The 72,089-nt window shown below is 37.6% G+C and overlaps 1 protein-coding gene and 1 long non-coding RNA gene across 2 annotated transcripts; one reads left to right on the top strand and one right to left on the bottom strand.

Moving 5' to 3' along the window:
• Window positions 1-22,556: 22,556 nt before the first annotated feature.
• On the bottom strand, window positions 22,557-71,602 carry NUP58 (nucleoporin 58). Its single transcript, XM_037058816.1, has 12 exons — window positions 71,296-71,602; window positions 66,758-66,900; window positions 63,013-63,162; window positions 61,358-61,495; window positions 58,994-59,104; window positions 52,077-52,101; window positions 50,787-50,852; window positions 50,289-50,463; window positions 32,977-33,193; window positions 27,683-27,781; window positions 25,877-25,972; window positions 22,557-24,676 (listed from the first exon to the last, which is right to left on the bottom strand). Exons 1-12 carry the CDS (start codon window positions 71,400-71,402, stop codon window positions 24,507-24,509), a joined length of 1,497 nt encoding a protein of 498 aa, XP_036914711.1. The 5' UTR covers window positions 71,403-71,602; the 3' UTR covers window positions 22,557-24,506.
• LOC118995785 (uncharacterized) lies at window positions 39,743-42,564 on the top strand. The gene is made up of 3 exons (XR_005068360.1): window positions 39,743-39,843; window positions 41,932-42,050; window positions 42,480-42,564. It is a non-coding gene; the product is annotated as an uncharacterized LOC118995785 (long non-coding RNA).
• Window positions 71,603-72,089: the final 487 nt, after the last annotated feature.

Below are 72,089 nucleotides of genomic sequence, written 5' to 3'. Positions count from 1 at the left end.
CAACAGTTTATGACCCACACCCCTGGGTCAGACTTTTCTAGGTCAGTGATTATCAACCAGTGCGCTGCAAAAACTTTTAAAACATGCAATACCTCTTTTTGTTTAGATTGTCAAATAAAAACATAACATCAGCCAATGCAACAATAACCAATCTGGTGTGAATGAATCAAAATTATAGTATGTTTTTGGTCAGACTGGCAAAAATATATTTTTTGGATGGCAGAGAATTTTAGTAATTACTTCATGTGCTGGGAGATTTTAAAAAATAGGTTGAAAATCACTGTTCTAGTTAGTTAAACAGAGAAGTTTCTCTTGAGCTCACAGCTAAAGTTGCATGTAGCTCAAAGTGTAAACTGCATACCATGATGGCTCTTTCTGAACCCCCACACATTCTACTAAATTCGTTCTTATGACTTACCAATGGATCATAACCCACAGTTTGTAAAACAGTGCTCTAGACCACCTCTCGCATGGTATGTCAGGAAACATGCAGAAAAGTTCATCACATTCATTTGTTCATAATAGGAGACAATGTAGAAACTGCAAAGTGCTCTCCCTCAGGTAAGGCACGGTTAATGTCACACAGTGAATGTTTATGCAGTCATGAAAATTCATGAACCTAGATACATCTAGATACAACATGGATAAATCTTGAAAATACAATGCTAAGTTCAAAAAGCAGTTTGCAGACTACATATATTAATCACTTTTATAAACAAGCAAAACGAAATGTTTAGGGAAATATTCATATGTGATAAGTATTTTTTTTTAAATCAGAGAAAAAGAAGGGAACAGAATTTAGAATAATGGGGATTTTACCAAACAAAGTGGGATTGGGCCTCCTGCTGCCCCCCCCCCAAGCATAACACAATAATTAGGGGGAGGAAAAAGATTGGTATTAAATGTTGCCCAATTTGGGGAACTTGGGGCCTCTTCAGCTTCAAGCCATCCTCTTCTGCAAAACACAGAAATCCCCTTGTTACCAAAAAGACTGAAATCTAAATCCGTGCCCAGAGACTCCTCTCCATTCTTGTCTGTGCCCAAGGTTGCTACACAAACGGGGCTCCATCTCTCCAGCTCCAGACTCTGTCTCCCAAGTGTGCACTTGTAAGGCTGGTATCTCCACTGCCCCCCAACCCCCAGAGCTTCCGCCCTCTCCCTGGGCTGGGGCGTGCTGCCAGATTACTGCAGCCCATCCTGTGAGGGACTCAGTCTGTGGCCCGCTACACCCAAGGTTGCTCATGCCCAAGGACCAGTGAACCTTCCCAGCCCCTGTGGCTGTGTGCAGTTCTGAGAGCAAGAGAATGGAAGCAGTTCAGGACCCGTGCCATTCAGTGTAGGACCACAGCATCCCAGATGAGCCTGCTCCTGACCGTATGAGCAGAGCAAGGCAAGAGCCAGGAGTGGGACCAGCATCCTCCAGTCCCATGAATGCCTGGTCCCCCTCGCCCAGATGGGGTGAGAGGAATGCTAAAAAGAGAGCCCAGTCTTTCTGTGTCTTCTGTTTTAAATCTTCCCCCCAAGTCCTATGCACTGTGGGAGAGTCTCAGTTCCTAGTCAGTCTTGGTTGGCATCTACCACATGCTTCTCCTCTGGCCGCCATGTTGAGAAGTGGATGTCTACCCAGGGTGGGACGTGGCCGTGCTCATCTTCACAACACACATATATTGTGACCTTTCAGCCCCCGGAGACTCTGTCTACTCTGTGTCATGAGCCCTCTTAGTTGTCTACCCTTACCTGGGGGTATGGATGTGGTTTTGGTTGTGGTGTTAATCTGAAACCAGAAAAGACATGGGCATTCACGCTGCCTGTCATATACTGAGCCCAACAAGCAGAGACAGGGATTGAACTTTTATGGGTGCTTTATTCAGATGGCCAGCGATCTGAGAGGATGGTGGGTTTGTACCCTAATGGACCATCTTATATTTTCTTTCCAAGCCAGCCTTTTTCTAACAGAGAAAAAAGTGCAATGAGGGGGGTTAAATTCAAGGGAAATTAGATTTAAAAACTGCAGTATTCTCGCCCTGGGCAGTTAACTGTTCCGGGGGGCTGGTAGTCATCTGTCTCTCCCTGGAACACAGTGGCCTGGATGCCTCCACTTATTCACCAGGCAGCAGTCTTTAGTGGTGCCCCAGGAGGTTAGCTTTCTCTCCTGGAAGGCAGGATGGGCCTTATCTGTAGTTTCTGAAGCAATAGCTTTAACATATGCATTACTTACTATGCTTATAACTATCTTACCTTACACTAAAATTTTCCAACTCTTAATTCCCCTATCAAATCCACAGCCTTCAGCACTTCCTGACCTCTCTCAGGCATCCTTCCCTCTCTGCCCAGCAATCTGGCCAGACCTCTCTGTTACAGCGACTTTTGGAGGGAACCAGGATGATGAGCTTGCATAAGAATGCACAGGAAGATTTAACAATATTGATCATGTTCTGGTCTCTAAATTAAATGATTTTATGAGTGTTTGTTGGGAAGTACCCTGCCTGGTTTCAGAAGCTGTAACCCCCCATGGCTAAGGCTGAGTGAGAGACCTTGGGACCATAAGCCACTAAGGAGACAAAGCTTATCTCCCTGGCAGGGCCACCGCCTCTGCCCCCTTTACTTCACCCTGCTTGGCCCGGAGCCTGACTGGTTAGCCAATGATGGGTAAGATTCCTCAAGGGAGGAATGACTTAAAACAGGCATGGTCACAAAGGGGCCCTGAGGGAAGGACTTGGGGGGCTATAGAGAAAAGGGGTGATAGACCCTTACCCTTAGGCTTTGACATAGCCTGAGTCCTCATTTTGTCTGCAAGAAGTCTCCTGATCTCTTGACTGCCTTACTTCCCCTGCCTGACTTAAGCCTGAAATGATGCCAGAAGGTCATGCAGCCCTGGGCAGGAATAGGTGGTTCCCCAGGGCAATCAGGCCTAAGAAAGAATCCATAAAATCCTGGGGAACCTGCTTGGCTAAGAATGTCTTCAATTTTCTGTTAAGGGTCCGAGCAGGAAATTAATTTGTTTCCCAAAGTTTTATAGCCCTTTAGCTAACTGACCCTGACTCAGAATAAGCCCTGGTAGTTCTTTGAATGTTATCAATTGTTTGATCCTTACTGCCTGACAATGATTGATGAGTTTTACCTGTATTCCTGTGCAAATTGAACCCAATAAAAGCCCATTGAGGAAAAGGTTCCTGGCCCTTCTTCTTTGAGAGACTGGCCACCTTTCCTCCCCAAGCAGATCATGTCTAAGTAGATTTATTCTCATCTGCAGTGATTGGGGGGGGCGTGGCTCTGTGGTCAGAGCTCCCCCACAAGTGTTTATTATTATGACATAATTTATATTTGTTATTAAATTATATATACTTATTATGCTTATTTTGTGGTTTATATATATATGCTTATTATTATAGATATTATGTCCCACATAACCTATACTTTAAAAAAACGTTATTGATTATGCTATCATAGTTGTCCCAGTTTTCCCCCTTTGCCCTCCTTTACCTGGAACCTCCATTCCCTCCAGCAACCCCCTGCCTCCTTAGTTCATGTCCATGCGTCATGCGTATAAGTTCTTTGGCTTCTCCATTTCCCATACCATTCTTTTCATTTTTATTTTTTTATGTTTGTACTATTTTATTTTTTAATATCTTGCATTGATTATGCAATTACACTTGTCCCACTTTCCCCTCTTTATTCCCCTCCACCCTGCACACCCCCTCCCACCCTCAATCCCCTTTAATTCATGTCCATGGGTTGTACATACATATACGTTCTTTAGCTTCTATATTCCCTGTACTATTCTTAACCCTCCTATTTTCTACCTACCATTTACGCTACTTATTCTCTACATTTCCCCCTCCCCCTCCCACTCTCCCACTAATAACCCTCTATGTGATCTCCATTTCTGTGATTCTGTTCCTGTTCTAGCTGTTTGCTTAGTGTTTAGTTTAGTTTAGTTTTAGGCTTGGTTGTTAATGATCCCCAGTCATTGTGGCAACAATTCCCCATCACCCACATGTGTGTATACACATGCACTTCCAAATACCCTGTTAGATGGTCAGATCACAGCACTCCTTTGTATGAATTCTCCAGAGACTTAGCATCCCATTCATAGTGAAAGCCAACATCCTTCTAACAGCCTGTAATGCCCTAAACATCCGATCTCATTGCAACTCTGTGACAGTCTCATCTCTTCCTGCTTTCCTTCCTCTCTTCATTCCAGCCACACTGATGCTCTTTGAACGAGCTAATGAATCCTCCTGAGACTTGTACTATTCTCTCCACCTGCTTTGCCAATGTCTCTGCATAGCTCCCTCCATTATCTCTGCCTTCTCTCTTTAATAAAATGTCATCTTCTTGGTGAGATTTTCTCTAGCTACTTAATTGACAATGGGAAGTCCCACCCCACCCCCGAACCCACCGCAGCTGTCGCTATCCCTTGTCTACTTTCTTTCCACAGCACCTTTCACCAGTTAACATTTCTGTAGGTTTAACTTGTTTTCTTTACTGTGTCCCCCAGTTAGAATATGTTCCATGAGAGCTGAAATTTTTGTTTGCTGTATTCTCTTACCTGTTCCAACATTTAGAAAGGTGTCTGACTCATAATAGTTGCTCAGCAAATATTTGTTAATAGAATAAACATAGGGATGGTGTATTCATCATAAGAATAAACCGCACAATATACAAATGGCCAATAAGCATATGAAAAGATGTTCAACATTATTAGTCATTAGGGAGTTGCAAATCAAAACCACAGTGAGCTACCACTTCAAATCCATTAGGATGGCTATAAAAAAAAAAAAAAAGACATCCCTGACTGGTGTGGCTCAGTGTATTGAGTGCCAGCCTGGGAACCAAAGGGTTGCTTGTTCAATTCCCAGTCAGGGCACATGCCTGGGTTGCAGGACAGGTCCCCTGTAGGGAGCCTATGAGAGGCAACCACACATTGATGTTTCCCTCTCTTTCTTTCTCTCTTCCTTCCCCTCTCTCTAAAAATAAATAAATAAAATATTAAAAAAATAATAAAATAAAAAGACAGGCAAGAACAGGATATGAAGGTGTTGGAAACTTCATACTTTGCTGGAGAAATGTAAAATGAGGCAGCTAGAGAAGTCTGGCCATTCCTCAAAATGATGAATACAGAGTTACTATGTGAACAGCAATTCTTTTTTTTAAATTTAATTTATTTATCTTTAGAGGGGAAGGGAAGGAGAGAGTGAGAGAAATATCAGTGTATGGTTGCCTCTTGTACATCCCCTGCCAAGAACTGGCCTGCAACCCAGGCACGTGCCCCGACTGGGAATCAAACTGCAATCCTTTGGTTTGCAGGCCCGCATTCAATCCACTGAGCTACACCAGCCAGCGCAGCAATTCTTATTCTAGGTATATACTCAAGAGAATTGAAAACATATGTCCACATAAACACCTGTACATGAATATTCACAGCATAATTGCTAAAAAGTGGAAACAACTTGAATGTCCAGTAACTTATGAAAGGATAAAATGTGTTATAACCACATAATGAATATCATTCAGTGGTGAGAAGGAATGAAGTACTGATATATCCTATAACATGGATGACCCTTGAAAACAGTATGCTGATTTGTGAAAGGAGCCAGTCATTTATAGGAAGCATCCAGAACAGGTAAATATATAGAAGCAAAGTAGATTAGTAGTTACCTAGGACTTGAGGTGGTGGTGGGGAATGGGAAATGTGTATGGGACTTCTTTTGGGGTGACAAAAATGTTCTAAAATTAGATTCTGATATTGCACAACTTTGTGAATATACTAAAACTATCAAATGTACCTTCCAAATGGGTGAACTGTATGGTATGTAAGTTATATCTCAATAAAGTTTTTTTTAAAAAAAGAATGAGTTGCCTAATTCAAGTTGCATATTTAATTCACTATATGTGGTCCATTTGTATCAGCTTTTTCTATTCCACATGTGAATTTTCCACAATTCCTTATACATATTGAATTAATGGTCTACTTTTCAATTATTTTAAACACTCTTGGTATGTTGTATATGATCCATTAGATTATCCTTAAACATCAAGGGCATGTTGTCTTTCCTGAATTCTAAAAACCTTGACCAAACTCACTCTAAGACTTATAGTTCTGTTCTTAAATAATGAGATTCACAAAATGATCATCAGAGGTTCCTTGTCAAGTAAATATTTGTTGATTCAGTGATTGTTCAGAACAGGATTTTTCTTCCTATTTCGTTGGTCTCTGTAACACTGGGTTTTCGAAATCCTGTTAAAACCTGTGACTTGTCACCTAAGGAAAAAAGGAAAAATAGTTGGGACCATATTTTGACAATTATAATAGTTAATATTTATTGCATGCTTAGCTTAAACCAAGCAGATACTTAAGTACCTTACATGTTAACTCATTTTAATCTTCACAATCAACCTGTGAGATAGATGTTATTAGTCCTCTTTTATTAATGACACACAAAGATGTTAAATAACTTGGCCAAGGTCATACACCTAATGTGTGATGTGGCAGAGATTCTAATCCGAGCAGCCCAATTTTAACACCTATATGGAAAAGGTTAATAATGAAACACCGACTTAGCCATTTTCCCACTGCATTCATTATTTAATTCTTAGATATTCATGGAGTCATATTAGATGCTAAGTATTGAGGACAAAAAACAAACAAAAACAAGACAGAGCTCCTATCCTGGTATTATGCAATCTAATAGGAGATGAATATACTGTCCAGTGGCAAAAATACAATGTGGCAAACCTGCATCGTAAAGTCCAAAGACTAACCAGAGAGAAGCCACGGAGAAGATCCAGCTGGTGATTTGCTGGAGAAGCTGGGGAAGGGTGTGGACAGAGGGTGCTGAAAGGCTAACACTTCTCCCAGACAAGACATGGCGGCGGCATATGTAAAAGCGAAGTGGGAGGAAAGAACCGGGGGTTCTGGAATGGCCTCAGTGTGTGAGGTATCACAGAGGAGGCTGGCAAAAGTAGACACTAGGCCACGAGAGGACTATTGTATTATGCTAAGGAGTCGGGAATAAAAAACACCAATGAATATGGGCTTTCCATAATCCTATCTGCTCCCTGAGATGGTAAATGTAAGAATTCCGATGATGGGCAAGGGTGGGAAGGATGCAAACAGGGACACCAGGGAGGCAGCTGTCAGAACAAGACAGAGATTTTAGTAAGGAAGTGAGTTAAATACCTGTCATTGATTTCCTTTTTAGGTGCATGACAAGCCACATGTGGTCTCAGGACCACATGGTTAGCACCATGTGAAGCCACAGGGTCCCACAAATGTAAAGCAGTATGTATTTTAAGTTTTATCCTGGCCGCATTAAAACAAATTACATGTAAAATTAACATTGGTAACATGTTTTATGCAGTGAAATATCTAGTCATTTCAATATTCAATCAATATAAAAATATTAATGAAATATTTTACATTCTTTTTCTTATACCAAGTCTTTAAAATCTGGAGTGAATTTTGTACCTAAACGCTTCTCAATTTGGATGCTAAATTTGCCTTGGAACTACTTGACCTGAGTTTAAATTTCATAAAATTTACAGTTGAAAAAGTAAACACATATATCCAAATTGTTCCAAACATACTTGAACACTGCCTAATATTTGGCCCTGGCTGGTGTTGGCTTGGTGGTTGAGTGCTGGCACATCGATGTTTCTCTCCCTCTTTTTTTCCCATCCTTTCCCCTCTCTAAAACACATAAATAAAATCTTTTGGAAATGTTGCCAAATGCTTGAATCAAATGTCAGTTTTATAATTAAATTTTAAATCAATTTAAAGGAAATGTGGAAGTTCAGTTTCTCAGCCACACTAGCCATATGGCAAGTGCTCGCATATGGTGAGGGCCCCCCATCGTGGACAGCACAGCCCATCGTGGACAGCACAGCCCATCGTGGACAGCACAGATTAATGCCCTGATTCCCTGATTCTGGAACATGGCAAGATGACTCAGCAAACACTCCTGCTTGGCTTAAAACAGGCGCTCACTAAATACGTTCGTTAACAATTATCAGAGAACACAGTATTTTAGAAGTGGAGAATCACTAATTCTAAACCAATGGCACATAAAACAATGTGTAGGAGCAGAAAGAATTCTTCCCGAGATGAAAAAGAATAAATGGTTAGTCAGCACATTGTTATTTTTGGCTAAGTTATGTAAAAGAACATTGTTCCTTAGACCAATCTTTTTTTCCTCCCAGCTAATATATTAATAAGATATAAACAGTAATCGGAATCATTCTTTGTTATAAATGTGCCTAAAAAAGAGTAAGACACACACAAAAACAAGACCCCTAATAGAACTTCAAGCTATAAAATAGCAGGTCGGGAAACAAATAACAATGCAAGAAATTAGTAAGTAGCCCTCAGAAAGGAAGAAAACCCTCTCTCCTGCCCCTGCTGGTAGTTGTCCGGCACTGCAGAGCTCCAATCTGGTTATGACTGATCGCCGGAGACTTTCTGCAGGGTCGAGGAACTCACCACATGTTTTCTTTCCTAAATTGGAGAGCAGATTAACCATTGTAACATCTGTGTGAACAGGGAAAGCCAGAAGCCTGGCTCTATGTGAGTTGGTTTTCCTGACTGTAAAACGAAGAAAATATCTCCCCCACCTCGCTAGAGCAGTCATAACCCTAGAGGAGGGTGTACACAGGAGCCCTGTGATAGTTAAAGGTGAGGAGGGGAATTGACAAGCCAGTGTGAAGTGCAGCAAATGATGAAACTGGTGTGGCAGGTTATTCAACAAGCAAAACTATGCATGTGTAAGAGACAGTAGACTGGAGGGTAAAGGACATCCCCAAACGGGGCAGCTCAGAGGAGGTGGGGGAAGCTGATGTACTGCCACCAAGTCTACCCACTAGCTTTTCAAAGGTAAAATATTTGGAATGTCATGTAAAATCTGATTTTCAAGAAACAGCAAACTTCCTGAGGGCTTAACAGATCAAGTCGCAGCCTTCTGGTTCACCACCTCTGAACATAAAGTCAGAAAGTAACACCAGAAACACAGTTAAAGTGAAAGTGAAAGTAAAGTTAAAAGCTAAGTGAGTATAGTGATTCTAAAGAAAGGATGATATAACCTGGGTCATGGAAAAAGAACTAAAAAATCGCTGCTGGGATCGGATGCAGTCTAGGTCAGTTTACATCACATCAGGAATAAGATAGATTCAATAGAATATATACGCATAAAAATTAAGTAAAGGCCTTCTATTTAAAAGTATATTTGGATTAGTTCTCCTAAAATGCACTCCCACTATAAAACACCTGAAAATGATGGATACAATTTTCCAAAACACCTGTTAAACTCATAGATGAGCTAGCAAGACAGGTAGGTAAATTCCTAGAAGCCAAAACTGCAATGAAAGCTTGAGGAAGGGGGAGCACTGAGGCTGGGAACTGCCAGTGATCTAGGTTTTAGCAGCTGATTAGGAGGCAAAGCGCAAGGCCCCGGAGCTGATGGCTGTCTTCTGGAAGCCTCCCCATGAGCATTCTCCCCTTCCGTGCCAACAGGAGTTGTAGCTAAGTTTATGACCATCTACTGACAGACATTTCCCAGCCTCATGTGCAGCTCTAGAACTAGGTTTTGGCCAATTCAAAGTAGCAGAAGTAACATATGCAACTTAACAGGAAAAGAGGTGTTCTGCCCTCCACTCTCTCCTTTTTCTCATGGGCTGGAATGCAAATACAGGGCAGGGCAAAAGTAGATTTACAGCTGTTCCTATGGAAAATGGCACATAAATACTAATACAAGAATAAACTCCATTCTGTGTACCCATAACTGTAACCCTAATTTTGCCCCACTCTGTACATTGCATCATGTAGACAAGGGCATTACTCTCAGAAGGACTGAGTACTCACTATAAGGAGCCCGGGCCTCTGAGTCCACCGAACTACTGGGACCATTATGTGAAAGAGAAATAAGCTACCTAGCTCAACCCACTGTATTTTGAGGTCTTTTAAAAAAGGAGAAGCCGTGCCCTGTATTTTAAGTAATACAAGCCATGCAAGGTAAGGAGATCACAGAATCCCCTAGAGAACAGGGGCACCAAAGGTCTATAGTAGAACTCAGCAAACTTTTTCTCTAAGGGGCCACAAGGTTCGGATTGTTTTAGGCTTTACAGGCCATGTGGTCTCCGTCCCAACTACTGAACTCTTTTACTGCAGAGCAGTAGACAGACACTAAGTAAACAAATGGGTATGGCTGTGTTCCCATAAACCTTTATTTACAAAAATTGGAAACAGGCTGGATTTGGCCCACAGGTCATAGTTTGCCACTCTCTTATCAACACAATTAGCATAAAGAAGGAAGGAAGAGAGGGAAGGAAGAGAGGGAAGGGAGGGAGGAAGGGAGGGAGGGAGAGAGGGAGGGAGGGAGGGAGGGAGGGAGGGGAAGGAAGAGTCTGACAGAAAACTTGACTGTTGTAGACTTGGCTCTCTGAGGGAAGGAAAATTCTGCTCTGAGAATTCATTAATGAGAGCTGACTCTCAGAAGAGACTATGGTTTCAATTTATACTACATATGTGGTCTAGAATTTCCTCAGAGAACAATGCTGTCTTAAAGTGGACCTGGGTCAGCAGTGCTCTCAGGTGCCTGACAGAAGCAGCAGATGTAAGCCCTCTCTGAAGGAACACAGCTTCCGCCACAGAGAATTCCCAAAGACAAATTCCTATCCAAGAAGAGCCCACAAATACGGGTCACAAAACACACAAGGAGAAAAACAAGCCACACTGAGCAAGCCAACAGAAAAATAAAATAGCAAAATCAGACCCTATTGATTTTAGCTGTTGGATGTATCAATGACAAATATAAACTATGTTAAATAAGGCTTAGAGAAGTATAAGTAAGAATTAAGAGATTATCGAAAAGTTACCAGGCATAATTTTTAAAGAACCAATTAGAACTTCTAAAAGAAAAAAAGATGAAAAGAATTTCCAATAAAATTACCATAAAAAGATTTTAAAACTTAAAAGATGGCCTAAAAGCACAAAGACAATGCGGATATGTAAAGAGGTAAATGACAATGCAATTTTAGAAATTTGAATGAAAAAGTAACTGGCTTGGCCCATCAAGGAAGCTAAATTTTAAACTTATAGTGGGGAAAACTGAGATGGAAACTATTTGCATGTCTGCAACCAAGTGGGACTGAGAACAGAGTTGATCAACTGCACTGATTAATGATGGGTGACAACTGTCGATTTGAAATAGAGAAATAAAAGGGAGACTGCTGCTTTTGTGACCTTATAGAAACATTTTACTCTTTAAACTCTTATTTTTGAGAAAAATAATTTAAAAATTAAAATAATTCTGCTATTTTCAAGAGTAATAAATTCACTAAACTAAATTAAGTCAATTAGGGGGCAAAGAATCAACAGACAAACATATAAAATGGATCTTTAAATATTTATATGTCACTAAAAATAGGGATAGCTATTGATGCTATATTGTCAATTTCACTAGTATATAAATGTAATTTTAATTATATCTGTACACACACACAAAACACACCACACAGACTCAACCTGTATCAGGAATCTAAAAGTGGCAGTTTTTTAGGAAGCTCTCTATAGGTTATTTTAAAAAAATCATTACATCTAACAAAGGCTTGGTCTAGAATGTTCAGTTAAAAGAGTGTATTGCAGCTTTCAAAGTGGTACCTATAGACATATATAGTTCAAGAACAGAACTAGCTGTTCATGTTATTTAAGAGTTGTTGTCCTTGAATCAAGTCCTCACATCTACTTATGAGAAAAATATTTTTAAAGAAATGAAAAAAAGCCCTCATTGGTTGTAGTAATTTAACTTTTCTTCTGCCTTCTCCATTTTTAACAACATAGAAGGCATCAAATTAAATCTGAAAGTGACACTGAGCTGAAAGTGAAGGTTTCTCTAGATGCCACCTGAGATATTAGAATCGAGTCTTAGCATCATCACTTAACACGTGTGTAACTCTGGATAAATTATTCACCTGTAAAAGAAAAAGCTCACATCACCTACCTTAATGTTACTGCAATGCTCAAGAGCTCTACAACTCTCAAAGTGCTCGGGGTCCAAAGGCTGTGGGCCTGATGCTACAAAAAGTGAAAACTCAACGTGTCTGAGTTTGGAGTAAGGAGGGTTCATTGACTGAGAAAGCATCAACTGAGAAGAGACATAACCCTCAGCTCCATCTCAAAAATGTATGGAAATTCAGGCTTCTTTTATGTTAATGAAAGAGGAAAAGGGAGGGGCTGTTTCTATAAAATTCAAGATGCAAGCAGAATTCTCCTAATGACTAGCACATCTACGTGCAGGACTAAGCAAGAGTGTGGAAAGCAGGAACAATAAATGGTGTTGGTCCAGGCAAGACAGTAAAAGTATGTAAGACAAAATAGAGTCACTCACGTCAACCAAGATGACTGCCAGTCAGCCATGATACTTTGGTTCAAGAGGGAAAGGACGTAAGTCATGCTAGACACATCTGGCAAGGAGATACACCTAAGATATCTGCACACATGACCGGAACCACCATGTCTATAGAGCAGGACCACCCACAGACAAGCTCCTGAGGAAATTCCCCACATGGCATCAGGAGTGCCAAGACATTTATCAAGAGACCCAGAAGGGTGGAGTGCACCACTTTCAAGGTATAACTGAGGCAGGCTCCAGACCACTGCTGAGAGCTGAGCCACACACACCAAGATGCTGCCCCACGCCATGTTGATCTCCCTCGGCATCAGTCACTGGAAGCTCTGTCCTGCTGGACTGAGGACTTCGCCTTCTCTGCTGCCACCTGGCTCCAGAGATCCTTCCTTGTAAGACACTGACAATTCCCTTGCCCTCCATGCTGTCTCCCAGACCTGCAGACTGAGACTCTGGGACTCAGATTCGTTATCCTCCAGTTCTTTCATGTGATATTACTGATTGTTTCTGAGTGGTTACTATTGTTATTGAGTTAGCATAGATTTGGATTAAACCTGCAGTAACGTAGGTTTTAAACCTACATGAGCTATTAGGTATTAAGGTTTAATAGGTATTAAACCTAAAAAGCCTAGTGAGCCTGCTTTAGCAAGACCTGAGTGAATAGCAGTCTCCTGTGTTGGCTCCATCCTTTCTGGGTGCTGGTGTCACCTGTAGGACAGGTGGCCATACAGGCCACTCAGCACTTTCAGTTCTTAAGGCCTGGACCAGCCAATCCAAGTGTGGACCAAAAGCTGATTTATAGGAAAGACTACCATATTTTGCCATTTACAATACGTGCTTTTTTGCTCAAATTTTTGAGGGGAATATAAGGATGCACATCATCCATGGGTATAATGATGACATACCATGGGTATAACAGCCCAACAACCCCATGTATAATGCACAGAAATATGTGGGTGTGCATTATAGACAGCAAAATATGGTGTATCGTGAACACACACTCATGACCAGGAGCTGTGAGCCTGAAGGCCCTGGGACTAGGCAGGCTTGAACGAGATGGAGCCAAAGAGAAAGATCAAGCAATCCCCTCCATTTCTGCCTTTCATTCCTCAATCTTCAGGTTCAATTAAAAGGGAGGATTAACTTTTCAGATGGAGCCAGAGTTGCATGTCCAGGGTGCCCCTCTTATCCGGCTCTTACAGTCTCACGCCCACCTCTTCCTCAATGTGTCCCAAACTTTAGAGGGGGCATTCTGAGTGTTACACTCACAAGCAGAGGCCACAGCAATGGTAGAAGTAGTAGTAGACCAGCATATCTGTACCCTCATATGAAACAAAGAAAAAAGAGTTACTTCTGTTATTATGTCCCCCAGGACCCAAACCATGATGAGTAGGCCACTGTACCAACACTTCCTACTTCAGCTAACAAGTAATCTAAAGCATTTCTATTGTCTAAGGACCCACATGCCAAGGACTCTGGTGGCCTGTACAGGCCTTACAGAGATTAGGCAGTCCAATGAGCCAAACTGCTGACTATACAGGTTAACATCAGCATTTGATAAGATCTATGGAAACAAAAAAGTAAAGGTTAATGATCAGAGAAAATTGTAAACCAGTTTCTCAGTTTGTAGACCAGAAACATCTTCTGTAGTTTGAAATGTCTCTGATGATGTCATCAGGTACTCAGGCAGATTTTCTGTGCAGTGAACACAGCACCAGTCCCTGAGGTGGTTTAAGCATGAGCTCTGTGGCAATCTGACATTTATGTCACGCCATCCATCTGCAGTTTGTAATTGTGAGGCTCAGGAAAAGGACAGTTTTAGTTCTCAGTGATTCCAAGTCACCAGAATTCAGGATCCAGTCCAGTTTACAAGTAGAAAACAAAACTAAACTCAAAAAAGACAATGGTTAGCATTAGTTTCCAATATCCACAAAGGTATATTACAGTTTCTATTGAACATTTTTCTAACTAACATCACCCCCATTTTTACCAAAGATAGGCAAATTAAGACTAATTTCCTGCAAAATATGTCTAGTTTCAATAAACTCGGCCTGATTATATGTGTAAGTATAGCAAGAGTAAGTAATTAACCATATGGCTACCTTTAAATCTGCTTTGCGGGAATTCTCCTAAGGAATCTTCAGATTAAACTTTAAAGGACCTAAAGAGCCTATCAGTGCTCTTGGAGTTGGTCCCTGTCCAGAGCCTGGACTTCAACAGGACCAGCAGGGATCACTTCAGCTGGCTGGGACATGTCTCACGCTCTGGCAAGATGCATACTGTCCAACTTGGGAGAAGTCACCAGTCCAACCCCCATTCAAGCGTACCCTCTCCTGGTTCAGTATCTCAAGAAGCACTGAACAGCAGTTGGCACTATCAGCTCTGGTGCTAAGGCACCAGGCCATGCCATAGCCTTACCAGACACAGCCAGGGGAACCTGCTTCGCAGCAGTTCCTAAGCCTCAGTAAGGAGCCATTTACTATTATCAGCCTAATTCATTTTCTACCTGCCTTGGCAATAACCATTATTCCACCCATACAAGGTGGACAACTGTGTTAAAGAGCCCACACATGCTGGTTAGGGGTGTAAACCTAGGGTTTAAGGAATGGAACTGTCTCGTAGCTAATTGCAAACATTTACACACGCCTGGTTGAGTACTGTCATCCGAAGGCACTAGTATTTTGATGCCCTGGTCTACAGCTCCTGAGCAACACATGAGCAATGCACAGATATTACTTATTCAGCTAGAACATAATCCAAAGCAATTCAATGATCAAATACAACTTTAGCCAGAGAGACTAAGGCCTACTTTTGAAATACTATGGCTTGAGTGGTCTCATTGGCTCCCAACCCCCACCAGGAAGATAAGATTCTGCCACACACTGGCCCCAAACCATCTTTCTGATAGTGAGGTACATAGTCAGAATATTGGGGAGCTTCCCTTTTGAGTGAGTTGAATAAATTTAAAGGAAGCTAATTAAATTTTATATGTCTAAAGGAGATGGTTTAAGGCAGGTAGAATATTAGAAATAAAAGTAAAGACAAAGATACACAGAAGTGAGTTGTGTTTTACTGATTTTTGTTAGTTGTCTTCTGGTCAGTAACTTGGGACCTGTTAGGGGTTTGTGTGTGTGTTCAGACTTCGGGGATATATCTTCGGCCAGAACAGAACATCTCCTTTTGATTTCAGAAGACATGCAGACTGAATTTTCATTGGCAGTGGGGTTGTCCTGGGTGTTCTTAAGAGCAATTGGATTGATACAACAGAGAAAGGGGTTATTAAAAGAACCTGGTCGAAGAGAAGTGTCATTTAACACTGATGATCCTAAAGATATGTCTACTTACCCAAACTCAACTCAAAACCTATATGGAAAAGGTTAATAAAACTCAAAACTTTCATAGCAAACATTTCCCAGATCATGTGATTCTGAAAATCATTTGGCTTAATTTCTGTTATATTTTTGAGCATCCTCATAAAACACTTGTTTGTTTAAGCCATTTTAATATTACAAATGAGCAATACCATTCAGTGGTACAAATGTTATATACATGTCAACACACACAAAAACATACAAATATACATATAACATAGCTTTTATTTTAAAATGCTAGCTTTTGTGTTCTGAGTACAATGCAAAACTCAGAGGTATTTTGTTCAGATGACCAAAGCTTTGCATGCTGTAGGAATGCCTTTGAAGCTGTTTTAAATTAATTTATAATCAATCAAAGAATGGATTCCATTTTCTGTGCAAGGCCTGAGATCTTCTCCTTCAAACGTGCCCCTTAAGGTGGATTCGTCAACAAACAACAGAAGCTAGTATGCACAATAAAGTCAGAAACTCAGAGAGTAAAAAGAGCAGTTTCAAAGTGCCTAAATTCAAAGTGGCAAATCTTCCTAGAGGACGAGGGCACTGTGATGCGGCCAAAGCACAAGCTGGCACCTGGCACACATCTGCAGAGGAATACGTGGGGTGAGGGGTGAGGGGAGGAGAAGCCTCAGTTGCCATTTTACTTATTACTTCCAAACCAATGGGGAGAGAAGCCTGAGGTCAACACACAAACGATACACATGAAAGACAATAAATTGTGTATTCTCCTAACCAAACTTCAGATTACACATTTCAAATTCAAATTCAAATGAATGCAAATGAACCCAATCACAAATTGAGTACAAGTCCTACCATTATTCATTCCCCTCTCCAACATGGTACCCCAAACAAATACAAAACAAACTGGTTTATCGCTAGGAAAAAGCCCAAATGGAGGGAAGAGAGTTCCTGATTGTACACACAGGGGTGACTTACCCTACTTCCAAATTGAGTCGATTTGCAGAGAGAGATACATGAATAGGTAGAGTCCAATAATCCTGCTGTTAGAAGAAGGCCTCCAAAATGCAGATGGCTTTGTCCCAAGGGAGAGAAAGCCCAGACAGAGAGGAAGGATTCCAATAATCTTGGTCGTATTTTCAAATGGAAGGTCCTAAAATGCAGATGGCTTTGTCTTGACAAGAAGCTCAGCTAGAGAGAAAGGATTCCTGGCTGCACACATGGGAGCAACTTACCCCGGAAAAAAAAAAAAAACAATGATAGACAAAAGTCCAAAAACTTTTCCTTATTCCAAACAAGCTGTGGCCCAAGGCAATCCTCCCAAGCTCTCAAGGCAAGAGGCCTTGGCAGCTGCTCAGAACTGATGGAGGAAAACCCTGGCTGGGGCTGGGGCTGGGGCTGGGGCTGGGGCTGGGGCTGGCTTGCCCAAGGACACCATCTCCTGGCTGGCTCACCAAATTTTTACTGGTCCATGTGCCCAACACTTCAAAAGGCCAAAACTCAAAATGTTGGTTTGGAGTAAGGAAAGGCTCATTGATTGAGAAGGCATCAAAGGAGAAAATGGAAGAACTAATTCTCAAATCCATTTCAAAAAAATACAAAGTTCAGACTTCTTTTACCTCCAGGAAAGGGGAAACGGGCAGGGCTGTTTCTGTAAAACTCAGGCGGCATTCCTCCAATAATTAGCATGTCTGTAGGCAGGACTAACCAGAAGCTACTAACCAGAGGCCATGGGAATAAGGCTTGAACAAGATGGAATCAGACCCAGGGCATTTCACCTCATTACAAAAGCACTTGGTAAAGTGGTATGTGTAATTGTTTCAGTTCTAATTACAATTACCACTAATTACAATCAGACTCTTGCCACCCGGCTGAATCTTTTATAGACATCTTTAATCATAAAGTTTCACATTTCTTTACTGATTTTTAGAGAGAGGGGGGGACAGAGAGAGAGACATCGATTTGTTGTTCAACTTACTTATGTATTCATTGGTTGATTATTCTATGTGTCCTGACCAGGGATTGAACCCACAACCTTGGCATATCAGGACAAAGTTCTAACCAACTGAGCTACCCAGACAAGGGCATGAAGTTTTAATGATTTAATAAATAAAAAAGGCTTCATAAACTGTAAAATGTAATTCTCTTTTTCACTCCCATTAAGTTCCCACTCATTCCCAGAAGTCATTAAAAAAACACTAATACAAGCCCCGACTGGTGTAGCTCAGTGGATTCAGCGCGGGCCTGCAAACCGGACGATCGAGGTTCGATTCCCAGTCAGGGCACATGCCTGGGTTGTAGGCCAGTTCCCGGCAGGGGCCAGTTCCCAGCAGGGGATGCACCAAAAAAGCAACCATACATTGATGTGTCTCTTCCTCTCTCCTTCCCTTCCCCTCTAAAGATAAATAAATAAATATTTTTTAAAAAAACACTAATACATAAAAAAATTAAATTTCTACATAACAAATACAAAAGACCAGAAACAGAGGTGTAAAATTAACTGCTAGAAAAAGATGGCCAATACTTATATGAAAATGTTCAAACTCCCTAAGCAGAGACATGTCAATAGAACTGCATGCCATTTTCACCTATCCTACTAAATTTATTTCTAATAGCAAAAAAATTGAAAGTATCTAATAGTCACCAAAAGAAACTAGTTAAATAGAATGCGGGCCTAGGTACTATACAGCTGTTAAAACTAATGAAGAAATATAGTATGAATCAAGATAAACTTAAAATTTCCTCCGGAGAGTGGGTGTAGTAGTTACTTTAAATTTTATCCCTTTATGTCGCTCAAACTCAGGATTATTGCTCATTAAATATATGGTTCTGTAAATTCAATGTGCAAATACTTCATAAAAACAAATCCTATTCACACTCACTGCTTAAAGCCACCTATTCCTCTGCTTTCTCAAGGATTTCCTTTGCATCTCTATGCTATCACTCAGTAAGAAATCCCACCTTGTATCACTGGGTTGGCCAAAAAGTGCTTTGTTTTTTCCGTATGATGGCTCTAGTAGTGCTTAGTTATCTTAAACTTCATTCGAAATGATTTTGTTAGATTATATTGTGACAGCTCTTATCAGCATGCCTTTAAAAATGATCAAAATAGGTGAATTTTTGTGGAGCCATTTTAGTATTGAAGATGAAAGAAAATACTCAGCATTTTTGGCTTGTCGTGCTTTATTAAGAAAGGTAAAAATGCAAATGAAACACACACAAAATGTGTAGTGTATGGAGAAGGTGCTGCGACTGATGGAACACATCAAAAGTTGTTTGTAAAGTTTCTTGGTACCATTGATATTTGGGCCAAATAATTCCTTGCTGTGGGGCTGTTTTATGCATTGGAAGGTGTTTAGCAGCACCCCTGGCTTATATCCACTAGAAGCCAATAGTGGGAAATAGCTGTCATATTCAAAATATCCAAATCAATAAAGTTGTTGCAGAAAATGAAAAAGTATCTTTTATCTTAGGGAAAAAACTGAATGGACATTTTGGCCAATCCAATAATTTGCATACCGAGTTAAAAGCCTACACTTTAGGAAGACTGCCTGGGTTCGAATTCTTGTCCATCCACTTGGTAGTTTAGTGACCAGATAGCCAACGCATCAGATGCAGAGTTCAAAAATATTGGTAATCAGGATGCTCACAGAAATGACTGAGTATGGTCACAAAATAAAGGAAAAAGTGAAGGCTACACAAAGTGAAATAAAGAAAAATATACAGGGAACAAACAGTGAAGAGAAGGAACCTGGCACTCAAATCAACGATTTGGATCAGAAGGTAGACATAAACATTCAACCAGAACAGAATGAAGAAACGAGAATTAAAAGAAAAAATGAGAGGCTTAACAATCTCTGGGACAACTTTAAACATACCCACATCTGAATCATAGTGGTGCCAGGAAGAGAGGAGAAAGAGCAAGAAATTAAACTTATTTGAACAACTTCCCCAATCTAGTGAAGGAAATAGACATGCAACTTCAGGAAGCTTAGAAAGTCCCAAAGAAGTTGCACCCAAAGAGTAACACACCAAAACACATCATAATTAAATTGCCAAAGATTAAAGGAAAAAATGTTAAAAGCATCAAGAGGAAAGGAGACAGCTACCTACAAAGGAGTGCCCATAAGACTGAGCTGATTTCTCAAAAGAAACCTTGCAGGCAACAAGGGGCTGGAAAAAAGTTATTTCAAATCATGAAAGGCAAGGACCTACATCCAAGATGACACTACCCAGCAAAGCTATCATTTAGAATGCAAGGGCAGATCAAGTGCTTCCCAGATACGGTCAAGTTAAAAGAGTTCATTATCACCTAGTCTTTATATGAAACGTTAAAGGGACTTAACAAAGAAAAAGATCAAAACTATGAACAGTAAAATGACAACAAACTCAAAACTGTCAACAACTGAACCTAAAAACAAACCACCACCACCACCACAACAAAACCCTAAGCAAACAACTAGAACAGGAACAGAATCATAGAAATGGAGATCACATGGAGGGCTACAAGTAGGGAAAGGTGGGGGGAGAATGGGGAAAAAGGCACAAGGAATAAGAAGCATAAATGGCAGGTACAAAATAGACAGGGTGGGTGGGGGTTAAGAGTGTTGTAGGAAACAGAGAAGCCAAAGAACTTACATATACAACCCATGGACATGAACTAAGGGAGGAGGGGAAGTGGGGAATGCTGCTGGTGTGGGGAATGCAAGGTGGAAGGGGAGAAAGGGGAGAAAAAAATGGGACTGTAATAGCATAATCACTAAAATCTATTTGGAAAAACTTCCCAACAAGTAAAAGCTCAGAAGAAAAAAAAAGTTATTTAACCTCTCTGTGCCTCTTTTTTTCCATTTGTATGAAAGGAATTTGTATCAAAGGCCCTGGCCTCTCCTTAGCTCGTACTGTTACCTACCCATGTTTATATCCTCCTGTGCTCCTGTGAGTGATTTGCACGCAGCAAATATTAATAAATGTTCACCAAATTAAACTGGCTTGCTACTTTGAGATTCGAAGAGGGTGGGGATGACAAAATAAGTTCTCTGCCAGTTAAATCTACAGTTCACTTTTCAGTACTGTAACCTGGTGGGGTTTTTTCTTACTTATTATTATTAAGAGATTGCACAAAAGAGAAAAAGTGCCTTAGATTGAGGAGAAAAAGCAAAAAACTGCTGGGCCATGACCAGTTTTTCCAGTAATCCCTATTCTTCTATCTGCTGACATCTAACAGCTTAAGCTTCTTGCCTCCGTTTCCATGGTTTACTTGGGCCAGTTGATGTTCATCCGTCTATACAGCAAGAAGTCAATCTAATCTCATTTACTTTAAGCACAGGGTGTTCTTTTGGGTTACAAGAGTCAGGTAAGCCATCCTGAAAAGGCTTTCTCATTAAACTTCTTACAGTTCCTAAGATTCAAGTAGCCAGAACTGCTCCCTTTAAGATGCTGGTTAGGAAAAATAATCAAGAACCTAAAAAACACTGTAAAACCTTGCTAAAAGAATAAAAGACCCAATGAATGCATATACCATGCTATACATATTAGATATCAATTCTCCCCAGATGGTAATATACTTGTATAAACCAAATCAAAATCCCAACGGGATTTTAAGAGAAAAAAACCCACAAACCTGACAAGGTATTTAAGTTCATCTTAAAGAGTTAAGTGCCCTAGAATAGCCATCTTTTCCTCCCCATCCCAACCCACACAGATGCAGAATAAAATAATAAGGTAGGCTGGCTTTCCCTACAGCATCCAGCCTCCATGACTAAGGGAGTAGGTTATCAGAGCAGGAATAGTAACTGCTTGCAAAGTGTCAGGGGTTTATGCAACCGAACCACCCACCCATCTTTATTATCCCCTTTTCAGATGATAAAGCTGAGGTCTAGGAAAGTTAAGTAAGTAGCCCAAGATCTTACAGGGTCAAGACAGGGTTCTGAAACTAGCAGATTCCAATCCATCCTATCTCACAGGAAAAATATTAACATCTATTATCTACAGAGATCTATAAATCATTTTTAACACCTTCCCAAATAACCTGGTATGAAAATAGACAAAGGATATTAACATGCAAGTGAAGAATGTTTATATATTAGAAAGCTCACCTCACGAGTACTTATTAAGATTGACAATATCGACATTTAGAGATTGCTGGGAAATGGGTACACATACAAACTGCAGAAGTGTATATTTATATAGCATTTTTGGAAGGCAATCTGACATTGAAACATACAATTTGTGTGTCCTTTCAGCAATTCCTCTTCTAGAATCAATCCCAAAGCAACATTAAACATAAGCCCAAACAACCATGCAAAAGGTTCTTCACTGCAGCTTTTTCTATAATACTGAAATACTGGCAAGAACCTAACTGCCCACCAACAAGTATTAGGTGGAAAAAAATCCAACTGTTCATTCATGCTACAAAACAGTAGGTAAAAAGTAAATCTGCAGGGACTTCTATAAAGATGCCAATGATATATCATTAAAGGGGGAAAAAAGCAAGTCACACAGATTTTTAACCCATTTGTTAAAAAAAAAGATCTAAGAGAGCATGAGAAAATATGAGAAAATGAGAGAAAAGAAAAATTAGAGTAAACATTCATATTTGTATGTTGAATATACACCAAACCATTAAAAGTGAACACTGGGGAAGAAACTAGGAGTTGAGGGGGAATTTTACTTTTTACTCAAACATACTGTCTTACATTCAGTCTTTATTTTTTTTTTAAGCAAGATGTATAAACCAGTGGAAACACTAAAAACCAACCAAAGAGAATAAGAGAGCAATAATTAGAAAATTACATATTAAGAACTACTAACATCTATAAAGATTCAAAGCAACTGACACAATAAATTTTATTGTTTACTTAATAATAGGCTCTGGACAAAGTGAAGACAATGGAGACAATGACAACACATTTAAAGTTCTATCACAAATTGATCTGTTACAAATTTCCAGTGGTTCAACATATTAAAATGTAAAATATATAAAGAAAAAACAAGAAATATAAATATTCAGATTTTTGCAATACAATGCAAAGTCTTTAAAAAAAGTTTGTTGTAACTGTGTATTTCATTCTGACAGTTAATTCAAAACACAAAATCATAGGTTTTACTACCCTTCCCCAAAATCTGGTTCTGGGAACTGTAGTATTAGAGAAGTGTGCAAAAATAAAAACAGCTTTAGAGCTCAGAACAAAGCATTTTCTGTATTTTAATGCATCAAGGCGTGAAAAATTCAATTCCAAAAAGCCAATCATTGCTATAAGCAGATAAATAAAATGGATTCGACAATACCTTTATAACCAAACCTAACACACTGATGGTGCACATGTGTGTGCACACGCACACGTATTTATGCAATACCTATTTTAGGAAAAAGGTGTCTCGGTGAAACGCTTCTGAAAACATTCACTTGATGCACGTTATGTACAAAAGCTTCTACATAAAAAAATTAAACTATTTTCAATGAAATTCCATGTTCACATCCCATCTGAAAACTGTACTTGAAAGACACATACATCTACCTAATGGTTTCCGTTTGAAATCATGGCTAAGGCAGTTCTCTTTCCAAGGGCTCTGTTTTTCACCCACTCCACGTCACTGGTACTAATACAAATATTACACAGGTGCAACCTGACACACCTATGTGTTATTACTGGAACTCTGTTAAAACAGGGAGTAGTTTATAGTTGCTACAAATGCTTTTTTTGTCTTAAAATATATTGTCTCTCTATTCCAAATTAAGCACTTAAGACATTAAGAGGCTGATGAGCCACTCCATTTGGTGTGAGTATCAATAGCCCTATAAAGAAAAAACTCTGTATTGGAATAGCTAGAAAAGTTTCCACCAAAGTCATAGTGCATCCTTCACCTGCATAGAATCAATTTGGCTTAAAGCTCTTTGCCCCCAGAACACCAGTCTGGAGTTCAAATATGTTCTTGAAGGTTCATCTCAAAAATGAAAAAACATCTCATATAGGCAATATGAGGACATGAAGGATAGTAAGCTTTATTAAAACCTGGTCAACGAGTTTTACAGCATTTCTCACTTAACAGCAGCTGTTAAAGGTGGAGGTGAAAAACAAAAGTGAAGAAGACTAGGGGCAACACAGTTGAGTAGGTCAAATATTTACAACGGGAACCATTTCACTAAGTCTTTGAGCACATAACTGCAATAACCTGGCACCTCTAGCTCATCACTCTACGAGCACTGAGGACTTGAAGCTGCAAGGGTGAAAAAGGGAAGACCCTTAGAAAAGGGAAGCAGTGTGAGGCAAAAGTTGTACGTCTGTAAATATATATTTTATATGTACACACAATTGTGTGTATTATTCTGTATATATTTATATACATATTCACAAGATGCCCTGCAGTGTAGTTCAAAAGACCTTTATCAAGAAACCAACTGATTCTAATATAGGCCCTAGAGTTCATATCATCTGTATAAGAAACACATGTGCATATATCCAAATAATGTAAACTGTATCAACAAAAACGTTGCTGTTAACACTAGGTTAAATAGTAGGTTTTACCAACCAGTGATGTAATCAGAACATTTCTTACATTGAGAATTGAAATAAAGAAAAATATACAACTAGGGTTCAAATTCACAAGAAAAAAGATGTTTAGCATGGCAAATTAGAACAAAGTTCAAATTCCCGAGTAGGGAAAAATATCAAAACTTTAGAAATCTCCTGGGATGCAATTTAATTACTGCATCCATTTTAGAAAAATAGACTCAGAATAAACAATGCTGCAATGGATTCTCTCAACACATCAACCTATATGTTTATCTTTTTCCTCTTTTGTTTCCAGCTGGAGGTTTCTTCAACTGAAGGAGCTGTCCTCCTGTTCCAAAGCCTGCAGAGGCAGGATTGGACACCCCAAATGTCAAACCAGCTGATGCCGTGATGCCAGGATTGCTGAAGTTAAACCCAGATGTACTTGAGCTGCCAAAGCCTTATGTTTAAGGAAAAGAATATTCATATCAGAAGTCACAAAAAACAAATATAAAAAAATGGGGATGAGAGGTAAATTTCTAGCTACAGGAATATGTCATCTATAAAAATAGTTAAGTATCTTATGGCCCTAAATTCCTCACATGCAATTTTATAGGAAAATAATTTAGCAAACAACTTAGTGGCACCATTAGAGACAGAAGGTTAGTGGTCCAGGCCAAAATCAAGACTTCAGCACAACTGAAACATCTCGAAGACTTCAGTTGCCGGGCACTTTGCTGGGAATTCAGCAGGCCAAGGTGCCTTCCTCCTCAGCCCATCCAGGAACATTTCATGAACATGTCGAAGACTCTCACAACTTTGCAATTTTAAGTTCTCCAAGAAAACCACAACCCACAATTTGAGGACAAGGAATACACTGAAGAGTAGTACCTACTATTTTAACTTTGTAATAAGAGCTCTTGTGTAACTAAGATTAAGTAATATTACTGTCTAGTTAACATTAACATTTTATATTATAATTCTGATACCACTGAAATTCTACTATCTTACTCTATTGGAACTGTTGATTTTAAATAGTATTTAATATTAAAACAGAATTTCCTTCAAATCCCCTCAATTAACACAATTTAACTGGTACTACATCATTATTTTAGACATACTTCTTATCCCTAAGGATTGAACATTTTAAAAAGTCATTATTCACAACTATAGAGAAAATGCAAAAGTAATGGAATTGGAATTGGAATTTTCTACTAGAAGAGTCAAAAGATTACACCTATTTCAAAAACTAACAAAGAACTCAACTGTAAGATGGGATGTGATAACTAAAGAACAGCTCTTTGGAAGAGAAATCATTCTCCTGAATGAATAAAAACTGGGTTAAAACTTAAGCACAACGGGTTCATTTTATATTAATGAAGAAAATTATTTAACAATGAAGCTAGTTTGGGGGTTCAAAGGAATCTCTGCTTAGTTAATAGGGGATGTAATTATTTATTTTATCAAACGAGTAAGTGTTGTAAGAAATATTTTATAAATCTGACATTTAGTTTATGAGATAATGCTACGTTCTTCATCCAGGGGTTAGAAACTAAATCGGGGATCTTCCCTGGATATGCAAATAACAATACTTATACTTTTAAATTAAATACTTTGAAACCTTTAAGTTTGTCTGAAATTCAGGCTGAAACACACAAACCTGCACTAAGACTTCCTGAGGGTTTATTTGCTGTTCCAAATCCAAATGTGGAGGCCCCTGTGGTGCTGCATCCAAAACCAGAGCTAGTTCCAAATCCTAGTGGAAGGGCAATAGAGAAATATACAATGGCACGTAAAACACAGGTTAAAGGGTACTGACAAGCAAAACCCCCAATTACCAAAGATCTAAAAAGTACAGTGTTGAAAAACATGGCCTTATGAAGAAAGCCTGTTATTTATTCCTTTGCATAAGACTTCTGAAAAAAACAAGATAAATTCTGAAATGAAACATTTATATGTATTTAGATTAAATTTATGACCCATCAGTAACTTTGAATAAGGCCATAAAAAACAAGATCATTTAGTATTTTCTCTTACACATGAACCATTCAAAGTGGCCATTTTAGTGACCATTCAAAGTTTAATTTTAGTCAAATAGATATAAACATATCTACTTCGGGATATTTCATTTTGAAGAAGTCTAAATTCATAATAAGCACGACACACACAATAATTTAAATGCGGAGAACGGCATTTCTCCACATTCAAGGTGACTTTACTCTTTTTACCTCAACATTTTCACTTAAGAACCTTTACCAATGAAAATCTGCAAAACTATGTAATAGTCAATCTACTCAGTAATACAGGGTGGGCAGAAGCAGGTTTCCATTTGTTACGACGGGAAACAATACAAGCATGAACTGTGTGTTTGCACGCTAACAACTATAAAGCCTCCTTTTGCCCCAGCCTCGTCTGCTGTTGCCGTAGCATCATCCAACAGAACAACGAGAAACTGGGAGTGAGAGCACTGTTTTCTCTCTTAATACACAATTTAAATGAAAAATAATTTTCATCATATAAAGTTCAAGAGGAGACTTTGCTAAGGTACTTGAAGACTTGTTTTCACTCTTCTACAAGTCAAGTGTTTAAAAATAAGATTCGAGTTCCTCTTAGGTTACTTCCCAACAGCTTTATCTAAAATATTGAATCTGACCGTCTTTTTGCCTCTAATTCTAAGAAATATGACAGCAAATCGAATTACAGATCACAAGAATTATGCTGTCATCATTCTAGTAATTCCTAATAGGGCCTACTACATTAAGTAACCATAAAAGCTTACAAACTTCCCCTCCTTTGATGATATATTTTAGTGGAAATAATGAAACCTTATTTATTATGACAATGTGCTCCATAAAACACAATTAATTTTTAATCATCCACATCGGACAATTATGGATGCATTTGTATTTAGCATGTTTTTGCAGACTTACCTTACTAATTAGAATTAACTTATGAAACTATTAAAATACATTTCATTGCTTACATATACAAATATGCATAAGCAAATATGCCAAAAGTACTTAGGAATAAACAAAAGTTGAACTGTTCAACATATAATAAAGTTATTTCCCCATTTAAAGTGTTCGTTTTCAGAAAAAGAAGGTAACGATTAGGAGAATGTATATCCAGAAGTAGTTTGGACTCCAAACTGATATTAAGACTACTAATTTTTCTAAAGTTAGTTAAATTTATTAAAATAATTTTCAAGTTCATATTTCAGCATACTGAATACAGAACATCCCTACAACTTAATTTTATACTTTTTAATATTTAGTGTTCACAGATGAAATCGTTTTTTTAGGTTCTAAATCTAATACTATAAAGCACTGATTATGTTTGGAAAATTGGTTTTGCCAGATGGAAACTTAACTTCCAAACAGTAGATCCTCTCAGAAAATGTTTACAGGCTATTATCAACTCAAAGGTATAATAGTCCAATGCAATTATTAGAAAAGTTAAAGTGTACCTCCAAGGTTTGAAGAACCTAAGCCACTTGATTGCAAGCCAGTGCCAATACCTGAGCCGAATGGCGTTCCAAAACTAACTCCCAGAGATGGCTGTGGCCCTGGTATAAAAAAAAAATGGGAGGGGGGGAAAAAACAAATTTGCCTTACTCTTTCAAGATTAACGTTTAAAAAATTGTTTTTTAAATGAACAGTAATTACTTTCAACAAATTCTTTTTGCTAAAACTAGTTTTCAGGATGTCTCCCCAGCCTAATTTATATCTGTCCCAACTGATTTATCTACCCTCCCCAATTTTTTAACTTGTTCACACTAGACAATTCAAAAAGGCCCACTGCATTGAAAGATGAATGTTAGCTTAACCTGCTAAATAATTTGAAATCTTTAATGTATTGCAAATTATAGTTCTTTCAGTTTTACTTCCGGAATGATCTTAGATCTCCCCACTTGTTTTTTCTGGTAAAATTAGTTGGTGTAATCAGTAAAGGTTTTTACTTTTTTCTTTTTAAAACAAGCTCCTTACTGTTAGAGTCAAGTCTCGATTGAGCAAAAGAGACTGACACTAACATTGCAAAACTATCATGTTACTTCATAAGAATACCCAAAAAACTAGGCATGATTTCTTATATGAAATATAAACGATATATATACAATAAATAGATAAAAAACAAGACAATGTTTTATTTTATTAAATTTATTGTTCATTTTAAAGCAAATCAATTACACAGTAACATGACAATTCCAACTTGTTCACAAAAAGTGATAACTGAGTTCTATTGTTAAGCTCTGCAACATTACACCACGTATCACCTGATTAAGTAAGATAGATAATGAACATTTACAAAGGCACCGCTGTGTACCTTGACAGATTCAATACATTCAAGATTTCAATTCAGAAATTTCTTTCCAACATTTTGGGAAATGTATTCAGATGCAGAACAATTTAGTCATCCTTTTCCCATTTGTTACTTGAAAGATTTTGGCTGAGTTTGTTTGGCAAGAATAACATCAAACTTGCCTCTCATTTTAACTACATTTTTTCTCAACTAAGCAGACTACAAAAATCTAAAAATCTCTCATTTGATAAATAATTTATGAAAACTATCCAATAAATTTCATAGTACAATCTTCAGTCTTGTCTTTCAAGCACAGTGATCAGTGCATCTCAAAGTTGAGGGATCTGCCAAAGTAATATACAGATTGAAATTTAAACTTTTCAAAGAATTCAAAGCCTTCAAGTTGTTCAATGAATGAGGTTTGTATATTCCAAAGGTAGTGTCAATTATAAAGCATTAAAAAAAAAAACCAAACTGAAAAACTACATTTTTCTACACTGGGACAAAAACTGGACTTTTCAAATAGCTTCCACCCAGAAAATAAAGAATAAGAACTAATAGCAGCCAGAATTCTTATACTACTATTAAAAATAAATTAAAAAAGGATTTAAAATTTTACATCCACTTTGAGATCAATTTGAGAATAAAATATTTGCCAAGCAGCTCTTTTGTAAAATGTTACTAGAAAAAGAAACTAAGAAAAAGAAACTAAGCGTATTACTTTATTTCTAACAAAAATAATATGTAGAAAACACACGTCCAGTTTCTTTAACAGAGAGATTTAGGTGTCACATGTTACCAGGAGGCACTGGTGGTGGAAGACCCTAAAGAACAATGCACACCCCAGCCCTCAGCCCTAAAAGTCGTAAGAGTTACTCAAATAACATGCTTTTTGTTGAGTGTGGCTCTATTTTTAAGAGTAACTCTAATCATCGATATTTAGGATATAGGTAATAAGGAACTCTAAAGATGACAAGACTTTCCATTGCACAACAGGTACATGACATTTTGAGTTTGGTGCCTTCAAGCAAATTCTGAAGGCAACATCATTTATAAAAACTAGTAGGTAAATGTATAACATTTTTAATAGTAAAGACTCATGATAAATATCTACCATGCCAAAGTATTAGCATATATATTACACTCTGGCCACCATATAAATTAGTTCCACTATTAGAAAGCAGAATCTAAATCCTTCAGGTAAATTTACGTAAACAATTCAAGAAGTCTATTTCGAAATCTTAATAGTCATTCAATAAGAGGCTCTTAGTTCCATAAATAAAATCAAGTTAGTAATAATATACCCCAATGACTGCCCAAAGTGAAATCTTCATGTAGAGTAACATTTTACAAAAGTTACCATATAATATATTAACACACAACAAAATCAAGTTTAATACTGTTAATTCATATTTCCAGAATAAATTCTACCTTTTTAAAAGGAAAACTGCATTCACAGGGAAAGTACTAAAGTGCTAAAATATATTATAATTTTCAATGACCACTCAAAATGCCTAATATAATTAGTCCGATTATTCCTAAATCATATTTTAAAATCATAATATTTTTTTAAAAAATGCCTTTACCCCAATTTTTAAAATTGTACTTACTGATTTAGTGGGGAATGTTCCTTTGGTTATTAAATACAACAAAATCACAAAACCACAAGAAACTGAAGAGAAATACTTAAAGTTTCCTATTGAACACTACACCTTCAATGTCCAAACCTGCAGTAAATGCTGGAAAGTAGGAATTCCTAACAAAATTTTTCAGCTCTCCTTAAAAATAGCAGCTAAGTCACATGAGAAAAGTCTTATTATGTAAACATCAAGAACTTTTAAAAGTGTCAAAACACAACAGCAAAACTTAATCCCAGTACCTCAGCTTAAAACAATCTATCCTAAATTAAAATTATACTGAAAAAAGCCTACTCTATTTCTTAGGCTTTTTAAGAGGCTTCTGAAGCACTGGTATGTGGACTCAAGTTATATCATGTAATTTATCCATGTATTGATGATTATTTCATACATAAATAGCCTGCTGGTTTTCACCAATTCTCTTCAGCCTTCAGAAGCAATACTCATAAATCACACAGGCCTAAGTTCTATTATATATCTTCACTAAAAAACATGTAAGAATGATCAAGAAGTCACTTAAGTGCATACCTGCACCTCCAAGAAAGACTACACCGAAACCTTCAGAAGGTAGTGTAGCCTAAGAAGCTATCTCCTTTTTTATATTAGTGAAGTCAAGAATCCATATGCAAATAAAAACAAAATGCCTAACGACTCAAATTCTGCACAGATCAACAGTGATATATAAAAATAGCACACAAGCTTTACCTAGCTTCATCTCGATGGTCTTGAAAACCTGTTACTGGTACTTAAAAAGATTTCATCAAATCCACAGGACATAAGGAGTAAGTCACTGCGTGATGCAATAAATAGAGATGCTTCTAAACAGGGTGTCAATTCATAAAATCAGTATGTATCAGTAGACCTCATAAATCTTGCTATCGTAGTGACATGACTAAAATAACTAACATCGTAATGGGGATAGGCATAAAAGAATGAACTGTGGAGCGTTGGAGACCTTAAAAAAAGGAAAAAAGAGAAGGCATAATGCAAAACTGCTATTATGATTCTTTAGCTTCTCAGTTCTAAAAATTCGTACAACTCAAAATGAAAACACTGTAAGACCATTTAGGGTTGATAAATTACAACTCCTACCACCCATTAGAAAATCTTTATGTGGGTTACAAAACTGCGAAGAACAGAGAAAGCAGTCAGTTTCCCCCAAACCTGGTAAGAATCACAGACAAAATTAAAGCACATGAACAAAAGGCTCCTCAACTTGATTACTCTAAATTAAGCTATATTCTTCTCCATCGCCATACAAAGACCATACCTTTGTATCCTCAGAACCTAACACATAGTAGGCACTCATATTTCTAGAATGAACATGTACCTTCATATGTCCGTAAGTCCAAAAGGCATGAGTGAAAACCTATAAACCTCTCTTAGAATGAAAATCTCTTATGTGGGAGGAACATTTAGCCAAACCCATGCTCATATGATCTACTTTATGACTGATATTGGCCCTAAAAGGTAAAATGGTACTATGGTTAGTCTGATTAATTGGTTAATTAATCACGAGAACTGATTATGGGATAATAATTATGGGATTGATACGTATTCAACTTCAAAATTACTTTTTTCTCTCTATGACTTGAGAACAGAATCCTATGCTCCAGCCAGAAGATACTATACAGTGCTTACGTGAGCCACTATTCACATGGGTCCAGCCCTGGAATGTGGAGGATTTGGCGTAAATCCATCAGCAGCGATTTACTGATGGGAAGTCAATTCTGTCACCTCCAAATGTGAAGAACAATTTTTCACACTACCAAGAGAGAGAGAAACAGAATGCTCCCTTGTGGAGGCAGCCTGAATGCAATCTAAATATGTCTCTCTCTCTTTTTTAAAACATTTTTTATACTATAATTTACTGATGTACTATATGGAACTCTCAAAAGAACGAATGTGGTAGAACAGTAAGCATTATTCAAAATGTATGAATGAATAAAATAAAATCAATATCCATTAAGATTTATTTTTTATGTCAAGCTTTAAACCTGACAAAACAGGAACTGCAGGAGTAAAGACAGGTAGTAACCTCTGACAGGCACAGGACCAAACTAAACGCAGAACTCACCACAAATATGTTTCTCTCATGAGAAGTGGAATTAAACCAAGGACTAAAATTATCTGCTTTACAGTATCTCACCAATGACTTTCATCTGCTCAACTCTCCACGTCATACTTCTTAATGTTCAATGCAAAGAACCTCAAAACAATCCTTTTCCTGTTCTTGCTACTGCTCTATTTTGAAAAGGTATAAATAAGTCTACCGTGTATTTTCTTCCAAATTTGGTTTAGAGGTCCTGTACTCTTTCTTGTCATTATATATATAAAAAACAAAACTACTGATCTTCAACACACCTTGAGTCTATAAAAACATACTTCATCCTGAATGTCAGTGTCTATGTATGAGGAAATAATGCACCATCTATCAGTATCATACATAAAAAAATGCAACGTATGGCTGGATTATCTGACTTTAAAACAACAAATGATACAATCACAATTTTAGAGTCTGTTACTCTGAAGTGTAATTCAGTAGTGAAACACCATATTGTAAAGGGCATTTATAGCAATACAGCAAATAACATTAAGTAAATTCACAATATTCAATATCCCATTGATATATAATTATTGCTAAGACTACCCTGCATTTTTTATCAGGTATGTTTATAATTGTGTCCATCACAATTTTTAGATTGTATTGGAATAGCTATTCATAGAAATTTCGTCAGTGCTAACAACATGAGGAAGACATAAAAATGCACATAAATGTTCTGCATTTTAACAGTAAGAAGCTATAACTTGAATGCATTCAGACCTGTAGCAGGCTGTTGCTGCTGTGTAAGAGTTGCAGCCATGGCAACGGCTGCTGCATTTGGAATGTTGCTGAAAGGGGTGGGTCCAGTAGTAACTCTGGGGGCATTCTGCCATTTCTTGGCTTCTGCTCGCCTGGCTTCAAACACATCTACAGCATCTCCCAAGAACATTTTTCTGTAACCAAGGTACTGTTCCTTCAGCACCTTAAAAAAAATAAACAAAAAAGGTTAATTCAATTGTGTTGAATATGTGAATGAATATATGAAGTAAGTCAGCAAAGACAGATCAAATACATTGCCAATATTACGCATGCCAACTAAATTCCAACTCAGAGTGCTAGTAATGCACAGTATGGGAAGTGATGAGCTGAGCGTTCTATCACTTCTTTGAACATTTTCTTCCCCATTTTTGTCATGCCTTTATAATAAACTGCCTAAAATATTCCAGCTTTGTGAAGCCTTCCTTAAAATGAGCTGACTGAGCTTTAATTCTTTTTAAAAAAATTCTCTCCCAATAATAGCTTATTGATTTTAGAGAGAGATGGCAGTGGGGAATGAGAGAGCAACATCAATCTCTTACCTCCTGTACGCTCCCCAAATGGGGATCAAATCCGCAACCTAGGCTTGGGCCCCGACCAGAAATCAAACCCACAATCAGGATGATGTTCCAACCAACGAAGTTATCAGATCAGGGCAAGTTAGCTAAGCTTTAAGATAAGCAGAGCAGTATCTAAAATTCCATATTAAATATTCTAGTTTTTCATGAAATTCTCCCCTTCAATGTCTAATCTTTTGATAAGTTTTAGATCCAAAAAGCACTAAATATATTTTTAAATACATTTTTTGAAAAGCCTGGGTGATACACGTTAAAATAAGATGTTCTTCAGCAGAGAGAGCTGGGATGGTAATAGGAGATTACCATCAATATTCTTTCTGTATCAATATTCTTTGACTACTCTGCAGTAAGAAAGACTGGGTTGGTTTACTCAAGGCAAAATCTGTCTTGATTAAAGACCACTAACAGAAATTGTTATTTTCATATCAGGATTATTAAATACCTCCACTGAGGTCTAATTTAGACCAGTTTTAAAGCCCTTTTTCCCCACTGCTTTTAGAGAAAGAGGAAGGAGGAGGGAGAGAGGGAGAGAAACAGGGACGAGCTGCCTCCCGTACATGCCCTAAGCAGGGACCAAATCCACCTTTTGGTGCACTGAACAAGACCCCAACCACATGAGACATACAGCCAGGGCAGTTTTAAACCACTCTTTGAAGAGACATAGAATTTTCACATTTCCCTTCTGTTCTGAGCAGAAATTAACAAATTTTAGGCTTTTTAATTGTGACAAGTAGAGCACTAACAAATCTTACTACTGTAGTGTTCAAAAGTTATCATCCCCTCTTGTATGAATGTATTTGATGTTCCAGTTCCAAATTTTCTTACCTCTATAATGTGCTGAAGTGGGCCTGCAAAGAACTGAAAATTGGAAAAATGCAGTTGGAAGGATATGTGGTATCAGAAAAACAATTTTTTTTAGAACTGATCTCTTCCAAATCCATCAATAGCCCATAAACTTCAGTTCTACTTCAAATACTCTGAAATAATGACCTGCCTTAGAAACTTGAAAAGGATAATTACTTTAAAAAAACCCTGACACTAGCCCTGGCTGTTGTAGCTCAGTGGATTGAGTGCGGGCTGCGAACCAAAGGGTCACCAGTTCAATTCATTGTCAGGGCACACGCATGGCCAGGTCCTCAGTAGGGGCCATGTGAGAGGCAACCACATATTCATGTGTCTCTCCCTCTCTTTCTCCTTCCCTTCCCCTCTCTCTAAAAATAAATAAAATCTTAAAAATAATTTACCTAGGAAGAAGAAAACACCCTAACATTAATCATGATTTATGTAACTCATAATTAATGTCCAATTCTGTTAGTATCATTGACCCTGGCTGGATCAGGTAGTTTAAGGCTGTTTCAACAGATTACCTCATGAATATATTACAAAAGGAAAACAAAAACAACTCTTGCAAGATTTCTATAGTAAGTGAACCAGTCTGGAAATCTAAATGCACCTGAAAATAAATGATAACATAGTAAATCTGATCATGGAAAATACTATGGTTCCTGGGAATACATATTTAAAAAAAAAAAAGAGTAGGTCAAAACTTCACGTAAAGTTTATCCAGTATGATCTGGGGCTGTTTTGTCTGAATCTTTGTCTCATTGTTTTATGGTCATAAAAGAGGAGTTTTCAATCCAGAGAGAAGAACCTGACACTGAAAAAGTATATATATATACTTACAAATAACAAATCTGGGATTTGGTTTAAAATACTCCAGGGGAAAATATATCTGTGTGGAGAACTGATAAAATAAGATCTGGCCCTGGCTGGTGTAGCTCAGTGGATTGAGCATGGACCTGTGAAGCAAAGGGTCGCCGGTTCAATTCCTGGTCAGGGCGCATGCCTAGGTTGCAGGCCAGGTCTTCAGTAGAGGACACATGAGAGCCAACTACACACTGATGTTTCTCTCCCACTCTTTCTCCTTCCCTTCCCCTCTCTCTAAAAATAAATAAATAAAATATTTTAAAAACAAAATACAAGATCTGCTGAAATTGGTTGGTACGCACTCGGACATTCATTAAAAAAGTACTCTACTTTAATGAATATTTGAAAAGTTTCAAATATAAATTAAGGAAAAAGAATGCTTGAACACCAAAGATTTCAAAGTGGCAACAGAGGAGGACTCCCGGCCAAGATGGATGCATAGGTAGATAAACTTGGCCTCCTCACACAACCAAAAGAAGGACAACAAATTTAAAAACAAAATATAACCAGAACTGCCAGAAAAATCAAACTGTATGTAAGTCCAGCAATCAAGGAGTTAATACAGAAACACTCATCCAGACCAGTGGGGAGGGTGGAGACAGGCAGCAGGGTGGAAAGGACATGTGGCAAGGTGAAGGCTGGAGGACCCAGGCTAGCGAGGAGGCAGCTGGTGGATCAGGCACTCTACATCTGTGTGCTGATAAACCAGTAGGAACAACTGGGGAGAGAGAAAGACTGTGCAACCCGGGGTACCACTGTGGAGAGACAAAGCCTCAAAACCACTGTCTGAAAAAAACTGTGGGGATTGAGGCCACAGGAGAAACTTCACTGCAGAGACACACAGCATTCTAGAACATACACAAACCCATCCACCCAGGAATCAGCACAAGGAGGGCCAAATTTGCTCGTGGGTAGTGGGGGAAGTGACTGAACACCAGCCAAGAACCTAGCAAGGGGCACTATTCCCTCTAGGACTACTCTCTCACATATAGCACAGCTCAGCTACTCGGGTTACCCCATCCTGGGGAACACCTAAGGCTACATCTACCCCATACTACATAACAGGCATGCTGAGACAAAAAGATATGGCCCAAATGAAAGAACAGATTAAAGCTCCACAAAAAATACAACTAAGGGATGAAGGGGTAGTCAACCTATCAGAGGCAGAGTTCAAAACACTGGTAATCAGGATGCTCACAGAAATGGTTGAGAATGGTCACAAAATAGAGGAAAAACTGAAGACTGTGAACAGTGAAATAAAGGAAAAGCTACAGGGAAACAACAGTGAAGAGAAGGAAACTGGGACTCAAATCAGTGGTTTGGAACAGAAGGAAGAAATAAACATTCAACTGGAGCAGAATGAAGAAACAAGGATTCAAAAAAATGAAGACAGGCTTAGGAACCTCCAGGACAACTTTAAAGTGTTCCAACATCCGAATCATAGGGGTGCCAGAAGGAGAAGAGGAAGACCGAGAAACTGAAAACTTGTTTGAAAACATAAAGAAGGAGAACTCCCAAATATGGCAAAGGAAAGAGACTTCCAGGAAGTCCAGGAAGCTCAGAGAGTCCCAGAAAAGTTGGACTCAAGGAAGCACACACCAAGGTGCATCATAATTGCATTAGCCAAGGTGAAAGATAAGGAGAGAATCTTAAAAGCAGCAAGAGAAAAGGAGATAGTTACCTACAAAGGAGTTCCCATCAGACTGTCAGCTGATTTCTCAAAAGAAACCTTGCAGGCAACAAGGGGCTGGAAAGAAGTATTCCAAGTCATGGAAGGCAAGGACCTACATCCAAGATCACCCTACACAGCAAAGCTATCATTTAGAATGGAAGGGCAGATGAAGTGCTTCCCTGACAAAGTCAAGTCAAAGGAGTTCATCATCACCAAGCCCTTATTGTATGAAATGTTAAAGGGACTTAGCTAAGAAAAAGAAGATAAAAAATATGACCAGTATAATGACAGCAAACTCACAACTATCAACAACTGAACCTAAAAAGAAAAACAAAAACTAAGCAAACAACTAGAAGAGGAACAGATTCACACAAATGAGAGATCACATGGAAAGTCATCAGCGGGGAAGGGGAGGGAGGAGAATGAGAGGAAAAGTAGAGGGAATAAGAAGCAAAATTGGTAGGTACAAAATAGACAGGGGAGGTTAAGAATAGTGGAGGAAATGGAGAAGCCAAAGAACTCATATGTATGACCATGGACATTAACTAAGGGTGGGGATGCTGGTGGGAGAGGGGGTGCAAGGTAGGGTAGGATAAAAAAGAAGAAAACGGGACAACTGTACTAGCCTTATCAATAAAATATATGTAAAACAAAAAAGGAGGAGGAGAATTGAATGCTATAATGGGATCCATTGTAACTTTTAACAGTTTATGATACCTGTTACATACTATACTTGTCAATAGTCTTTTAGAGATAAAAATACAACTCCAAATGTACCAAAAGTCTAGTGAGTTGAATGAAATAATAAAGGATTGGGTAGGGTATAAAGGTAGCAAATGAAGGAGGTACGAGTCAAAGTTTACTTAAGGAAAAAAAATCATTTGAGTTGAGCTTAGGAAATTTTATATGGACTATCAAAGAAATTTTGATCTAAGATCATTTTTATTTCCAATATATAGGAATTTGTGTTCTACATGCAACCTAGTGAATTACCATTTGAAAAAAAATGTTCTGGCTCTAGTAGTGAAGTAGTTATCCATCTGACTTAAACCAAAACCTTATGTGTTTTTTAGAGAAAGCTTTTCTGGGAAATATAAGCAGTCCTGAGGTGAGGAGCAGTGTTATGATTGTGTAGACCAGAACCTTATGGCAGCAAAATCTTTATTATATACATCATTTTGGGGGATATAAAACTCAAGAATTTAAATAGGGTGATTAAAGTTTTGGGGAGTGTAGGGCAGGTGTCAAGTGGTTTGTTGAATTCAGTACTGAGTTTGTGCATTCAAGAACTTTTTTAAAAAAAGAATTTATTTGTTTAGTTTTAGTGAGGTGGGGGAGGGAGAAAGAGAAACATCAATGTGTGTGAGATACATGGATCGGTTGCCTCTCACATGCCCAACTGGGGACCTGGCCACAACCCAGTCATGTGCCCTGACTGGGAATTGAACTGGCAGCTTTCGTTTCGGAGTCTGGCACTCAGTCCACTGGGTCACACCAGCCTGGGCCATTCAGTGAGCATCTTTAAGTATCTGTTATATACAGAGCACTTCAATAGGCATTTGGGATCAAAATATAATATTCTAGGGAGAGAGAGTTAAATTTGTTAGGTAGAATGTTGTAGTACAAAGTGTGATGAGTACAAAGGGCTCAAGTGGGCCCTTCTGTTATGTGTCCAGAGTAGGATATCTTTGTGGTTGTTCTTGAAACATGCTTAGGGGTTCCCCAGTCTGTCAGGAAGGAAGGCAAGGGGGCATGAAATAGACATGTTTGAGGATCTACAAACAGTTCACTATTAAGAGTACTGAGTATGAATCTGGGCCTAGTAAGAGTCGGTGCTTAGAGAAATAAGCAGGGGTCAAAGTTCAAACAGCCCAGACCTCTCCAGGGCATTTGTACTGTAGTAAGACAGGGTAGAAATTTGAACTCAAGAATGAAAAGGAGATGGAAAGAACAGTGAGAGACCTAACAGTTTGGCAATAAAATGAAGGCAAGAGGTTGTCACGGAGAACATAAAGTTAAGATACAATGCTTTTTTTTTAGTAAGGGAAACTTAAGTAGAAATTGAAAAAGCAGTGAAATGATAGGAATGTGAAACATTAGGACTTAAAACGGAATATCAGCCTTGGAAAACAATTGACTAGAAAATAGAAATGGCATTGAGGAACAGTCCAAGGCGATTTCAGAATGATTGAGTCTATAAACTTTAAAAATATTGTGCTGCCTAGGTTCAGTTCTCAGGTCTTTGAGCTATGTAGCTTTGGGCAAATTACTTAATGTCTCTAACTCCATTTTTTTCATTTGTAAGTAGGGAAATGTTTTGTACAGTATAGGGTTATTATTGAAGATTAACCATGATAATATAAAGTAAAGCCTTCAGTATAGTGCTTGGTACATAATAAGTACCCAGAATGTTAACTACTGCTGTCATCAGCCTCAACATTGTTACTACTGTCTTGCTTTTCTACTATAATGTTTTCTATGTTTATATTAAAGGTTTTTACATAGTAGTGTAGTCTTTTACTGTGGATAAATTAACTTCATGAGACCTACAGAAATTCAGTTTTTAAAATAGGTCAGCATTTCACTATACATTTATCACAAGGTTTGTTAAAAGTCTAGTTTGTCTTTGGAAAGAGTTTTTAGCACTTGTGAATCAGTTTTATTCATACTGTGTTCTCACAGTATGGAGCCTCCAAGAATGACATTGTTTGAAGTTTTAAACCAGAGCTAGCTGGCATTTTTAGTCTAACTTTTAACTGGCCTTTTATTTTTCTTTAAATCTCTGGTGTATTAGGAGTTGAAGAATGCTGAAATAGCGTTAAGAACCCAGAAAACACCACCTGGACTCCAACATGAAAATGCAGCTCCTGCTGAGTAAGTTACTAGAATTTTTAAAATACATGTTTCTCACTTTACAAAAGCAGAACAGTAAAACAACATACAGGCCAAGAATTTTAGTTTACTAGTAGCAAGCCTGTGTTAATAGGCACTTTATATGGATTTTTTTCATTTAATTCTCATGCTAACCTGAGGAGGGTAGTTTATAATCCCCATTTTATTGAAGGGTAAATGAAGGCTAAGAACCGAGCTTTTAACTATTACGCCATTAATCTTCATTTACATTCTACCTATGGGGTCTATTCTATTTTTTTTATAGTAGAAATTTGTTTTACCCATTAGTACTTCTCATTTAAAAATAATTTTATGATAGTCCCTTTTTGAAACAGTGCATACTAAATGCAGTTCAACTCTTACTTATTTGCATAGCTTTTATTTACATAGGTAATAAATATTTAAGAAGCAAAATTATAAAATATAGAGAAGTAAACTTAAAATTAAAAATCCACCTATAATCTCATCACTCAGCTTCTTACATTGATGTAGTAACCACACGTGTGATGTATCTCTTACCTTTTTTATCCTTTGTGTTACTAGAGATAATAATAGCTAATATTTATCAAATGCTTACCATATGCCAAGCAGTGTGCTTAGCACTTTACATACTTTATCTCATTTCCCACAAAACCTCTATAGCTGGTACTGTTCCCATCTTATAGATGAGGAGCCTGGGGCCTAAAGAGGTCAAGTCCTGTGCTTCTGAGTGGTAGAGGTCTGTTTGGCTCCTGGTCAAACTTTTTATTATGACACGATTTCAGACTTAACAGAAAAGTTTCAAGAATAAAACAAAAGAACTTGCACGTGTCTTTTATCTAGATATCCTACACATTAACAGTTTTACTATTTTTGTTCCTTGCTCCCTATATGTATATATGCACTTTTTCCATATACAGCTTGAGTTGTTTGCAGATGTGATACCTTTATGCCTGAGTACTTCAGTATGTATTTCTTAAAACAAGGATATTATTAAAATCAAGAAATTAACAATGGCTATGATATTCCTATTTAGATTAGCACAGAATGTAGTTCCTTGCTAGACTTTTTCTAGTACTTTATCCTTGTCTCTTTTTATTGTTCTTCCATCAGAGGTAGTTTTGATGGGTTAAATCATATCATGTATTACATTGCAAAAAGCTTTCACAGTTCTCCATTTTATGTACAATAATGTTCAGGCTGCTTTGCATGCTATTCAAGGTCCCTTTTTGTCTTTCTAACATTCCCTAATTAAATTTATCAGAACAATAGTAATTACATGATCTTGCTATAGCACACTATAGTGTTTTCAGGTTATAAATGGTATTTTAGATTATAAATATAAGAACTGTTTTTGGTTATAAATTCTGCTTAACAATTGAACTTTTTTAAAAACTTATTTTAGACTTAGCACAAAAGTGGCAAAAATAGTAATAAAAAGAAATTTTCTTTTTTTTTCTTACTCTGTTCCCCTTAATGTTAACATACTGCATAATCATAATTATCAAGAATGGGAGGGGTGAGCTGGGATGGGAGTAAAAGACCAAAAAAAAAAGAAAAAGAAAAAAGAAAAGTCTTTGTATGGTAAAAAAAAAAGAGAAAGAATAGGAAATTAACATTGGCACAAATAATGAATCAGACTACATGACTTACTTGAATTTCACTGTTTCATTAATGTGATTTTTTTGGGAATCTTCACTAGTGTACTTTTTCTACTCTAGGATCCTATTCACATTGCATTTAGTTGTTCCTGCTGCTTAATCTCTTTCAGTCTGTAGCAGTTACTCAGTCTTTCGTCTTTGATGACCATGATACTTTTGAAGAGTTTTAAGTTACTTTCCAGATTATCTTTTATTTGGGATATTTTCCTGATTGGAGTAAGGATGTACATCTATATTTGATACCTTGATAACTTATAAGTCTGAGTTTTTGTTTCAATGATGCCTGCATGACTAAAAGATACATTAGGTTATCAGACTAACTCAAAGGCCCTACTTAAATGGAAGCATTTATTTATTTATTTATTTATGGTTTTGAATATAAAGAAAATAGTGTCTTAAAACTTTGATCTGACTTTATGTTTTTATGTAGCTATTTCAGAATCTTGGTTCAGCAGTTTGAGGTACAGCTTCAGCAGTACAGACAGCAGATTGAAGAACTAGAAAACCACCTTGCTACTCAAGCAAATAATTCACATATAGCTCCTCAAGGTAACACGCATTCTGTGGTGATTTGTTTGATAGCGCTGTGTGTTCTTTTTGGTAGGAGAGGGTAAGCCATTGTTATATAGTAGATAGTCTAAGTAACTACCAGTAATTGTCTTAGCTGCCATAAGAAAATTTCCTTAAAAGTCTTTCTTTAGATCTTTATTGCCTGTGAATTTTAAAGGTTTTTTTTATGAATTGTTGCTGTGCTAACATAGGCAGAAATCTTAGGAACTCCTCCCGCTCCCAGATTCCTGATGTGGACATCCTTCTCTCAGTCTGCTCACTCTGCTGTCTTCTCTTACCTGTGGCAATCCTGGTGTAGTGTTTTCTTCCTCCACATGAACTGCACCAGAAATTGGACTCAAACAATAGAAAACGGTGTTGATTGTGTTAATATATATGCTTGTGTAATAATATAATTTTCTCTTGTAGATTTGTCAATGGCTATGCAGAAAATTTATCAAACATTTGTAGCTTTAGCTGCACAACTTCAGTCTATTCATGAAAATGTAAAGGTAAGTTTTTATTGTTAAGTCATCTCTCTGGATATCTAGACACAAGTGAAGTATTTGTTCATTTGTGGGACAAAAGAATTAATGTTTCTTACAGAGAGCTGAAATTATCTATAATCATACCCAGATACAATTATGGATAATATTCTTTTTGAAAACATCCAAGTAACAGTACATGATGAACAACTTTCTGTGATCTTATACATTTATTCAACATCAGTTAGTAGTTATGTAGGATTTCATTATGTACATGTGCATAGTTTGTTTAACTCATCCTCTTGTTAGACATTTAGCTTGTTTCCATCTCTTTACTATTATAAACAGCACAACAGAATAGAAACATTTTTAGTAGCAAAACTAATTTTGTACTGCTTTAATTTTATGTATATTTTAAATGTTTATAAGCCTCTGCATTAAAAAACTTGATTACATTTGTTCCTCCTAAATACAGGCAACTATTCGTGTTTATAAAAAAATATAAATAAGATAACCTGTTACTACATATGTTGAACCTTGTGTAATGATAGTTTTTAAAATTTAAGTGAAATGTTAAATATAAGTGTACTTTTACCAAGTAATGAAGCAAATATAATTAAATTATTTCTTGGAGTTCTGTATGATTTTTAAAAATTTTACAATTTAAAGCATTTAAATCTATGTCTAAATAATTAACTGTAAAGTAGAGATTATCAATATTTGCATTTTTAATCGATGCATAGTAACAGATTTTTTTAAGTTAACCATTTAAATCATATCATTTTTGAAATGATAGCACACTTTAGACCTTTTGCTTTAATAGATTTAAAATGCCAGCCCTGGCTGGTGTGGCTCAGTGGATTGAGTGCCAGCCTACAGATCAACAGGTTGCCAGTTTGATTCCCAGTCTAGGGCACATGCTTGGGTTGCAAGCCAGGTACCCAGTAGGGGGCACGCAAGAGGCAACCACACATTGATGTTTCTTTTCCTCTCTTTCTCCCTCCTTTCCCCTCTCTAAATATAAATTAATAAAATTCTAAACCAAATCTTCAGAATAATTAGGTTTAAAGGAGTAGTTTTTATCAAATATTCTTTTTTTAAAAATATTTTATTTATTTATTTTCAGAGAGGGGGGAAGGGAAGGAGAGAGGGAAAGAAATATCAATGTGTGCCTCTCATGTGTCCCCCACTGGGAACTGGCCTGCAACCCAGGCATGTGCCCTGACTGGGAATCGAACCATGATACTCTGGTTCACAGTCCTGCGCTCAATCCACTGAGCTACGCCAACCAGGGCTATCAAATATTCTTAAAATTTTTACGTCTAGCCCTGGCCAGCATGGCTCGATTGGAGCATTGGCCCATATCCAAAAGATTGTAGGTTCAATTCCCAGTTGGGACACATATCTATGCTGTGCGTTCAATCCCAGGTCCGAGCACAAACGGGAAGCAACCAATCAATGTTTGTCTCTTTCCCTTCCTCTCTCCCTTCCTCTCTAAAAGCAGTGGGAAAAAATTTATGTCTATAATAAATATTACTTATGGTTTTTAAAGTGCTAAAAATGAGTATCTGTTGTCACTTTGTTTCTTTACTAATTTTACTGTATTTCATTGATTATACTATTACATTTGTTCCATTTTTTTTCCTCTTTATACCTCTCCAAACTGCATGCCCCCCCCCCCCGCCCCCCAACAGCATGTCCTGCCCTTAGTTCAAGTCCATGGTTGTACATGTAAGTTCTTTGGCTTCTCCATCTCTTCTACTATTCTTAACCTCCCCTGTCTATTTTGTACCTACCAATTTTGCTTCTTATTCCCTCTACTTTTCCTCTCATTCTCCTCCCTCCCCTTCCCCGCTGATGACTTTCCATGTGATCTCTTATTTGTGTGAATCTGTTCCTCTTCTAGTTGTTTGCTTAGTTTTTGGGTTTTTTTTTAGGTTCAGTTGTTGATAGTTGTGAGTTTGCTGTCATTATACTGGTCATATTTTTTATCTTCTTTTTCTTAGCTAAGTCCCTTTAACATTTCATACAATAAGGGCTTGGTGATGATGAACTCCTTTGACTTGACCTTGTCAGGGAAGCACTTCATCTGCCCTTCCATTCTAAATGATAGCTTTGCTGTGTAGAGTGATCTTGGATGTAGGTCCTTGCCTTCCATGACTTGGAATACTTCTTTCCAGCCCCTTGTTGCCTGCAAGGTTTCTTTTGAGAAATCAGCTGACAGTCTGATGGGAACTCCTTTGTAGGTAACTATCTCCTTTTCTCTTGCTGCTTTTAAGATTCTCTCCTTATCTTTCACCTTGGCTAATGCAATTATGATGCACCTTGGTGTGTGCTTCCTTGAGTCCAACTTTTCTGGGACTCTCTGAGCTTCCTGGACTTCCTGGAAGTCTCTTTCCTTTGCCATATTTGGGAGTTCTCCTTCTTTATGTTTTCAAACAAGTTTTCAGTTTCTCGGTCTTCCTCTTCTCCTTCTGGCACCCCTATGATTCGGATGTTGGAACACTTTAAAGTTGTCCTGGAGGTTCCTAAGCCTGTCTTCATTTTTTTGAATCCTTGTTTCTTCATTCTGCTCCAGTTGAATGTTTATTTCTTCCTTCTGTTCCAAACCATTGATTTGAGTCCCAGTTTCCTTCCCTTCACTGTTGTTTCCCTGTAGCTTTTCCTTTATTTCACTGTTCACAGTCTTCAGTTTTTCCTCTATTTTGTGACCATTCTCAACCATTTCTGTGAGCATCCTGATTACCAGTGTTTTGAACTCTGCCTCTGATAGGTTGACTACCCCTTCATCCCTTAGTTGTATTTTTTGTGGAGCTTTAATCTGTTCTTTCATTTGGGCCATATCTTTTTGTCTCAGCATGCCTGTTATGTAGTATGGGGTAGATGTAACCTTAGGTGTTCCCCAGGATGGGGTAACCCGAGTAGCTGAGCTGTGCTATATGTGGGGGAGTAGTCCAAGATGGAATAGTGCCCCTTGCTAGGTTCTTGGCTGGTGTTCAGTCACTTCCCCCACTACCCACGAGCAAATTTGGCCCTCCTTGTGCTGATTCCTAGGTGGGGGTGGGTTTGTGTATGTTCTAGGACACTGTGTGTCTCTACAAGGAACCCTGCTGTGAGGCTGGAATTTCTCCCTGAGAAACTGCCACAACCCCCACAGGCTTTTATAGCCAGAGGTTTGGAGGCTTTCTTTTACACCCTGCTGAACCCTGGGTTGCACAGTCTTTCTCACTCCCTAGTTGTTCCAGTTTATGCTGATGCAAATGTGGGACCACCCAGTTGCTGCACTGTCTGCCTGGTCCTCTAGTCCCCACCTTGCCATGTTTCCTCTCCACCCTTCCTACCAGTATGAATGTTTCTTCTTTGACTCCTTGGTTGTTAGCCTTCATACAATTGTCATACAATTTATTTTCTGGCAGTTCTAGTTGTTTATTTTTAAATTTGTTTTTGTTGTTCTTTTGCAACAAAAGAGCCAGTGAATCTACCTACGCCTCCACCTTGGCTGGAAGTCCCATTTCTCTTCTTAAGTTTGCTTTCTCTCTTACTCCGCTAATGACCTTTTCCATATAATTTCATTATTTTACACATGAAATTTATAAATTCATGTAATGTTTAGTCAGTCTAAACATTCTCCAGTCTAAAATCATAACTAGCATTTTCCTTCTGGAACGTACATATTTGATGATACAAAAAGGAAGAATAAATGGGAATACTTTTCATAGTTAACCAAAGAATTTGTAATAGAAAATCTAAATGCAGAATATAAAACCTTTGAATACTCTCTAAACATCATCGTTTAGAATATCTATTTGAGTAACACATTTTTATTAAAAATATCAAGTATTTTGACCTGGCTGGTATAGCTCAGTGGATTGAGCACAGGCCTGCGAACCAAGGGATCCTGATTCGATTCCTAGTCAGGGCACATGCCTGGGTTGCAGGCCAGTTCCCAGCAGGGGATGCACAAGAGGCAACCATACATTGATACTTCTCTCTTTCTCTCCTTCCCTTCCCCTCCAAAGATAAATAAAATCTTAAAAAAAAAACTTTCCAATAGTTGAATTAAAGTCACATAAGCTGGTACAAACTTCTAGTTATAAAATAAGTCCTGGAAATGTACTGTACAGCATAATGACTATAGTTGGTAATATTATACTGTCTACCTAAAAGCTGCTAAGAAAATAGATCTTAAATGTTCACATTACAAGGTGAAAAAAACATTTTCAACTACTTATGATGATGGACATTAACTGCAATATATACAAATACTGCATCACTACACTGTACACCTCAAAAAAGTTTTATGGCAATTATATTTGAATTTAAAAAGACACGCACTTTGAAATTTTTTCTTAAAACACAGGGTCCGGCAGAAATAACACCTGCTTGAGTGTGGTTGGTAGGGTAATAATACGGGTATAATTATTTATAGTTTTAATTCGAACATTTCACCTAAAATGTCATATGGTATGCTTAAGTNGTGATCTTGGATGTAGGTCCTTGCCTTCCATGACTTGGAATACTTCTTTCCAGCCCCTTGTTGCCTGCAAGGTTTCTTTTGAGAAATCAGCTGACAGTCTGATGGGAACTCCTTTGTAGGTAACTATCTCCTTTTCTCTTGCTGCTTTTAAGATTCTCTCCTTATCTTTCACCTTGGCTAATGCAATTATGATGCACCTTGGTGTGTGCTTCCTTGAGTCCAACTTTTCTGGGACTCTCTGAGCTTCCTGGACTTCCTGGAAGTCTCTTTCCTTTGCCATATTTGGGAGTTCTCCTTCTTTATGTTTTCAAACAAGTTTTCAGTTTCTCGGTCTTCCTCTTCTCCTTCTGGCACCCCTATGATTCGGATGTTGGAACACTTTAAAGTTATCCTGGAGGTTCCTAAGCCTGTCTTCATTTTTTTGAATCCTTGTTTCTTCATTCTGCTCCAGTTGAATGTTTATTTCTTCCTTCTGTTCCAAACCACTGATTTGAGTCCCAGTTTCCTTCTCTTCACTGTTGTTTCCCTGTAGCTTTTCCTTTATTTCACTGTTCACAGTCTTCAGTTTTTCCTCTATTTTGTGACCATTCTCAACCATTTCTGTGAGCATCCTGATTACCAGTGTTTTGAACTCTGCCTCTGATAGGTTGACTACCCCTTCATCCCTTAGTTGTATTTTTTGTGGAGCTTTAATCTGTTCTTTCATTTGGGCCATATCTTTTTGTCTCAGCATGCCTGTTATGTAGTATGGGGTAGATGTAACCTTAGGTGTTCCCCAGGATGGGGTAACCCGAGTAGCTGAGCTGTGCTATATGTGGGGGAGTAGTCCAAGATGGAATAGTGCCCCTTGCTAGGTTCTTGGCTGGTGTTCAGTCACTTCCCCCACTACCCACGAGCAAATTTGGCCCTCCTTGTGCTGATTCCTAGGTGGGGGTGGGTTTGTGTATGTTCTAGGACACTGTGTGTCTCTACAAGGAACCCTGCTGTGAGGCTGGAATTTCTCCCTGAGAAACTGCCACAACCCCCACAGGCTTTTATAGCCAGAGGTTTGGAGGCTTTCTTTTACACCCTGCTGAACCCTGGGTTGCACAGTCTTTCTCACTCCCTAGTTGTTCCAGTTTATGCTGATGCAAATGTGGGACCACCCAGTTGCTGCACTGTCTGCCTGGTCCTCTAGTCCCCACCTTGCCATGTTTCCTCTCCACCCTTCCTACCAGTATGAATGTTTCTTCTTTGACTCCTTGGTTGTTAGCCTTCATACAACTGTCATACAATTTATTTTCTGGCAGTTCTAGTTGTTTATTTTTAAATTTGTTTTTGTTGTTCTTTTGCAACAAAAGAGCCAGTGAATCTACCTACGCCTCCACCTTGGCTGGAAGTCCCATTTCTCTTCTTAAGTTTGCTTTCTCTCTTACTCCGCTAATGACCTTTTCCATATAATTTCATTATTTTACACATGAAATTTATAAATTCATGTAATGTTTAGTCAGTCTAAACATTCTCCAGTCTAAAATCATAACTAGCATTTTCCTTCTGGAACGTACATATTTGATGATACAAAAAGGAAGAATAAATGGGAATACTTTTCATAGTTAACCAAAGAATTTGTAATAGAAAATCTAAATGCAGAATATAAAACCTTTGAATACTCTCTAAACATCATCGTTTAGAATATCTATTTGAGTAACACATTTTTATTAAAAATATCAAGTATTTTGACCTGGCTGGTATAGCTCAGTGGATTGAGCACAGGCCTGCGAACCAAGGGATCCTGATTCGATTCCTAGTCAGGGCACATGCCTGGGTTGCAGGCCAGTTCCCAGCAGGGGATGCACAAGAGGCAACCATACATTGATACTTCTCTCTTTCTCTCCTTCCCTTCCCCTCCAAAGATAAATAAAATCTTTAAAAAAAAAAACTTTCCAATAGTTGAATTAAAGTCACATAAGCTGGTACAAACTTCTAGTTATAAAATAAGTCCTGGAAATGTACTGTACAGCATAATGACTATAGTTGGTAATATTATACTGTCTACCTAAAAGCTGCTAAGAAAGTAGATCTTAAATGTTCACATTACAAGGTGAAAAAAACATTTTCAACTACTTATGATGATGGACATTAACTGCAATATATATAAATACTGCATCACTACACTGTACACCTCAAAAAAGTTTTATGGCAATTATATTTGAATTTAAAAAGACACGCACTTTGAAATTTTTTCTTAAAACACAGGGTCCGGCAGAAATAACACCTGCTTGAGTGTGGTTGGTAGGGTAATAATACGGGTATAATTATTTATAGTTTTAATTCGAACATTTCACCTAAAATGTCATATGGTATGCTTAAGTGTCATATTATGTTACAGAATCACATGCTTATGATTTTGTAATAAAAGATTTTTGTTTTAAAAAGTAGTGTTATTTGTGCTGGACGCCATATTATCACTTCATTTATGAAGAACATAGCTCTGTGATAAGCCCACATTAAAAAAGATCTACCTTATTATATCTTTTATATACACGTGTGGGCAAAGCTAGGTGTACTTATAATACAAATGAATACAATTATTAATAAATAATGATACAAGAATAAACTCTGTGTTTCATTTATTCATAACTGAAAGCCTACTTTTGCCTACCCCTATATACTATGCATGTTATACCACAGGAACAAAAAGCAAGTAGACATGAGGGACAGAAGATACTAGCATCAATACCATTTGTGTGACTGGTAACTAAGACCTAAGACTAGCAAGTCATCAGTAGAATTTAATGTCTATAAAGCACATAATTTTTATTTAATAACTGACAAATTAAAAAGACATCTCTTCTGTCTAGCTGCTTTATTCCTGTATAGCAATTATGCCAGCAGGGATTTTTACGAAACAAAGTAGTTAGTAGAATAAGCTCTAGAGTTAGATTACCGGGGTCTGAATCCAAGCTCTCCCACTGATCCACAAAGCTCTCTACCTGCTCTCTTATTTATACAATGGAGTTAGTAACAGTAGCTATCGCACAGGGCTGTAGTGAAAACTCCACTTTAGGGTCAATATATGTAAACTGCTTAGAACACTGCCTCATCCATAGTAAGCACCACATAAACGCTCGTAACTATTATTACTGTACCAATTTAAAAGTCTGAGTTATATGCTTTTTCTATAGTAATGTCTATACCAAATTTTATAATATAAAAAAGATGCATTTCCACTTGAAACACACATACACACACACACACACACACACCCTTTGATAAAATGACTTTAAATTAATTTACCTGAGCAGTTTCTATTTTCAATTTGTCAATATTGAAAGTATTTCTTTGTAATCCACTGGCAGCCAATGACAGAAGCTGCTTTAGAGCTTTAATATCTTCCTGTACTTTAAGCATTGCTTTTGAAGACATCCTACTAATTTCTTCTTGGACCTGTTTTTGTTCCTTCACAAATTTCCTTAAAAAAATAAAACTGGGTTTTAAAAAAATAACACCTTTGGTTTCCTACAGGAAAAACAGTACAATAGTTTGTACTTTTTACAACAGGTCAGTCAGAGTTCAAGTGTTTTAAGAAGCAAAAACTAAAAACCTACCTACAGTTCACATGCTTCTTTACAATATAGCAGTTACAGAATTTTAATTCCTGTTGTCTTTTCACTCTAATTTCTAAAATCATTAAATTTTAATCCAAGTTAAAATGTTTAGGAAGAAAAGATGTTCCCCTTAAAATATATTCTTGCATTCAAGTGTGATTTATCTAATTACACTCGACACACTTACTGGAGATTTTCAACATCCTGACAGATGACAGGAGGTAGATTTTCATCCTTCAGTGCTTTACTATCCCTAAAAAAAAAATGCCACAGATGTATTAAAACCATTGAGATGATAAAAAGGTGGCAGCTGAGTTTTATTAGAATGTTACGATACAAAAAATTAAAGCAAATATTCCCCATTTATAGCTTTCTTGGATAATTTTGAATTCTTTATAAAGAACAATAAATTTCCTAACATATGAAATAACTAACAATTCATTTGATGTGGAGATTCATTTCCTAAGATGACTGGCATATACGTAACGCATTTGACTAAAAGTTTACGGGGGTGGGGGGGGAGGCTAGGGGGAAGAAAAAAGAAAATACTACAGGTTGCATGAGATACTGAACTAAGTAGCTCCTTAACCTACACTTTATTCAGTTCAAAAACCTGAAAGCATTCATTAAAGAAAGTCTACAAAACTTCTCATAATGAGATGTTCATAGTATTTTACTTTATTATTTTATAACTTCACTATGGTTTTCAACAAAGTAGACATAGGGAATCACAAATATTTAATGAGTAAGTGAAACAAGTGAATAAGTGAAGACAGGAATAAGTTAAATTTGGCAGGCTGTAATGGAATCATGAGTTAGACCTGAATAGCAGACCACTTCCTGGATAATAACCCCAGGCAAACCTCAGTCTCTCTCAGCTTCCCCATTTATGTAACAGGACTAAAATATACACAAGATATTTTGGAAGAGTGAACTTGATCACTTATTTACAAATGTTTTCTTTAACATAAGTCAAATTACTTGAGAAAATATAATAACCTTCAAACATATATAGAATATACATGGAGGCTATTATTATTCCTCTTCATTCTCAAAAAATAATAGTCCTGTCAGAGTAATTTATATATATAAAAAAGGTACATGCAAACACTAGTATTATTTTCATTTATATATACAAAAGGTGCTCCAAGAGTAAAGTTCCACGAATTGTTCAATATTTAATAAGTTAAAAGAATACATACATATATTTGAATTTATTTGTATTACGTGGGGAAAATCCAATCATTTACTGAAAACAATGTTACAAATTTTCTTAATGATTAAAAATTAAAGATTTGAACTTTTATAATCTTTGTAGAGCATCTTTATTACTTTATTTTTAACAAAGAATGGTTAAAGTTCTTTTTCTTCTAAATGCCTACATGTTTCCATGTACTTCCAACCACATCATTTGCCTACAATTTAATAAATTAAACTCACTAATGAGAATATTTTAAAAGTTAAATTGTAAACTTACTCTGGTCTTGTTCCTGCTTTATCACCTAGAAAATTCAAGAAGTCTTATGTAAAACTAGGTAATTTAACAACATATTGCAAATACAAGTTTTAACTTAATGCAAACTAAGGTATAAATAGAAACTTAAGTATTTCTTAGACTGCCCCTTAAACATGACTTACCACAAACTCCAAACACAGCTAGTTATAAAGACATATTTATGTGTGTATAAACAGTTATGTAGCTGATTTGCATCTATTTCTTTCAAGGGGAAGAATCTTCCTTAAGAAGTCAGAGAGAGCAAAACAAAGACCATATGATTTCACTTATATGTGGAAGCTAAAGAATAAAATAAACAAAATAGAAACAGACTTTTAAATACAGAAAATATACTGAGAGCAGCCAGAGGGGTAGGAAAAGGGCAGCTTGGTGAAAAAGAGGAAGGGATTAAGTAGTACAATTTGGTAGTTACAGAACAGTCACAGAGATGTAAATGACAGCATAGAGAACACAGTCAATAATATTGTGATAACTACTGATAACTGTGTATGAGGCCAGGAGGTTACTTGAAGCATCACTTTGTAAAGTACATTAATTTTCTAACCACTCTGTGGTATACCTAAAACTAACACAGAATAATATTGAATGCAAAGTGTAATTAAAAAACTTTTTTTTTTAAAGATTTTATTTATTTTCTAGACAGAGTGGAAGGGAGGAAGAAAGACGAGGAGGAGAAACATCAACGTATGGTTGCCTCTTACCCGCCCCCAACTGGGGAGCTGGCCCGCAACCCAGGCATGTGCCCTGACTGGGAATCGAACCGGCAACCCTTTGGTTAGCAGGCCCATACTCAATCTACTGAGCTACACCAGCCAACGCTGAAAAACTTTTTGAAATAAATTTTTAAAAATATTTTTTAACTATGTTCCATGAAAAATATTCCTACTTGGCAGTTTAACTCCTAAGAGCTTTGCTTAATTCTTTTTGAGGCTCAATTAGTATGGAATACTAAAATACATCAGATTACCTGACTTCTCTAAATATTTACAAAAGCAGCAAATTTTTTTAAATGAATATTTTTGTTTGCAAACCAATCAAAAGCTGTAATAACACCTATTTCATTACATCTAATAGTATACATCTAAAAATAGAAAAAAGTAATAAAGTGCTCCTTAGCAAAATGTTGCAGTGACCTGTTTATTTAAGAAAGTATAGAAAATAGAGAAACCAACAAAACTTCATCCCCACAGTGAATTTCAGTGGTTCCATCTCTGCACTTACACATACATTTTTTTTAAGCAATCAGGATCACTGTTATTTTTAATGTATTTTCTCAGCATGTTGTGAATATTTTCCATTTCAATTAAAAAGACTTTAAATGACCACACAGTGCATAGATGATGTAGCTGTATAACCTTTATTTATGTCCAATCGCTTTCATAGCATATCAGCATTTACTACAGAAAGAATACTGCTTCAATAAATCTCTGTATCTACAAACACAATACTTGTGCACTACTTGATTTGTATTCCAAGAGGAATTTATATGTCAAAGAATATGCAAGAGACGGCCTTTGACATAACACCAAACTGATTCCTGAAGAAAAAAACTGTCCCAACTTACCTTCCCATCTACCAGGAATAAGAGTACCTTTTCCACCACACTCTCAACAACAATGAACCCATTAAAGCTAGTATGTAGGTGAAAATGCTACTTTATTATAACCTTAATTCATAATCCTGATAGTACAAAGTAAAACATTTATTTAAAATATTAATTAGACAAGTACATTTCTCCTTTTGTTAACCTACTGTTTATGCTATTTGTACCTTGTTGAAGTATTTCTCTTACTGACTTCTAAGAGCTATTTCAACATTAAGCAAATTAATTGTCTCATATGTATTATATTTCCTCTGTCCATTTCTAAAACTAGATCCTTATAATTTTAAGATACATCTTGGCTTAATAGATGTTAAAACATGAAAAAAGCAGCATCTACAAATCAAGTATTTCACTTTAAACTCATCATTTACCTTATATCTTTGTACATGGAGTTTCTTTTTGTTTACCTCTTTAATTCAACTTTATTTTTACATATTTTGTATTTCATTGATTCTAAGATATTTTTTCCTTTCTTGGTTGGACATTTCTGAAATTGGCACCCACGTTCTATAAACAGTGTCTTAGATTTGATGAGACACAGTAAGATAAGGTAGGAATTTAATTTTATTTTCTTCTAAAAAGTTCGACTTTTTTCTTGACTAGCTATTACTTTGCTATTTCTTTGATATTCCATTGTATTATACTTTATAAAAATTAATACATGCACAAACATGCGTATAAGAAAACTTGAACCTGTTTTTAGACGACTGTGGACTCCTGATTAGCCCACTCAGCTTGCCTCACTCACACCCAGGGACGGCCAGAGCGGCTCCTAACAGTTCTACGCATTTACTCTTGGCTTCCTGGACATTATTCTCCAGTCAGAATGCTCTTAAAATACAAATCTCATCAGGACACATTATCCTCATCAAAACCCTTTAGTAGATCTTAAATGACCTCAGTATAATTACAAAACTCTTTACCGTGCTATAGAAGGCCCTTCTGAATCTCTGGAATTCAAATCTTTCTGTTCTGCAGCTATGCTGGCCTTCCGGCAGTTCTTCAAAAGGGCTAATATCACCCTCATCTCTAGGCCTTGCTCTGCTGCCCCCCTTCATGGAATGCTGTTCCCCACCACTCTTCATCTGATTAAATCCCACTGATACTACAGGTGCATACTAGTATAGGTACTAAAAAAAAATCTTTCAGATTTAAAAAAAAGATCCCCTAACTCCCTTAACACATACAGCAGATTAGAGAGAACTGGAATGTGGTACATGCAGTCATATGCATTTATTCTGTGTGTTCCTTTTGCTCAGTTCTGGCAAAGATACAATATATATGAGAATAGGACTGGGGCAGGAGAGGAAGGATTAACTCCTTACATTTTTCTCAATCCTCTGCTTCAATCTGCTCCTTCACATGGAGCCTAAAAGCAATCACAATGGAGAGACAAGTTGTCTCATGCTCAAAATAAAAGTAATTGGAGGGTATCAGGCTGCTCCAACTGAGTTAAAAAAAAAAAAAAGCTGAGAGAACAGCTAAGCCTATTATTCTAACAATGGAGTTGCCATTAAAAATATCACATAAAGCCCTGGCTGCTGTGGCTCAGTGGATTGAGCACCAGCCTGAGAGCCAAAGGGTCACTGGTTTGATTCCCAGTCAGGGCGCATGCCTGGTTGCAGGCCAGGTCCCCAGTGGGGGGCACACTAGAAAGGCAACCACACAATGATGGGTTTCTGTCCCTCTATTCCTCCTTCCCTTCCTCTCTCTAAAAATAAATTAATAAAATCTTAAAAAATAAAGAATATAGAAAAATAAGATAGGATTAGTTTAGAAATTAGTAAATTTTCATTTCAAGAGAAATAAACCCAACCTGTGTTAAGTTTAAAAGAATTTTACCAACTTTTAGGATAGCAAGTTGCTCAAACAATATCTCCTTATAAGGAGATATTATAATATCTCCTTATAATAAAACCCATGTCCAATTTAAAATTTTCTTATACAGATGTATGGACACTATTTTATATCACTCCCTCATCCTCAAGTTCTTCTGAGAGACTCAATGTAATACATATGTGTGTGTCCTCCAGTAAGACATGTTTCCATCAGAAGCAGAAAAGATGTTGTAAAACAGAAAAAAAATCATACAGAGAACCAACAACAATAAAAAAACTTTTCAAAATGAATTTGGCAAATTTTTGAAGAAAATATTCTGCACGGCAAAAGCACAGTAAAATGGACATTTTCTTACTTGGTGGGTAAAGGGTTTTGGTAAAACCTTTCTGGAAAGCAATTTCACAATGTATACAAAAATCTCCAGACTTCCGGCCAAGATGGAGGCATAGGTGGAAACACTGTGCCCCCCTCCCAAAACTGAATTTAAAGACAGCTAAGTTTTAGAAATATAAACGCAGCCAAAACAGTGAAAACTGAACTGTACAGAAGTCCAACAACAACTAACCACTTAGCCAGACCAGTAAGAGGGGTGGAGGCAGCGGCAGAGCGGGGTCGGGCTGAAAAGACCTTTTGGTGTGACTGACCCAGGAGTGGAGGCGGAGGCAGTTGGTGGATCCCAGGAGTGGGGTGGTGACTGGCGGACCCAGTGAGGATGCAGGGCGGCTGGCTGACTGTGGTCACACATTCGCGCACAGATAAACCAAGCAAAGGAGCGAACAGTGAGACAGACCGCTCAGGCTAGGGCCCCAGTGACGGGAATTAGAGCATGAAAGCACCAACTGGAAAGACTTTCTCGGGGTCCAGATGCCGGGAGAGGCTCCCAGGCTCACAGAGAGTTCATTGGAGAGACCCACAGGGTCCTGGAGAGTACACGGGCCCACACACCTGGGAACCGGCACCAGAGGGGCCCAATTTGCTTGTGAGAAACTGTAGAGGGGACAGAAATCTGAGCAAGAGCAGAATGGACCAAAGCACCATTTTTTCCCCCTCTCTGACCCCGCCCCCACATACAGCATCACAACCCAGTGACTGGGTCTCCCGGCCCTGATGAACACCTAAGGCTCCGCCTCTCAAACATAACAGGTGCAAACAGACCAAACATTATGACTCAAGAACAGCTCAAAGCCCCAGAGCCTATAATTCTAAGTGACCAAGAAATAGCCAGCCTGTCAGATGCACAGTTCAAAACACTGGTGATCAGGATGCTCACAGAATTGGTTGATTTTAGCCACAAATTAGAGGAACATATGAAGGCTAAACTGATTGAAATGAAGGGAAATGCACAGGAAACCAATACTGATGGAAAGAAAACTGAGACTCAAATCAAGGGAGTGGAGCAGAAGGAAGAAAGAGACAACCAAACAGAAAAGGAAGAAACAAGAATTCAAAAAAAATGAGGAGAGGCTTAGGAACTCCAGGACATCTTTAAATATTCCAACACCCGAATTATAGGGGTACCAGATGGGGAAGAGGAGCAGCCACGAGTGCAAAATTTATTTGAACAAATAATAAAGGAGAACTTCCCCAGTCTGGCAAAGGAAATAGACTTCCAGGAAATCCAGGAAGCTCAGAGAGTTCCAAAGAAGTTGGACCCAAGAAGGAACACACCAAGGCACATCATAATTACATTGCCCAAGATTAAAATGAAGGAGAGCATCCTAGAAGCAGCAAGAGATAAGGGGACAGTCACCTACAAAGGAGTGCCCATCAGACTGTCAGCTGATTTCTCAAAAGAGACCTTACAGGCAAGAAGGGGCTGGAAAGAAATATTTCAAGTCATGAAATCCAAAGACCTACAGCTTTTCTATCCAGCAAAGCTTTCATTTAGAATAGAAGGGCAGATAAAGTGCTTCTCAGATAAGGTCAAATTCAAGGAGTTCATCATCACCAAGCCCTTATTATATGACATGTTAAAGGGACTTATCTAAGAAAAAGAAGATAAAAACTATGGACAGTGAAAGGACAGCAAACTCACAGTTATTAACAACCATACCTAAGACAAAAGCAAACTAAGAGGACAGCTAGATCGGGAGCAGAACCATAGGAATGGAGATCACATGGAGGGTTAGCAACAGGGGAGTGGGAGAAGGAGAAGGGGGGAGAAGGTACAGAGAGTAAGTAGCATAGACAGTAGGTAGAAAATAGACAGCGGGGAGAGCAAGAATAGTAGGGGAAATACAGAATCTAAAGAACTTGTGACACATGGACATGACTTAAAGGGGGGGAATGGTGGGGGAGGGGTGTGCAGGGTGGAGGGGAGTGAAGAGGGGAATGGGACAACTATAATGGCATAATCAATAAAATATATATTTTTTAAAAAAGAGGAAAAAAATCTCCAAAATGTCCCTGTCTTTAAGCCAGTGATTCAGTTTCTAGATATTTGCCCTAAAGAGATCATCAAAAAATGCTCTAGCTGGTGTGGCTCAATGGATTAAGTGCTGACTTGAGTGAGAACCAAAGGGTCACTAGTTCAATTCCCAGTCAAAGCACAAGCTTGGGTTGCAGGCCAGGTCCTGTGCACTGGGTGGTGCATGAGAGGCAACCACATATTGATGTTTCTCTCCCTCTCTCCCTCCCTATTCCCACTCTCTAAAAATAAATAAAACCTAAAAAAAGAGAGAAAGAGATAATAACAAGTATAAATAAAATTTACAATAAAAGCAAACAGTGTTTACTGTGTGTCTGGCTCTGCTGAAGTTTTGCAAATATAGTAGTCCTCAAACTAACCCTACAAAGCAAGCAGTTACTTTTCCCCACTCACAGATAAAAAGAAAAAACAAAACTAAAGCACAGGGAAGATTAATAACTTGAATAAGGCCACAGAGCTTGTGAACAGTCGAGCCAAGATTTGAACCCAGGCAATTCAGCTCCAAAGTTGACACTCTTTAAACTACAATACTACCTGGACTCACTCTTTTCTTTAAAGAGGCCCAATACAGTGATACTTCCCAGAATAAAAGAGCTGAAATCAAACACTAACAACTGGATGATGGCTGACTAAATTACTATAGTCATTCATTAAATTAATAGTGAGCAGCATTAAAATACTTTTAAAGAATTATTGACATTGATAAATACTTCTGAAATTCTACATGAGAAAGAACAAGTTTCAAACAATGTATCTATTATGATCCCAAACAAAAAAAACATATATTAATACACACACTGAGAGAGCTACATAAGACATAGGTACATACGAATCTCAATTTTCTACAAAAATAAAATCTTATATGTCAAACACAAAATTTACAAAATAAAATGCATACAAACTGAAAAGTAAAAAGTTCACTACTGAATATATAACTAATGATCTTCCAGACACAGAAATGTATGTTATCACAGGACTGTTAGAACATGAAATTACAACATTACTTACTCTTTTTATCTGATGAGCTACTAAAATCTATACCACCAAGACCTTCACTGCCTGCAGCTGAAGTAGCTGCTGTGGTTCCCAAAGTCAAACTTAAAGGATTCTGTCCAAGACCTACAAATAAACCAAACATCTATTTACAAAGTTCACTGAAAGTGTTTATAGTGATTTCCTCTTCAGACTACGGCACTCAAATGCTTTTAAGTTAGATCCCAGATTTTCTGAATATTTAATTTAGGAAAATAACAAGAAACAGGCCTAGAGCACACTCTAAACAGAGACTCGTAGTCTTGCTTGTGTTCAACACTACTTGTACCTTGGAAGATATGAGTTTTCTTTATTAAAAGGATCAGACTATATGTTAATTTGGTATATGTGGACAATCTTATTTCTTGCTCATAAACCTTATCTACAAAAGCAGTTTTAGTTTGTATGTTTTCAGGTGAATACATCTTGTCTTCAATCATGATTTGGTATTACGTACTTTTAAAATAATCTACTATTGAATGTATTACTTAACTGAAAAGTTAAAGTTAATTAATGTATAATTTTACAACATATATATCTATCAAATCATGTACACTTTAAAAATCTTACAATTTTGTCAATTATACCTTGATAAAGCTGAGGGAAAATAAATATCTAGTATGAATTTACAAGAATTTAGTATCATATAAAGCAAACAGTTTTACTATGAATGAATTTTAAAGAACTGGTAATTGGAAGTCTTACCACTGAAACATCAAATTTTCATACTTCCACGTTCTTTTCATAAAGCTTTTTTTAAAAAAGTAGACTTCATTTATTTAAATCCTACTTCACTGACTAAAGGGGCTAGACTACAGTTAATTTTAAGTCATTAATATATACTTGTGAATCGAGTAGCAAAATTTCAAAGATCTTGGGCTGATAAATCATGTAAATTCATACATTTCCAAACTGAAACAACTGTGGGTTTTTCCTTTTTTTAAAAGAAGATGCTGTTTACTTTAAAAACAGAAAACAATGGGATGTACTGATAAGAGCATGGGGTAAGTGAAAACGAAATTTAAATTCTGGCAATGTACAAAAACATGTAGCTAAATAAATAATTTACTAAGCTTCAAAAAATCAATGGCACCCTTAGGTTAATATAACTAACCTAACAGTCAAATTAAGCATTGACTATTGTGTCATGAGCCTAAGAAAAATCAGAATAAACCTAAAAATGCAATAATAAAACACAAAAACAACACTCTACCTCCCCCATTACTTTTGTGTCTTACTCTCATAGGAATCTTTGGGGAAAAGGTTCAAATATATATCTGGCAAAGAAATATATATTAGTGTCATCTAATAATTTGGTTATTGGAAGGCATCTGGAATACCTACAAATTAATACAATAATAACAAAGTATTTGAAAGATCAATGAAATTTGAATATTACAAATTTCTACAGATTACCTTGACCTTTTTTCCCCTTCCACCAACCTGGAATTACTCCATTATTAGAGGACACACACAAAAAAACTTTTACAGAGATCATCATGTCACATTCCTTCATCTCTACCACACAATCAAGAATTAGACACATATCAGACACTCTGAAATAGCAATTATAAATTATTTATCAAAAAATAGTTGATACATTTATCAACTATTCCTAATATGTAAATTGTTAAACAGAAATTCTTGATGTTACACTGCTATGTGAGGTAATTATACAACCTCTTCAAATAAAACGGAAGCTTTTCTCACTCCACTGGCTTTCCCATATTGGTGTTAGCTATAGTCAATATTCAAAACATCTGTAGAATCCTTAACATGAGGCTAATCTCAAAATAAGCATGAAATGAGAAATCCACCCAAAATATAAAATATTAATTCAGTAGTCTCAGCCAGGTGAATTGATACTTTAGTATTACCTGACTATAATAAAATTATTAAAATTGTTTAATATTGTATCTTACAATCTTGCTTTCGAAGCATGCTAATACCCTTTCCTGAAGTCTATAATCGAAGGCTATTCCTAGGCACAGGTCTTAAAATGTCAATGTCTTATAATGACTGTAGAAACTAATGATCCAAGACTACTGAACTGCTATTTATTACAAAGACAAGTTTCTCTAGAAACTTTACTGACTCCTCAAACAGGCTCCTCTCCTCTTCATTGCTTTATCTAGTCAGTCAATACTGAGAACAGGAAAATTTTTATCTAAAATATGGCTAAGATGTCCAATTATGCATGAAAAAAATGTTGTAATTGTTTTCATACTGAAAGGAAAACACAGAGGTTAATGAGACAAAGCAATCTGATGAAAATGCCAAAATAAAGTAAATTGAAAAATAAATATTTACTATTTCTGGAGAGTAAATACCATCAATTACCTGATGCTGCTGTATTCGTACTCTGGAAAAGTGAGCCTCCCAAACCAGCCAAGGCTCCGCCTAAAGAAAGGCCTGTTGAGGCTGTTGTAGTCGTGGCGGACGTTCCACCCAGATTATTTAGACTAAACCCTGTGGATGCTATAAAAAGGGAGATTGTAAGCCTCAAAAGGAAACTGTTTCTAGAACACCACAGAAAATATAAAACACTTTACTAAAAAAAACTGATGGCCATTATTAAATTGGCTCTTGGGGAAAACTACTCAATAAAAATAAAGTTATATATACTTATGAATAAAGAGAAAATCAGTGACAGAAAAAAAGGACTTTGGATAATAATACTGGATTGGCCACAAAGTTTGTTTAGTTTTTTCTGTACAATAGCTCTAGTAGTGCTTAGCTGTCTTTAACTTCATTTGAAACAATTTCATTAAATTATATTGTAGGCCCTGGCTGGCGTAGCTCAGTGGATTGAGCGCGGGCCTGCGAACCAGACGATCGCGGTTCGATTCCCAGTCAGGGCACATGCATGGGTTGCAGACCGGTTCCTTGCAGGCTAACTACCAGCAGGGGACGCACAAAAGGCAACCGTACATTGATATTTCTCTCCCTCTCTCCTTCCCCTCTGAAGATAAATAAATAAATAAAATATTTTTTTTAAAAAGAGGGAAAAAAAATATATTGTGACAGCTGTCATATCAGAGTGTAAAAAAAAATCAAAACTGGTGAATTTTCCTGAATTTTCTTAATATTAAGGATGAAAGAAAATATGCAACATTTTTGGCATATTCTGCTTTATTATTTCAAGAAAGGTACAAATAAGAAAAAAAAGATTTGTGCAGTGTGTGGAGAAGGTGCTATGACTGATCGAATGTATCAAAAGTGGTTTGAGAAGTTTCTTGGTACTACTGACATTTGGCCATATTATTCTTTGCTGTGGGGCTGTCTTACGCATTGGACGATGTTTAGCAGCACTGCTGGCCTCTACCCACTAGAAGCCAATAGTGGGAGATACCTGACATACTCAAAATATCCAAATCAATAAATACGGTTATTGGTAAAAATGAAAACTGTTTTTTATTTTACAGAAAATACCACATGGACTTTTTGGCCTACCCCAAAGAATGGCTTCTGGTAACTAATTTCACACAGTAATGAAGGGTTTTCAGCCCAGGCCACCAACTCCACCTTCAAATCTGAATGAGGTTAAGCCAGGCAAGGTTTATGCAAACTCTTTATCCTTTCCTGTCACCAATGCCCCTTAAAAACAAAGTAGATATTAATGTTTTTACATCTTATTTTTCTCATCCTCTCCTGTGCTTTGCTCTTTATAAATAGAGACCAACTTCCAAGATGACCTCTGCTGCTTTAATGCCCAATGCTTATCTTTGTAAAAAAAGATAAGATAATGCTTTGTAAAGCATTGTAAAAATGCTTATCTTTTTTTACAATGCTTATCTTTTTTTACAAAGAAAACATTAATTAACTACATCAAGTAGTTTTTAATTGTTGTTCAAGTAGTCAAAACTGCTGAATGGTTTAAATAAAAAATTTCCCAAATTGAAATTAACTTTCATAAAGGTGGATACCTATATACACTAACCAAATAAAATTAAATTTTAACCATAAAATGTGCCTTTTTTTTCGTTCTGCCTCACCTGCTGGAGTTGATGTCAGAGCAGATGAGAGAGTAAGACCACTCGCTGAGGTAGACGTAATAGGCAGAGCAAATGGCGTGGCAGATGCTGCAGGTTTACTGAATCCTAAACTGAAACCTGTTGTAGATGCAGATGTAGTGGTTGGCGTTCCTGTTTTAAAAAGAAAAAAATTCCTTATTTTACCATAACTGTACATGTATTATACTGGTCAATCAAGATTCCTAAAGGTTAGTGACCCCACTTTTTATAGACAGAACAAGGATGTACTTGTGTATATATGAGAGAAAAATATAAAAGTTGCAACTAAATCATGGTGAATACTGAGATTACCGTGTGAGTTAAGAAAAGCAAAAGAAAATTCAATCAATGTGATAATATTGAAATTCAATTTTAATTCTATTGCTAGGTTAACCTTCAACAGCATTTATCCTTCCTTTCCTTTATACTCAGCAGAAAAATGGCCCCTTTCCTCCAAGACTACTTGAATAACCATTCTCTCTCCTTTCTTTTTAATTAAAAATTTAATTTTAATTGTTGTTCAAGTAGTTTTCTGCCTTTTCCCCCCATCCCAGCCCACCCCTGCAGCCTCCCCACCTCCCTCCCATTTCTGTGTCCTTTATGTTTACTGCAAACCCTTCACCCTTTTCCCCTGAAATTCCCTCCCCTCTCCCACCCTAGTCACTGTCAGCCTACTCTCAATTTCAGTGTCTTTGGTTATATTTTGCTTGTTTGTTTGTTTAGTTGATTAGGTTCCTGTTAAAGATGAGACCCTATGGTGTTTGTCTTTCACCACCCTGCTTATTTCACTCAGCATAATGCTTACAATCCTCTTCCTTCTGGCTTCTGTGTTTGTCAGTGCCCAGCCCCTCGTGGTACTGCTCTTTTCAGTCCACTTTTGTCGATCTCCTCCCCGTGTTCACTTCTTAAATGATACTCCCTATGGTTCACTTCCTGCTTCCTCTCCTAAAAGATCTCACCCACTTTCAGAATTTCAGCAATAGGCACATAGCTAAATCTACACCTATCCAAGTGAAATTGGCTGGCTCTACCTGAACGTCCCTGTGGACCTCTACATCTCTCCCTATAAAAAAATCTAAACCCCTGTGGTCAATTCAGTTGCTCAGGGCAGAAACCACAATAATCTTTGACATTCTTTCTCTCCATTGCATTTTATTAGTCACAAATCCTGTCAATTCTACTTCAGAGATATCCCAGGAATACAAGCATCCTTAAAAACCTTAGTTCAGGCCATCTCTCCCTCTCAAGAACTATTACAACAGCCTCTTAATTTGTTTCTCTGTTATCAGCCTCCTCTAGCCTATCATCTCTTCTTAGAAATATGTTACTTTAAAAAAGAAAGAAAAAACAAAGGAAAGACAACAACAAAATACCCTGGTGACTGATTCCCCCCTGGCATTAGGTTCCCATTAGCTCTCCACTGTCTCTAAATTACAGTCTAAAGAGTTGGCATTCAATCATCTTTCCCATCTGGTCCCACGGCTTGTCAAATCTCTCCCTATAACTCCTAGCTCTGCACCCCAAACTCCAAGAACAAAGTATTTTTCCTATTTCCCTGTATCGTTTTATGATTGGGCCTTTGTACTTTCCATTCCTCCATCTAGAATGTTTGCCGCCCCCCAAATGAACTCCTATTCTCCTCTTCCTCTGCCTTCTTTGGCGCCTTTCACACATCTGTTACAGCATTTACCAGATTACAGAGGAACACAGCATTATACCTGCCTATTCCCCTTCATCTCACAACAGACTGAATGTCTTGCTCATGAACTCAGTAGTTCCTGGTATCAACAGCTAATACTAAATGTTCAAGGCATTATGTAACCTAAGGCCAGAGAGTTAGGAAGTAGTAGCTGCTCAAAAATTTAAATGAAGAAAAGCAAGAATGGCTTATGGTTTGGCTTCTCCTAAAAGCACCAAGGAAATAAAAGCTAAAAATTATCCTTCTGGATTGACTTTACCACAAATGGAAGTTCAGGCCAGAGTACAGTACTTTGAAATCATGTATTAGTTCTACAATCTCAGAAAAATCAGTTGCTTACCCTTGTAGCCAATTCTGTCCAAAATTTCCGTGGTAAACATGTGTTTTCTATTGATAATAGGTAAGTAGCAGGCAAGTAAAGAAAGCTCGCTGACCTTTATTTCAATTTTTAATTTAATTTTAATTGAGGTTTCTCAAGGTCCTTTCATTTCCTTTCATATTATTTACTTCCATCCAGATTCAAGGCAGGCTATAACCCTAGTCATTCACATTCCCTTTGGCATATTGGTATAGAAAACTAAGATATTTTTGAGCTGGAAGGTAATTCAAAACCTTGTTATAGTCCAATGCCCTCATTTTATAAATAATTAAAACTGCCAGATGTTTCAATGACTTAAGGCCTCAGAACTAATTAGAGGTAGAACCAGGGCTTAATTCCAAGACATCTGGCCTACACCTTGGGTTTTTTTCCATTAAAAGGACTCAAATAACTCAAAATATATTGTCAAATAAATTTCTGCAGAAAAACTCTATCTGAATTAAAATTTTTCTCAATTAAAAAAGGCATATATATAGTCAGTTAAAAAAAAATCAAATAATGAAAGCTTCTTTGATAAGTTAGCATCAGTGGTCTACATTCAGCTCCTTACATGCTTTCCTCTAAACCCCAGGCCTGGAGAATATTAGGTAAGGAAAAGGTAGAAAACCACAGATTTGGGATCTTTTCTCCCAAGTTCTTATTAAGAATTAATCCTGTAGTTATAATTGTTGCTATTCCTGGGGACAAAAAGTGAAATAAAATGTAATCATTATTGGAAGGTGGCATTCTTTGGGTTTGTCACAAGGGCAAGACCACAGAATCACCCTCAGGGAGAGAACACTGCCAATAATACCAATACGTATGACAATTTCTTCTTCTACCATAACCACTAACTGATGTAAACATTCTTCCTATAGCTGATTCTCATATGACAAACTACATATAATTTAATTAATTGGGAAATAAGATTTATAAATTGAAAACAATTATTGCTTATAACAAAATTAGACAAGGAAAAAAAAAGCTACTCCAAGGCAACCCTGGCACACAGCTGAAGTGCACTCACTCTCTGGTCTAATCTTTACTCCTGCAGTTCTTTCATTTCCTATGTGTGGTTGTGAAAAGTGTTGCAATCAATGCTGAAAGGTCATTGCAAAAGGTGCTAATAGGCTCTGATGGTAGAGAATAAAGGATAAGTGAGGAAGTGACTCCAGTGAAACATATTTTTAGCCTGTAATGAAAAAGTACTTGTAGTATTAAAAAAACACATTACTAAAATGTACACCAGAATACTTTGTACTCTTGCCCTTTCCCAGTGAAACAATCATCTTAATACAATTTAAAATATCTTGTGAGAATGTAAATTACACTGTTATAGTAAAATACGATGCTGACTATCCCATATATGCTAAATTAATTAATGGCCAAATTAGTAAACTTAACTCACATTATCTTCACTGAAGTAAAACACTGTATTATATAATCTATTATAAAAATTTAAAGAGATATCACTTCCTTAATTATTTAAATGTATGTGTGTTTTCTTTCCTTATGCTAATCATAGCTAATGACTGAGCTGGCACATTACTTCTTTTCATCTTAATATTTTTACCATTTTAAAAGACTACCACTAATGACAATACTTGTAAAGGGAGGAGATACAGTACAGAGTTTGACCTACTCCCTGAAAATGTGACAATCCTTCTTACCTGTACTTGTTCCTCCTGGAGTGAACCCAGTGGCAGGTTTAGATCCGAAGAGCCCAGTTCCAAAACCACCCGAAGAAGCAGATGTAGTTGCTGGAGTCATGGTGCTTCCAAGAGTTCCAAAATTGAGGCCCAAAGAAGGGTTGCTTGTTTATAAAAAACACAAAATGAAGTCTACTAGAGCCAATATTTACTTAAGAAAAATGAAAATTAACTCTTCAAGGTTATTTTTTCATTTAGCATATGTAATATGTAATATGCTAAATGAAAACATTAGGATACAAAGGGAACCAATTTCCACAGGATAAAAAAGGAACTAATAATCTGAACCAAGTTTAAATATTTTTCAGTTATCTTTAAAAATAAATCCACCCATAAAACTAGTCTTTAAAAAATACCAACCTTCAAGTAACCCATAATCTACAGCAATTAAGACTTCATATCCCAAGTCATCAAATACGACCACCCATAGTCTGTTCTCACCAGTTTTTGTTTGAAATCAAGCATATATTATAATGGCCATAAGGAAATGCTTGAATGTGGACCATTTTCCTTTTGAACTACTCATGGACAGTTCACAATGCCTAATTCATTTGTTCTTCTTCAATTACTAGTATAAAGAAAAGTATGACATACCCAGAAATGGAAAAGGGATTCTAAGTCGTCTTTACTGCCTCTCTATTGCTGCATTACCATAAGCATGTGGTGGGAGTTGGAGGGAGGTATGAGACACACAAAAAAGCAGTAGGAATTTGGGGTGGGGGGAGTAGAACAACAGAATAGGAAAATATCCTGGCAAGAGTAAAATGCAAAGCAAAATTACCCCCTATCAACACTGTGTTAACCAGCAGAAATCCTCTTCTGAAAGTTTTTGAAAGAGAAGCTAATAACAAGTATATTAATGTGAACAAAGTTCACAACTTTTTAACTATTCTTAAGAAGCTTCAGAGGCTCCAATTTGCTATCTATTAATAGAACAAATTATAAAAATAGGCAAAAAAAAAAAAACCTTGGCTACTTGATACTTCAAAAATTATACAAGGGAGTTAAGAGATTATAACATGTTTAACATAATGGGAAATCCCATCCATCCTATATATGCATTTATTACTTCTCTATCTGCCCTTCCAAACAGACGTAATCTCCATATCTCAAGTCAGTTTTAAAATGCTTAAAATCCTGGGGAGTTTCAATTTAAGGGGAAGGCAGTAGAGTTGTGACTGGGTTCCAGTACCAGCTCCCCACTATGCTGATACAGATGTGTCATTACTTAACCCTTTTGAACCTCTATTTACTCATCTGCAAAATGGGAATAAGAGTTCTCACTTAACAAGTTTAGTAAAGATTAAGAGAGCATGCAGGACAAATTAACTCCACTCAATATACATTGTTACTACTGTTATCATTAGGAACATGTATAAATTTTACCAAATACATTAAACACATGGTATTATGCCAGCAAATCACTGTGAGGGCAATGAAGAGGGAGAAGCTTACCATATTTTTCAGGTTATAAGATGCACCCCCACCCGCCCCACCCAATTTGGGAGGAATAATAGTTGTTGATGCTGCTGTTGAGTTATTTACATTTACATTGGTGAAGTATTATGTTATTTATGTTATTAAATATTTTACCACATTTTTTGCTTCAAAAATTTTTTTCCTATTTTCTTCCTCTAAAACCTAGGGGGCGTGTTATGGTCCAAAAAATACAGGTAATTAAAAAGGCAAAACTTGAAATCAGTCATTAACTCAGGGTAGGGAAAAGCAGAGAGCATACACTAATTGTGCCTTTATTTACCACTGATTTTAAAAATGATACTTAGGAACACAAGTGTGTGCCCTGGGTGTATGAAGTACGGGGGTTGTCAGGGCAAGGCTGTAAGGCCTCAACCTTACAACCTGCTGACAAAGCACAGATTCTTAAACACTTAAAAAGCTGAGTTTAAAAGAAACATTTATTGGCACATTTTGATGATATCAAATTAAGAACATGATTACTATGCTTCCCTTCCTCCAAAATTAGTGATCCATTTTTAAAAAAGATTTTATAGAGAGATGGGAAAGGAGGGAGATGCCTCTCACACACCCTGAAATGGGGGCCCAGCCCATGAACCAGGCATGAGCCCTGCCTGGGAATTAACTGGCAACCTTTTGGTTGGCGGGCCAGTGCTCCCTCCACTGAGCCACATCAGTCAGGGCTAGTGATCCTATTTTTTACTGCTATCTTATAAATATGCAAAAGATATACAGTGTGTAATTTTACACCAGTAAAACATTTAAAATTTCTTGACTGAGACACAAAGAAATGCTACATAACTACAGTTAACACTACCAAAGAAATACATCAAAGTGAAGTCGTATCACTCTATCAGAGAAGCAAGAGAAATGTCTCTGAGGCAGAGAAATTTACTTTCTCTAAGAAAAACAAAAAGCTGCCCCACACCTGACCACAACCCCTCCTGCCAACAGGATGTGTGGTAGAAAAGCCAAGTTGACTCCAGCAGATCAGGAATGTTATTTTAACTTCCCGAGCTTGCCTTAAGGTGGACTTAATTAGCAAGTGCCAGGTATGATGCTAAATTCTCTACACGCTTTATCTCATTCAACTACGCTCTGAAGTAAAGATTCTATAACCCTTTTCCAAATGCAGGAATTTGTCTTTGAAAAGACAAATCACCAAATGGCAGTACAGGCAGTCAGGCCTCTAAATCAGCATTCCAACAGAGAGATGTTAGACTGTCTCTCCCTTTGTCGATTTATCCAAGCTTTTACAAGCAGTGAAAGATTAATCATTCATTTATTCAACAAATATATATTGAGCTCCACTGTGTCTACTGGAAAAACAATATGAAAAGATCTACACCCTCATGGAAAATACATTCTACTACTTGGAACAGACCACAAACAAGCCAACAAAAACATAAGTAACTGTTACAACGGTAATACATGCTATGTGGTACAGGGTACTATGAAGATGTACACCTCTTCTGGACTGATAGATCAGAAAAGGACTCTCTGGGGAAGTAACCTTTTGAGTCCCCAAAGTAAGCATTAACTTGGTACAAAGGGTAGGCCGTAGTAAGGGAATCCCAAACAGAGGGAACTGCCCTAAAGGGGGAAGGGGTTTGGTCAAGCCCACCTGAGAAACTGAGAAAAGCCCCAAGTTGCTAGAACTGCATTTTTTCACACTAAGATCAGGACCCATTTGAAGGTTTGAAATTAATTTAGTAGATCACCACAAACATTTTTTAAAAACGAAATGCAACAGAAGAGAAAATATCAAAGTGTAGCAGAAAAAGTAAGGGTATTTTTCTTGGAAACTTGCAGTTACTTGTGTTCCTGAACTGGATGACAATATAAATGTTTTTTTAGGGTTTGGGGTTTTTTGTTGTTGTTGTTGTTGTTTTTAGGTTTGGATCACTGAGTTGGAGCAAACTAAAATGAGGAAAAGATGGGCTCAGAATGACCTGTTGAAGAGGTTCCTGATTATTTGCATCTTGTGGACCATAGCAAAATTCATTTTTACTTCATTCCAATGATAGTGGAAAAATCACTGAAGGACTACAGTGCAGTAAAAAAGACTGACATAGAAGTAGATTTCTAAGATAGCATTTGGGATTTCATTGAACCAATTTTAGTAGGAGATGATGGGAGCAGTTCTCATTTAACAGGTCAAAGGTTGAAACCTGGCAGGAATCAAGTATTTTCGTAAGATGTCATCGGGAGAGCAAGACTAATTTACCTTACCACCTAAAACAGAGCCTACTACATAGGAGTATGTCTAATAAATATTTGTTCCCCAAATGACAAGAGCTTGCAACAGGGTGGTGGCACTGAAAATGAAGCCAATAGAAAATAATTAAAATTATCAGGTTTTGCTAATTCAGTGTGTATAGAGAAAAGGAGGTATTAAGGAAAACTCCCAGATTTATGACTCGACTGTGTAGACTGTGGTCCTCCCCGCTTTTATGAATACAGACAATGCTGAAGATATTTTTGCAATAAATGCTGTAAAAGGGGGAAAAAAGGACAGCTTGAGCCACAGTCTTGAAAGCTTGTTAACCACGACTCATTAAAGCTCTGTAATGTATAAAATCGCGTATCTATAATGAAATCTGCATTATCGGGGAGAAATTTTTATTTGACCCTAAATTTTTCTATTTTCTTTTTCCAAAACCCCACAATAACCTGTATTTCATTCATTAGTTCAAAATTCATTGTGCCTAAGACTGACAAATGGTAGGGGCTCGGGTGTGAAATCCCAGGCCCTCTCACTCAGCCAGACCTCAATCCGTAGGGAACAACGATCAGGATTCTGGGGCCCTCACAACATAGGGACCATCCAGCCTCCTCTGAAGTAGGCCACCTGCAGGGCCCGGGAAGGGCAGCGAGCGGGAAGCCTACGAAACTGGCGTGGGGCGATTATTTTTCTCCAGGCCGACCAGAAAAAAAGCCAGCTGAAATAACCATGGGCGGGAATACCCCACGGGAGTCTCGCGAGGAGGACCGGGGCCGGGAAGGCGAGGAAGTACGGTTACCTAGACGCCCCTGTCCCAAAGGAGAAACCGCCGCCCGTGCCAGTCCCGCCAGCGGCCACGGTGGTGGAGCCCAACGTTCCGGTCCCGAACGAGAACCCGGTAGACATGGTTGCCCGGAGTCAGCGCCGTAAGCAAGGGGAAAAGGGTCTGGGACGTTCCTCTCGCCTCAAAGCCGTGGTGGGCCGGGAAGCATCACTCCCGCCCAGCCGGGACCCGGCGGGAACCTCAAACCCCAGCGGCCACGATGAGAAGGCCGAAGTGGGCAGAACCACCACGCAGAGGCACGTTCCAGCGCTCGCGAGAGCGAGCCCGCCGCGCAGGGGACCCTGGGATGGGGGGTGGGGCCGGCGTTTCACGCAAAGCCCCCTGGGAGTAGGTGCTGTTAGAGCCTCGCCTGGTCTCTTGGGATTTCCTTCCAGAGCTCAAAGCTCAATTTATTATGTTTTAGCTCTATTTAGCTCTATGCTGACATAACTCCATCACTGTTTTATCTCAATTCATGCTTAATCCTTGTCTACCGCCAAAAAGGATGCGCAGAATACCGGAGTTGGGAGGTCCCTATTGGTAATTTCAAACCTCTCTTACAGGATAGGAGGCGATTTTAATCTTTCGTTTGCTGCCACCAGTTGAAGAACGAGGAGTGTGTCTGCTTCCTAACAGTTCGTCACTCATCCGTTCAGCGACGTGAGCACCACTTCCACGCTCTGAGGCATGCGGACCCCAACAATGCAGAAGAAAAATTCAGAAGAGCGTCCTTTCCTGGGTGTGGTGGCTGGCCCTGTTCGTGGTGCTGA

Source organism: Sturnira hondurensis, unplaced genomic scaffold (genome assembly GCF_014824575.4).
Source record: "Sturnira hondurensis isolate 20B ecotype Veracruz unplaced genomic scaffold, ASM1482457v3 Scaffold0010428, whole genome shotgun sequence".
In the NCBI taxonomy this organism is placed as follows: Eukaryota; Metazoa; Chordata; class Mammalia; order Chiroptera; family Phyllostomidae; genus Sturnira; species Sturnira hondurensis.
This window is presented reverse-complemented; position numbering and strand designations above follow the sequence as displayed.

What these genes read in the sequence shown, in the direction of transcription:
- NUP58 (XM_037058816.1), bottom strand. Translation starts at nt 71,402, where the DNA reads ATGTCTACCGGGTTCTCGTTCGGGACCGGAACGTTGGGCTCCACCACC. An exon ending in TTTGGGACAGGGGCGTCTAG is followed by an intron (nt 66,901 to 71,295) that starts GTAACCGTACTT and finishes TTTATAAACAAG; the next exon opens with CAACCCTTCTTTGGGCCTCA. An exon ending in TCTGACATCAACTCCAGCAG is followed by an intron (nt 61,496 to 63,012) that starts GTGAGGCAGAAC and finishes CCCTTTTTATAG; the next exon opens with CATCCACAGGGTTTAGTCTA.